At 37.8% G+C, this 72,089-nt stretch overlaps 2 protein-coding genes across 3 annotated transcripts; one reads left to right on the forward strand and one right to left on the reverse strand.

Annotated features, from left to right (window-relative positions):
* Window positions 1–14,579: 14,579 nt before the first annotated feature.
* On the reverse strand, window positions 14,580–15,902 carry LOC140035935 (ethylene-responsive transcription factor ERN3-like). 2 transcript variants are annotated; one of them, XM_072077285.1, is made up of 2 exons: window positions 15,375–15,902; window positions 15,001–15,189 (listed from the first exon to the last, which is right to left on the reverse strand). In XM_072077285.1, exons 1-2 carry the CDS (start codon window positions 15,804–15,806, stop codon window positions 15,151–15,153), a joined length of 471 nt encoding a protein of 156 aa, XP_071933386.1. In that variant the 5' UTR covers window positions 15,807–15,902; the 3' UTR covers window positions 15,001–15,150. The 2 variants fall into 2 exon arrangements, with proteins under 2 accessions (XP_071933385.1, XP_071933386.1); XM_072077284.1 differs by having other exon boundaries at window positions 14,580–15,902.
* Window positions 15,903–29,014: 13,112 nt separating this feature from the next.
* LOC113724339 (uncharacterized mitochondrial protein AtMg00860-like) lies at window positions 29,015–29,914 on the forward strand. Its single transcript, XM_027247248.2, has 2 exons — window positions 29,015–29,199; window positions 29,428–29,914. The coding sequence occupies exons 1-2, from the start codon at window positions 29,015–29,017 to the stop codon at window positions 29,912–29,914; spliced, it is 672 nt and encodes a 223-aa protein (XP_027103049.2).
* The last annotated feature ends 42,175 nt before the right edge of the window (window positions 29,915–72,089 follow it).

Below are 72,089 nucleotides of genomic sequence, written 5' to 3' on the forward strand. Positions count from 1 at the left end.
TGGCTAACATACTTGACAAAACATAGAACTTGGGATTATACTGAAGAAACATGATAACAAGTATGTAATTCTCACACTCATTTTTGGATACTTAAAGTAACTTAGACAAAATATGAAAACAAATTTTCTCATTCAAACTCAAAATGAAAACCAGCCCAAATTCACTAGTTCTGAAAATAAATGAAGAGAGTAAATTATGTCCAAAACAGAACAACAGATTAATGGTGGCAAAATGTGCAACAACACATGAATGGTGGCAATATATATATATATATATATATATATATATATATATATATATCTATTGATATAGGAATTGATCAGTTTCAGAGAGAGATACATCCAGATGCTATCATTAAAAAAGCTTTTACTCATTTGTGGCAGAAGGGTTATCTCCTTCCCCAATCAAAAGAATACGTGAGTATAAAAAGGTAATTACCTAAATAAACTAACAAAGTGGATTGGATGTCAGAGATACGTACAAAATAACTTGCTTCACTTGCCTCCCATGTAATATGATGTCCAGTCCTCAAAAAAATTTCAAGCAACATCAGTATAGTCATGATTGAATTATGCATTTCTCCGCACTCAGCCAACTTGTTGCCTTCCACGAGCTCTAGATCACACACATCATCTCTGAGGAAGATATCTCACGCATGAGCAACTTCATAGTTTCTATTGGCCCATGCTGACACAAAGGAAATCAAAATAAGCACATGTCACTCGTAAAGTCATGCACATCAATGATCAATCAAACTAATTCCAAAATGTGTATTTTGGGATAAGGATTATAAGAATTCTTACCATTCCCTATCCAATAAGTCTAAAAATCAACCTGTAAAGTGACCGTTCTTGGGCCCAGGCAATTTAAAATATTGGGTCAGATCAGTCTCCTCTTCCAATAGTGCTGCTGCACAATTAAAGTGACTGTTCTTTGGTCTAGCAATTTAAAATATTGGGTCAGATCAGTCTCCTCTTCCAATAGTGCTGCTGTACAATTAAGTGCACTAGAATGTACACACTTATAGAGGATGGAGTATGCCAGTCAAGAGCCATTTCTATCAAAGTCCTCAATAAGTTTATCAACTTGGCTTCTTATAAAATCTAAAAGATCATCCTTCTTATCCACCGCAATTAGCTTCTCAATATGTTCCTGAAAAGGATCAATATAACTTCTGTCCATCCCACCTGATATTTTTGAATTGATATATTTGAACTAGCTTAACAAAGTCAAGGCTAAAAAACTATAGAATTCTTCTATACAATCATGCAGGAAATGTTTATACTCACAAGTATATCTTCATCCTCAGTATCACTTAGGTAACACTTCTGCAAACAACAGCCAAACATTAGATCCAACTAAACCTTATAAATTATCCCATCCATAAGAAAAGTATATTCAGATATGGTTGCTCGTTCACATATTAAAATAGTAATAGACAGGAGAAAGAGAGCAAGCGGGACAGTGAAACTCACACCAAAAAGCAAAAAAGGAAAAAGAAAGTTAAGGACTTTCTGTTGGTCAGTAATGGAGAAAAATGCTGAAATAGTGAACTGATTATGCAATAAAACATCAACAAACCAGAAGCCCAACAAAAGCATAGATCAGACAGCAGCACCAAAATGTCTAGTTTAGACTAGAAGGGAAAGACTAGCTTATTGCTAAGGAATGGAAAGAGATATATCCATCAAATAGGATGCATCAGGAGGGTATTAGCCACTACATAAAATCTATTCAATTTTTTTTTTCTTTTTTTCAGAAAAAAATTAAAAAAGTTAATTAATCGTCAGGGAAGTTTAACTTAAGTCTTCAGAGATTGGCCTGCCTCTTTATACTTGCTACATCTCTCTTAAGACGATTACAAGACTAAGGACTAATCCATCTTCTCTTGGTTTTCCTTTAAAGGATCATAAATTATGCACAAAGATCCTATCTTTTGTTTCAGGCATTCGTACTGTATGCAATTAGACATATGTATATCTGTCCGGGGGATGCAAAACAGATGGAGAGGACCCTAAAGGGTAAACAACAATTGGGAAGATACTATTCCCAAAGAACACTTCAAAATCGCGGAATGAAATTAGGTAAGCTAAATTCTTCAATTATCCAAAGGACACAACCTTGTTTTTCAATGGTAGCCAAGCACGTTGAGCTCAAACACAGCTGTAAAGCTAAGGATACAACTTTGTTTTCCACGGGAAGCCAAACAGTCATGCTCATGAATGTCTCCAAATTCTTCATCCCCCACATTGAATTCCTTCACCAAAAAAAAATTTTAAAAAAAAATTAAGGCAAATTTTGCAAAAAGAGATGATTAAATCTGTGACTCAAACTAGCCACCAAAAAATTTTGCAAAAAAATACTTAGGGAAAAAATTTAGGCAAATTAATTGGGGAAAAATTAGGAAAACAAGTAGAGACATGAGAGGACCTACCTAAGCATTGACGTTGTAGAACTGGAGGACGGCAAGCTTGACCTTTTTCTTCTTGTGCTTCATCTTCTTGGGCTTGGTGTAGGTCTTCTTCTTGCGCTTCTTGGCGCCACCATGGAGGCAGAGGATGAGGTGGAGGGTGGACTCCTTCTGAATGTTGTAGTCGGCTAGGGTGCAGCAGTCCTCCAGCTACTTGTCGGTGAAGATGAGGCACTGCTGGTCTGGGGGGATGCCCTCCTTATCCTGGATTTTGGCCTTGACATTATCGATGGTGTCAGAAGACTCCACCTCAAGGGTGATGGTCTTCCTCGTCAAGGTTTTCATGAATATCTGCATCTTTGATGACAGCGACTGCTGCCTCCGTTGCTACTAGGGTTTTGGAAAATGAAAAAATGGGGTTGAGAATAAAGGAGTTGACTAAGGGATTGAGAGTGTGAAGAGTACTAAAGCCATCTGAATGTGGGGAGCAAGAGTGGTTCCGCACCATTTTTTTTCATTTTTAGTTTGAACAAATTTCTGGTACTGGTCAATCAAGACAATTCAAGTCAATTTTTAGCTTCAATTTTTATTTAAATTTACTAATGTATTTCTAATCACTTCTTCTTAACATATTTATTAAAAAATTATAATGGATGAAAAATTTTTGCTAAATTCAAAGAACTGGTAAATGTACTCTTTATCAAGTTGTAATAGTTTATATAGTTGTTCTAACTAGAAACTTTCATTAATTTTTTCCAATTAGAAATTTATTATTATTTGAGTAACTATGACGAGTTTAATAAATCACCAATTTAAAAAAATAATTAATACTGAGGCTCACAATTAAATAAATGCATTGGAGATGTTCAAGTTAGTGATGATACTATGTTGTCACTAACTATGCTATAGTTTTATTGACAAAAATTGGTCGTCAATAAATATAAATAGTGACAACAATGAAAAGTTGTCAAAGAAAGTGGTAGAATTACTGACAACTTTTATCAAGTTGTCACTATAGCAAAACTCGCACCTTCCAAGTCCCATGGCGCGAAGTAGTTTTGTGACGACAATTAAGGGTTGTCACTGAAAACTTAGCTGCTTTGAGTCAATTGTGACAACCTTCAATGTCATGACTAAACAACCTCATTTTGTGACGACTTTTTGTCATCACTAGGAAATATTGTCACTAATGATATTTTTTCTTGTAGTGATATTTTTACATTAAGGTGGATCCTTACTTGGTAGAAGAACTATGTGCCTATGCTTGCACACTGACATCTGGATGTTGTTGTATATTCCTCTCTATAAGATCTCGGTCTCACTAAATTGACTGTAGCTTTTTCATCTTGTATATCATGCCTGGTTATCACCAGAAAGACAGAATTTGAAAAAGGTTATTTTTGTTGTGTGGTTGTTGAAGAATTTCCAGAATGTTTGATCATGGTCCACTGAGGTGGTTTTGTGCACACCTACAAATGCCTTTCAGTAAGGCACATAAGAAAGATTAAATAAGACAAAAATTTTTTCTTTGGACCAAAAAAATGCCAAACAATAAAGTAAGAAATAGTCTTTCTTTTTGTTATAGCACATCCTTGTTACCTTTTCTTTGTTAGAAATAACCCTCCAATTTTGTTGGATTGTGACGATCTCCTATTGAGCAAGATGGTATGCACCTTCTAATGGGTTTGTTTTTGTCATCGGTGATTGTTTCAGTTTGTCATGTTCTCTTAACCTACTTTTACTTTTAGTATGATAACAATGAACTTCGCTGCTCTACTGGGATTCCTATTTTTACCACACCAGAGTGCTATTTAGGTAGTTGTATGATTGATGCTGAAAGTATGCTAGACCTGAGGCTTCACTTCTGCGTACTTACAGAAGCACTTGGCCCTATGATTTTACATCTTTTTTTGTAGTATAATTAGGTTCAACCTATCATACCAAAGTTGCTGACGTGTCGGTAGTTGGGTTCACAAGCATGAATGCGTGATAATGTATTCCCACTACCTCCTCACATACAAGTGTCCTGTAAAGAACAGGAATGCTTGTTATTCGTTTTGTGCCTTGTTCATTTACTGGTTTCTATAGTTGTTTGTAATTGGAGACTTGCACTTTTAACAGATTGTTAATAACCCCCTTGTATATCCTAATGGAATGCATCCCCTGCTAAAGGACTTGATTGAGGGGCTTTTCTACAAAGGTTTGTCTCTAGACTATTAGTGCTCCGTGTCTTTGATTAGCTGATGATGCTTAGCAATTGATTTCCACACACATACTGCCATTCCATTCTTGTGTTCTCTTTTCCTTCTCATATGGTTTTGGTTCATGTGAATCATTGAGAAGGAGATTAGAAACTTCAAAAACAATCTCTTTTCTACAAAACTTTTAAAAACTGATAATTTTAATATTTGTCCCTGACCTTTTGGTGGTGTATGGTAGGGTTTGTACTTGATGGTTAGATGAAATTTGGCTAGGACCCTTGAGAAAGAAAAAAAAATAGGCTAGTGAAGGAAAAAATATGAAATTGAAAAAGAAGAGAAAAACACAAAAGGCCAGAAAAGCTTTGGAAAAAAGAAGGAAAAACAGATTTTGAGCTGAAACAAAAAATTCCAACCAATGGCTGCATTTTTTTTTTAAATGTGAAAAAAGATGATGAAAATTGAAGAGGAAGTAATGGTGATTTTAATGGAGGTTCTCGCATTTTCCTATGGTTCCAGATGTTTTACTGAAATCATTAACCTCAAAGGTTCATTTTACCCACCATGTGATTATTTTTTAGTCATTTTTTTCCAGTTCTTTTTTTTCTTTTTTTTGGGTCTTCTAAAAGCTGTTTGCATCTTTTTTTAATGGCAGCTATATGATAGAAGAAGAGTGAACAACAACTGATGGCAGGTTTTTTCTTTTTAACCATTTCATGTGTTTTCTTCCAAAAATGTTTGTTGAATTCTTAGCTCACAAGGAGCATTCTTTTTGGTTCCATGGATTTTTAAGAATTAGATAAATGAAGCATTTTTTCATGATTGTTCATATAATCTCTTTTTTTTTAGCTCTCAAAAGTTTCTTCGCTTATTTTTTTGGTTTACCCTTGCATTGGAACTTATGATTATTTTGTTAGGTGAAATAGTTTAACTTGTTTTTTTCATATTCTTGGAAAGTTTTATTTTCCTTTTGATATTGTCAGCAACTCTTCACAATCAAGAAATTCAAACTAAAAGGGTGTTGGTTGGCTGTTTCTTTTAAATTGTTTTAGTTAGTTGGTAATGATTTTGACATTTTTGTCTTTTTGCAGCTAGCTATTTTATACTCTTTGGGCAACATTTTATGGTCATGTGGGTGAATTCCATCTTGGGGCCTTCTTTCATGATTTGGATCAATATTTTTTTAATGGAAATAGAATAGATATCAAAAGTTTGATTAAACAAGTAGTAGCAAAAATTTCTGTAATTCGTGTAATTTTTGTGAATATTAAATAGGAGCAACCCTGATACAAAATTTACGACCAATTTTTAAGATAAATATCTTTGATTGACTTTCACTTTACACTTGCTTATTATTTGCTTTCTTATTGTTTCTCTCTCTGTCAGTGCCTATTGGTTGTTCTACTAAGTTTCTCTATGATGATTTGTTCTGCTAAGTTTCTCTATGCCTCTGGTCTTACTGTAAAATCCATGTAAATTGATTGTGTAAAGTGATGATTTTGGTTACATGCTAGTTTCATAAAGATGAGGATGTAGAAATGGAAGAAGGTTAGTGATGTTGAATGCACTTTAGTATCTTTTGTGAGTATCTTTGATTAGAGCTCTATTTTGTTAGGATGTTTGAATACTTATAAAGCTAGCAATTTCAAAAAATTTGTGGAATTCAGCTAACATTGATACTGTGTAACTCTGTCACATATCATAGAGTTGTTGAGAATGGTCCTTACTGGAAGGCAAGGAATTTTTTACGGTTCCTTGACAATGAATGCTCAAATTTCTCAACTCCTGTTTAGTTGTTGCTTGGGTCTTTCTTTTTTCATCTTTTTTTTTTCTTTTTTTTTTTTTTAGGTGTGTCCCGCAGGGAGTGGACCCCGCAGACTATTCACCACCCTCAGCAACTTGCTGGCAGCAAGGTTCGAACCAGGGACCTGAGGCTCCATCTTCAGCAACCTCAACCACCAGACCAAGCCCCTGAGGGCGTTGCTTGGGTCTTTCAAAATAACTGAAATCATCAATTTCTTGGTTCTTGTTCATGTCTCTACCTTTGTATTTTTCACTGGTATACAAAGAATAAAATTGCAGATGAAATAATGGTTATGAGGAAATAATTTCGAAGTGGAATAAAGTGGTATTGATTCTATAACACTAACAACTTGCAGTAAGGTCTGAGCTAACATTATAGGTTCTTAAGAGTACCAATGTCAACATTTTTTTTTAAAACAACTTTCAAATTTTATTACCTTTCTAAAACTTTGAACTCATATCTTAAACTTCAATAACTTTTGCAACATCATTTTGTTTTGGGAATTTTAGCTGTGCATCAATTCTGCTGTTAGTTGCTCCTCCATACATAGAGGTTAGTTTTTCTAGCATTCTTTTCTTATCCTACTAAGCTTTTTTTATACCTGTTTTGCATATATTTTGTTACTTTATGCTTAGATGTAAGAGTTTAACTTCTTAGGAATTTCCATTTTGGGTGTAGCTATGTTTGTTCCAATATGAAACCATCAAAAAACTTGTAGACCAAAATAAGTTCATGAAACTGAAATATAGCTAGGTAAAATCAAAGTTTCATGCAATTAATTGTGCCATTCGACTATTAGTTGCCATTTAGTTTGAGCCTCAAAGACTAGGTAAAGGGTTAGTTACTAAATCACGCATGGCCTGTTGGAGGTCACTCACGACCCATCAACGTTGGGGGACATTTGTGATGATACGCAGCGAGAAATGAGTAGGAGAAAGTAGCGATCCAAGGATCTCTCTCGGATGGAGAGGGCATGCCCAGAGATACGATTTCTGACAGAGCAGCAATGGTTCACTCACTCCAGCAGTTTAGCATATCCTTGGGGCTGCGGCCAGCTCAACCAGGGAAGGACCGCGATGAGGAGGGCTTTACCATGGTGCTTTTGTGGAAGATGAGGAAGCGGCGAGTTCATGTTCCACCGCCCCGGTGGATCCTAACACAGCAAGCTTCAAGAGCTACTGAGGTACCACACCACCCTCTCATTAATGCTTAATCTACTGATTTGGAATTTTCGGGGAGCGATGAACAGGTATTCTGTCCATCGCTTGCGAGCCTTGCTTAAACTCCGTAATATTGCAGTCTTAGTCCTCTTAGAGCCTCTATCCGAGGCGGTTAATATAGAAGTCTTGCGTGCAAAGTTGTCCTTTGATTTTTGTTTGTTCAACTCGTCGAATAAGATCTGGATGCTCTGGAGGTCTGGTTTTCATTTCATTATCTTACATAACTCGGAGCAACTTCTCCACGTTATGGCGGGTCATGACTCCTGGCCCAAAACTATTAATGCATCGTTTGTATATCCTAAGTGTACTAGGGCCGAGAGGCAAACCTTATGGTCCAAGTTGGGCTCTATCGCTGAATCGATCACAAGGCCGTGGCTAGTGGGAGGGGATTTTAATGTAATCAGTACGCTAGCAGAGTATACAGGCAGGGCAACTCAAGATCTTGGAGCGATCACTGACTTTAACACATCCATTTCTACCTGCCACCTCCAGGAGCTACCTTACTCTGGTAGCTCATTTACGTGGACGGGTGTTAGAGCAGGGACTCGAATCTGGAAGTGATTGGATAGGGCTTTAGTCAATCAGCAATGGCTTAGTTTCTTGCTGGATACCTCAGTCCAGCACCTCAACCGTGCAACCTCTGACCACTCTCCATTACTGCTGAGCCTGCGCCCTGCTGGTGCCAGTGTCCCAAAACCGTTTAAATTTCAAATATTTTGGACTTCGAACCCTTGGTTTCTATCGGAGGTACAGAGCAACTGGGAATTGCCGGCGCAAGGGTATGGCATGTACCGCTTGGCCTTCAAGCTCGAAAGGTTGAAAACATGTTTGAGACACTGGAGCAAAAAACAATTTGGAGATATATTTCAAGCTGCTAGACAACACGAGATAGAGGTTCAGCAAAAGAAAGCCACTTATAAAGCATACCCAACAGAGGAGGCCAGATCTGACCTTCACCATGCACAAGGCCACCTGCTACAGAACTTACGCATTCAAGAGGAATACTGGTACCAAAAGGCGCGCCTTCGATGGTTGTGGGATGGTGACTGCAACACGCGGTTCTTCCATGCTTCTGTTAGGGAGAAAAGAACAAAGCTTGCAATTCACCGCATTAAGGATGAGGAGGGAACTTGGCTTGACGATGAGGAACAAATCGCACAAGAGGCGGTTAATTTTTTCCAGCAGTTACTAATGGCAGAAGAGTTTAGGGATGTGGATGACTTGTTAGTCCACATCCCGGAACTTGTCTCAGTGGACCAGAATTTAGATTTGCTAAGGGAAGTAACCATGGAGGAGGTAAAAGGGGTGGTTTTTGATCTCGACAAGAATAGCGCTCCGGGACCGGACGGTTACACTGGCACTTTCTTCAAACATTGTTGGGATATTGTGGCAGTTGATGTTTTGGCAGCAACCAGAGATTTTATGGCGGGGACTCCGATCCCGAAAGGCATCACCAGTTCACTGATTGTTTTGATTCTAAAAAGCCAAAGCCGTCTACGTTTGCAGATTTTCGACCCATTAGTTTATGCACATTCGTTAATAAAATTTTCACGAAGGTATTAGCTAACAGACTGCGGGCTATTCTCCCTGGCATTATTTCTCAGGAGCAATATGCTTTTTGTCCAGGCCGAGATATAGCCGAAAATGTCCTCTTGGCTCAGGAAATGGTGGTGTCCATCAATCGAAAGGTCCGAGGCCACAACTGCATCTTCAAACTGGACATGATGAAGGCTTTTGACAGAGTGTCATGGTGGTTCTTGAGGCGGCTGCTCCAAAAATTTGGTTTTGACTATAGATTTATTTTGCTTGTTTTGAAAAACCTCTCCCAAAGCTAGTTTTCTGCTTTGGTGAATGGCAGGTCAAGGGGTTTTTTCAAGGCATCGCACAGGATTAAGCAGGGGGATCCTTTATCCTCGATCCTCTTCATTCTGGCTTCTGAAGCTCTTAATAAGGGGCTAAATGTGCGGGTTACGGATGGCAGTGTGGCCCATTATGCACTGCCGAGAGGTTGTGTTCACGTCACATATTTGGCGTTCGCGGATGATATTGTGATTTTTGTTCGGGGGGATAGGAGATCAGTGGGCAACCTGATCCGGTTCTTAATGCTCTATCAAACTGGAGCGGGGCAAAGGATTAACAAGAAAAAAAGTTTCTTTCTAGTGTCACGACGGTGTGGTGCTGGTCAAGTACGCCAAATCCAACACCTGACCGGTTTCAGACATGGCTCCTTTCCCTTCCCTTATCTAGGGTGCAACCTCTATGCCGGTCATCGAAAGAAGGAATTCTTCCAATTTTTGATTGAGAAGTTTGTTGCAAAGCTAACGGGTTGGCAGAAGAAACTTCTCTCCCAGGGGGGACGCTTGATCCTCATCAAGCATGTCTTGTCCGCCATACCCTTACATGTGCTGGCAGTCATGGATCCTCCCAAATAGGTGTTCAACAGCCTAGAACGCCTAATGGCGCAGTTTCCTTGAGGTCAATCAGAGTTCGGATCGAAACATCATTGGTGCTCCTGGAAAAACCTGCGCTTCCCCACAATTGAGGATTGGCTTGGGTTATAGGACTTTGAGGGCATGCAGGGGGCTTTTAGCTGTAAATTATGGTGGCAATATTGCATTTCCACATCTTTGTGGGCTAGGTTTATGAGGTCCCAATATGGCATGGTTGAGCAGCCGTGTCATGCGGCTTCCAGAGTTTGGAGACGAATGCGGGCCATTCGAGACACGGTGGACCAATTCACACAGGCTATTGATCTCAAAGGCACAGTTAGGTGGGCTTGGGACGTTACCCCCTCGGGGAGTTCACTATCTCCTCCGCATGGGGTACATTACGGCATAAGTGAGCGTGCCTTGACTCGCGGGGATGTATTTGGAATAGCCGGCTTCCATGCAAAATATCTATTTTTATGTGGAAGCTGCTTAACAACTACTTGTCTTTCCGTGAAGCTTTGAGTACGTTTGGTTTCTAACTACCTTCCAAATGTCAGTTCTGCCCTAATAAGGAGTCTCAGGATCACGTCTTCTCCGACTTCCCTCTTGCTATTGCGGTGTGGAATTTTTTCTCGAGGGCCCTTCTGATGCCCATCACAACCCCCAATAGCATCAGATGCTGTTTGCAGCAATGGTGGCTTCATAGGTCTCCAGGTACTGCCCGGGGAGCGATAGGTGGGCTGTTACCATCGCTCATATGCTGGGGCCTCTGGAAGGCTAGGAACGAGGCAATGTACGAGGCTGTTAATGTGACGCCATCCCAGGTCTGTCGGCACGTCCAGAGTTTGCTACTCAACATATCCCAGGCCTGGCCTTTCGTCCAGGTGACACATGATGACGAGGAGTTGATGCAGTCAGGATTATTGCTTAGCATGACACGGAGAAAGTGGAGACCCCCGCGATGGATTACATGGGCCATGCCACCGAGCGGGATTGTCAAGCTAAACATTGATGGGTCATCCTTGGGGAATCCCGGGCCCTCGGGAGCTGGAGGGGTGCTTCGGGACTCAGATGGTAATGTCCTGAGTAGTTTCTCCTTGTTCTTGGGATCGAGGTCAAATATGGAGGCAGAGGCCTTGGCATTATTGAAGGGTATGCAAATTACAGCTGGCATTCACGATTTGCAGGTTGAAATGGATTCTCAAGCCTTGTTGAACATGGTGATCGACAATGGAAGTATTCCTTGGAAGCTATGGTCTACTGTCACGCAAGTCAAGGCTTTAGCTCTGGGTCGGTGGGTTACTTTTACTCACACCTATAGGGAAGCAAATGCAGTTGCCGACACCCTTGCAAAGCTAGCAAGCTCCATGCAGGTCTGCCAGAGATTCTCCCCCACTCAGCTTCCACATGCTATCAAGGGCCTAGCCCGCCTAGATAAGACACAGATGCCTTATGTACGCTTGACATAGGCTACCTACAGCCATTACATTGTGGGAATTCTGAATAACACTTGGAGTGGCACCCGCCCCCATATAGGGGTTAGCCAAAAAAAAGGGGGGGGTTAGTTACTAAATCAATTTTTTTTTCCCAGATACCATGCAAAAAGTCCAGCCTAAATGGATGTGTAATCAACTACAATTGCTGATGTATTCTAACCTACTGTATAATACATGTGCTGTTCAACTGCTTATCTTTTAAGGTAAACAATTATGTTAAAAATTACAAAGCATTAGCATATTAACAAACATTTTGTTGCTTTTGTACTCCATTAAATGCCTGTTGATTCGACATTGCCATGTGAGAGAGGCTTCTATCTGCAACAACTACTGCTTTGAGCAATGTTAAGCTTTTAAATAAAAGTAAATCTACATTGCCTGCTTGGAAGTGGCAGCATTCCCTTTATTTTTGTCTCATATACAGTAATTTCTGCTCTCTAAGCAAATGTTACCAACTAGCAGTTGGGGGAATATTAGCTATAGATTGGATTATGGTCAGAGTAAATGAGGTTTCTAAGATTAAATTACTCCATTACTCCCCAGGTACATAACAAAGTAGAACCTGTGAATGTCAGTTTGCAATTTTGAATTAGTATTATACACTTGGAGAGTGGATATGATTTACTTTGACATGAAACAGGTAACTTTTTGTTAGTAGTATCATACATGCTGTGTCAACCTTTTTTGCTGCTAACATAACATTCTGCTACAAGGTTTCAGGAGCCTTGTCCCTGCCACATCCTAATAGTATTTTGAAATCATGTAACGAGTGTTTAGAGAAACAACAATAAGAAATAGATAAGAAGCTGAAATGAAACAGGGGATAGTACGGAGCATTTCTGTCCTTGATAAGGCTCTGTAGTGGTTTTGCTAAAAGGTCCAAGTTCTCTGTAGGACTTGTTACCTGACATATTTTAGTTTTGCTCATAGCATGTTGAGCTTCCTCTTGAATTTGTTCATGAGCGACTCAAAACAAAGGCATTTCTGATGCATATCAAATCAGTGCAAACACAATTAGCAGATGCAAGGTAGCACTACACAGTGATATAGTATTCTACAACTAATGATATTGCCACTTCTGTCTAGTTAGCAAGTAGCGCAAAAAATGGCTCACTTTGCCATCAAGCTAAGATTGTGGAGCTCAACTCCAAGTACATGAACACTCAATTGAACTTGTAATACACATTTGTCTTTTCCTAAAAGCAAATTGCAAGAAAACTCATGACTACAAGAGAAGCGAATGGTTCTTTAAAAGTTTGTCCTTGACTTGCAAAAAAGTTCGATGATACAGATAATGTAGAAGGAGATGACTCTTAAAATATAGACAGCTACTTCACCAAGAAAACAAGATTAAGCTGAATTCATACTATTCAACTATTGTACAACTCGAACTTGATACTTTTTGCCTTCTTGATTTGCCATTCTAGATTTGGCATATTGCTTAGAACTTTTTGAATGGATTATTGCTATATCTACGAATTGTGTACATCTATGTGTGGTTATCCCTTAGGCGACTTTTGTAGTAGAGGTTGAACTATGCTTGGTCTCAACTTTGTATCAATTCTTTCAGAGGACTTTGCTCCACCTCGATTGTATCTGTCTTTTTTGTTTGTTCTGTTTTCATTATATGCAAAAACAAGTTACAACTCACATTTTACGTAGAAATGAGGAACATCTTAAATTGTATGTTTAAACAAGGAACATCATAATGATCTCAATAATCTTATTATATTGTCTTGCATTTTCTTAACAAATTAGTTATTTTCACTGCTCAATAAAATTACAAAATCACAAAGATATTACTATACCTTTATGTAACTTTTCATACTTAATATCTAAATTTGAATAACTGGGCATTTTTTATCGAGCCTAACAATTACACCGCACATCGCGCGGTGTTTTTCTTCTAGTTGATGTCTAAATGTGATAATGACGAACATGTTGGAGGGGGAAAAGTGATAAAATTTGATTTAAAAATTAAGCCTTCATGTACAAGTTTAGAAAAATTTTGGAGGCCTATATAGGTTTTTTGAAAACATGTCAGCTGCCCCTACCCGGCCCCTAATTCCATCCTTGCCCTCCATTTTCTTACTTTATCAATAAAATTTAGGAGCGACATCCTCCTTCTACGGAGACAGCCAAAAAAAAATCCAGAAAATAGGGTGGAGTCATTATGTCTTCATATCATTTTGGAATTACGTCATGTATCTGTTTGGATCCACTAATTTTTCAAATACTATAAAAATTTTTAAAAAGTACTGTAAAAAGTAGTCTAATCTTTTTTTTAATATTCAAAAATATTCTTTTAAAAACTCTACTACTCTTAAATATTTCAAAATATTTTCTAAAAATATCTCAAAATATACTCTAAAAACTCTGCTACAATAAAATTTTTCAAAAGCACCCAAAAAACAGCTAATCCAAACAGAGATATTTGTTGCGTGTTGCATACATCTATTGTACAAGTTCCATCAGTTGCACACGACTGATCGAATACAATTTCTTGTATTTTGCTCAAAAGACAAAGCAATTCAAAAATTTGAAATGCCGAAATCTTATCAACATCTATGATTTACTAATTATCAAATGGTGTATGATGTAACTATTATGAAAAAGACCCGTTGTTTAATTAATCTTCAGCCGAGAAATACATGATGAATGGGGGATCAAAAACGGCCACGAAGAAACAAATCCATGTGTCTAATTTATTATTAGCAGCTGGAGTTGTAAGAAAAGAACATTCCAGCAATACAGTAGTAACTTTTTTTTTTTTTTTTTTTGTAGTGCATGGCCTGCTTTCTTTCAAATGCTTTCTTACTGATCAGCCTTCCCCACTTCCTGGGTCTTTTCATGAGATCATCTATATGACCATATTCTTTTCTGCCAAAATTGTCCAATTAAACTATCAAATCCAACAGGAAGAGAAATGGAAAATTAAGGGACAAAAATTATAAGATGTGGATTACCAACTTGATCATCCCAGTGTTATGCAGATTAAACCAGAAAATTGATAAACGATAATGTCTAAAAGTTGAACTTGGATATTTCAAATGTGTATCAGGATTGTGCTCGGTTGCTTTTTCTAGCATATGAAAACATATTACAAATTCTGCTGGAAACTCCGAGTCATAAAAGTTTCTCCTCGATCAACTCTTTGTGGTCAGTGATGGATTTGCCTGAATCATTAATCAATTGACCTCACTTCTCGGCCCTTATGGGGGAGGATTTTCACCTCAAAAACTTCATGTACTTGGAAATCTAACAGAAAGCTCAATTACTTGGATTACAACAGAAGCAAGCAGTAATTTTCTCTGACTTGAAAATCAAAAGTAAAAAAGAAAATTAAGACTAATTCTCCTCATTGTATGGAAAATCACAAAAACTTAGTGTACTATTACTAAATGGAGAATCGCAAAATCTGGGAGTACCACTGTATGGTGATTCACAAAATCTTGGGGTGCCACTTAATGGAGATTCAGCAAAAGTTGAAGGAATCACCACAGAAGATGAAACCTTGAACCTTTTACTCCTTGACCCTTCACTCACTTCTGGACTGCTCATCCAACCCATCATTTGATCCCGAAGATAAGCCTCACTGACATCTGATCCGTCTGAGTCGAAACCATGCTGCCTGAGACCAATCCATTCATTGCTACAATCAGATACGCTTGAGCTCTCCCAGGAAAATGGCTTATCAGAAGCATGGGGAACAATTACACTTGGTTGCACTACCTTTTCAATATTCTTTATGTCAACAGGCCTTTGGTATTGACCCCTGAAGTGAAAGATACTAGCAAAGGTGAAGTGGTCACTTACTCTGCTCTTGGATGACTTAGTCTCCGAAGTCCTAGCCATGATGCTTTGTAGATTTTTGCTTAACTTTGCTTTCAAGGAAGAGAAACTCATCCCATGCCGTGCATCAGATTCAGGAATGTTTACTGCACCAGTAGAAGGTGATGAACCGGATTGGCTCAAGTTTGGGTGGTTTGCTGCAGCAAAGTTGGTTCGCGCATTTTCTCCTCGTAGAGCTCTAGCTGCCTCGTCATAAGCTCTAGCAGCTTCTTCAGGTGTATCATAAGTTCCAAGCCACAGTCTTATTCGCTGAGACGAGTCTTTGATCTCAGCTACCCATCTTCCTGATGGTCTTTGTCTTACACCTACAAATCTCCGTGTTGTTGATGTGGTTGGCTGTGCCTTCTTTGTGCTGATGGTGTTAGTGGGGGTTTTCGTGGTTTCAGATCCCGCCATGAATAGTAATGCGGGCGTTCAAGAAGAGTCTAGTTTGGGTACAATGTGGTGTGAAATCAGTAACTTATAGTGGCAGGAGAATTGTAGATTTATGCAGATTGGTGAACTATGATGTGAGAAATGGCCCCTATCAGTGGGTATAAATAAGGTCATCCAAGTCTAAACCAAAAGAATATTCTCTTCCTGTTAATTTTCTTGTTCCTTTCAGATTAATTAGTCCTCAATTGTGTGCATTATTTGTTCACATACTCCCCATGGTTGGCTCCTTGTGCAAAAATTAAGTGAAAGTCTGAGCAACGTCCTCTCTATCCATTCATATGGAACAAAATATGGAGATAATGTGGCTATAAACAAACTTGGGTGACCATTTTAACTTTGTTTCATTTGTTTTTCTATCGAGCAGTAGTACCAGTTAAATAAATGATGTTACAAAAGCTTAATGTTGTTATTGACAAAACAATTGTCCGCAAGGTAAATCCGATTGATAAAATCGCCAACTAATTACCAGTCAAAAATTTAGCACAAATTTTAGTTTCATGTCAACTAGTGCAGCTCGTTAAAATGTCACAACATATTCATTCGCTCTGGGCAATTCCAAGATCAGAATGGGGCTCTTCTATAGATCATTAATCTTCAAGAATGTCTGTAGCACTAATTGATTTGATGTGATTTCTGTGACAAAAAAGATTTCCCAACTACTTCTGGTAGCTATTTTATACGCTTAATCTGCTTAGATCCTATTGCATTCTTCTCTCTACTCTGCTAACAGAACTTATTATCCTTCCTTAGTCGCCATTAATACTTTTTGGTAACTAAGTCAACCAAGCCTACCTTGAAAGGAAGCTAATAAAAAAGGCCAACTGTTGAATAAAGAAAGAAATTAAAGAGGCAAACTTGCTTAGGAGAAAGAATAAAATTATTGAGAAGCTGACAAGAATAAGGCATCCATATTAGTCATGTTTCAATATGCCGAATGGTTTTGGAACGTTTTGATTCATAATTCTAAATCCCTGAAGGAATAGTCAGCGTGATTGAGCAATGACCACAATAGTAAGAATTGGAATTATGCATTTGGTTGATAATTGAAAATTTGGTGGAGTTCCACAGTACCATGCTGTGCCATTTTGGCCGTCCTTTCTCCATAAGCAAAATTCTTTGCGCTTATTGATGATACTCGGATATTTTAATCCATTCATATGAGATCAACTTGTAGTCTTTGGGGTCATTAATTAGAGATTGATATTTTGTCATCTTGCTTCCTGAATTAGGATTCTGCTTGTTGAAATGCGGCCAAAGATTCCTACCATATTTAGTCCCACGGAGGTAAAAGTGATTGTTTTGTCACTTAGCAGTCAGTATGTATTTTTTATATTAGACTGACATGGAATGACACTTGGCACAATTAAACAACCTCAACCCCTTAATGATTTTATTTATTTTATTGATGGCATGTTTACTGTGAAACGGTTTGATATTAGCAGTTTAATATTGCTTGATCAGACTGAATTATTCATGCTGCAACACCCTTGAAAGCATGTAACAGTTGTTGCTGGCAAAGGAAATAATGTTTGATCAGGCTCTTCAGCTGATAACAGAGTTGGGGCGATTTTCTCCAATGTTCTGTTCCAACCTTCTGGTAGACTGTTACATTGGAATTGTAAAGATTTGTCAGTAGATAAATGTATGTTAGTGCATATTTTCTTTTATTAGTCGATGATTTCATCTCCTTTATTAAAGAAATAACTTAGTCTCTATCAAGATCAGGAAAAACCATTCTTGAATTGGGTCAAATTTGTATTCTTGCAGTTTCGCATATCAGATTCAATTTTATGCCTACATTTCCTATCGAATGACATCATTTGACTCCTCAATTATTAGCATTGAATTCTATATTTTACATTAGTATGTCATGAAGCATTTGCTTTTTGTCTGAAGCCACCAAACAAATTAGGCAATACAACTAGGGAAGAGCTTTAACTTCAGCTTCATATAAGGTTAATGAGCATTTAGTTAATTTGTACCAGGAATTAGTACTGAAGTTGGACATTCCTCCATAATAGCTTGCACTATTAATTGATATTTGGATCTCGATTTAGAAATGTTGCATGCAGGGGGCATCAGTTCTTGCAGATTAAAGCTTTCTGAAAATTAACACTTCTATGAATCTTCAAATGTTTAAGCCTAAGACAGATAGAAGTTGTCTCAGCCTTCTGTAATTTGACTGCACTACTTGAAGGTTGCAGAACTGAGAACTAGTTAGGAATGATGCTGGATTATTGGAACTCAGCGTAACAAATTTTGCTAAAATGATATCCAGAAAATCTCATTAGTCCGAAAAGCATATTGTGCAGATTGCTCAACCTCTTGGAGAGCAGATATTACTATCGGACAGAACTGGAGTATTCAAACATTTATCCCTTTTGTTCTGCACGTATGCTGGAAGGGTTCAGACAAAAGTAACAGTTCAACTTTCATTCAATCTGGTCTTCTATATCATGTTAACAACATCTAAGAACTAGGGTTTTCAGCTCTTTTCTTCTTGTCTGGCATCAAGAGAATAAAATTATAACCACCTTTCTGATGGAAAATCCAATCAGTTCTCCCTGGGAAGAAAGAAAAAGATCATATTTGAGAAAGCGGAAGCTAAATACCTAAATGTCATTCCTTTTGTTCCGCAAATATTAAGTATGTCACTCAAGAGAGACATTTTTGGTTAAATCATGATATGAAACTTTTTAAGTATAACAGAAGGCGAAGTAAATCCTTGTGGGGGCAAATTATGCACTGAAGCCTGTTAAAGGATCCTGTGTAGGTGAAGTTTCAGTTGCATCATTTCTTCTCACAATTGAACTCCAAAGATTTAAACAATAGCAACTTTGATCTGATCCAGCTGGATGCAATTTATTCTCAAATAAAATTGACATTCTAACTAACAGGCACCAGATAAGTTTGTTTGATGTGCATATCGCAACATATTAACCACACAAGGACAACAATAATTTAGTGTAAGAAGCCACAGCTGACAAGGGAAGAAATTGTCTTATTAACACTGCCAGTAAGAGTATTTTTAATGATATTTAGTGCACCAATCATTTGTTTCGTAGACTTAAAAAAATCTAAAACAAAAGGTTTGATTGAAAGGCAAAAATCCAGAAACAATGTTGCAGTCTGCATCAGGAGCATTACCATTGAAGAATTCGTTACTCCTTGACTGACTACTGGGAAAAACATTATTTCTTAAGACTAACAACAGATTAGCACTTCTATAACCGGACCATGCAGCAGAGTGTTCATTGGTCTTCATTCTTAAACATTAGTACTTATGTAATTCCATTCACTGTTTGACAGGTAAAATTTACTCATGAAGCAAACTTCAGATCTTTCAAGTGATAATCACTTTGTATCTTGGCTCCCGTCTGGAGGAAAATTCAATATTCTACTTGCCCTTGCGAATGTAATTTGAAATGTAGCTATTTGTGCCGATTTTTCCCGGCGAACAAACTGTTGCTGATGGAGTGATGGTTGCAAGCGTGCCACCTAGTTTGTATGAAGAAAACTAGGAATTTAAAACCTTATGGATGGACCGATTTGGTGAAAATGGGAATGCGCTGATTGTGCTTTACGATTGCTATTTGCCCTACTTTGAGTAGCATTAAGGACTTATATAATTCGTGCCAAGAGCAACCGATTACAAGGAAAGGGTAAAAAGACAAGAACTAATAACTAATGCTGATGAATTATGGAATGTAAAGGAAGCTGGAAAACTCATGAAAGCTGCTTGGAAATGTGAAGAACATTCAAATGGAACTTGCTGATTTGTACAAAAACTAACATGAAACAGGAAAGAAATGATTGCGTGAAACCTGAAATCCTAAAATTAGCCTAAGAAATCTAAGAAAGCTTTGGTAAATCCTAATTTTAGCCTAACATTCTACAAAAACTGTTTAAAAAGAAAGAAACATCAGATTTGTCGTGTTTTGTGGAATGAAAGTATGTCAGTGTCCAATCTGATGTATCTCTAGGTATTTATAGATGTGAATTTTCCCTCTCAAAATCAGCAGTCCAACTTCCTCTAATCCCCATGTAATGCTCTATGTTAGCAATATTGGTCTCCAAATATGGGTTGTGATAACTGCCTACTCCTATATTTTTGGGGCTCACGTAACCACCTCATCCCTAATTTGTAGGGATGTGAGCCAATACACATAGCTCCTCTCTAACTGCCATTGTCAGCTCTATTTCTATCGATGAACAGGTGCTAGTAGGGCTGGCAATGGGTGCCCCGCGGGGGACTATTGGAGCGGGGGTCAGGGTGAGGGTTGGGGCGGGGGGAATTTTCTCCCCTTGTTTAGAAACTGGGCAAGGGACGGGGGTATATTCCCCCGGTCCAACTCTCGCCCCGCCACCCGTTTGAAACAAAAAAAACACACACATATATATATGTACATAATTATATATATAATAATATTATTAATTATACTACTAATTATATATGTTTATTAATAAAAATTATTAATTATTTATACTAAATTTATTAATACATTTATGTTAAATTCCTAACTACATTTAATACAATAATGTTTTTTTTTTAAAAAATACAATAATAATTTAGTGATTGAATTTGTATCAAAAGTGAAAACTTGATTATTTTAGTTATATTTTTTTATCATATTAGATTGTATTCAAATAACTTTTGTTTAATTATTTTTATGAGTTTCAATTGTGAAATTACAATGAATAATAATTTAATGATGTGTTGATATTTTAGTACTTGATTATCTGCTCAAATTTAATTATAGTAAATTATATAATAATTTTTTTTAATCCTGCGGGGGAAGCTGGGCTGGGCGGGGGACGGGATAATTAATAGGCAATGGCGCGGGGGACGGGGTAGGATCCCTCGCCCCACCCTACCCCATTGCCACCCCTATGTGCTAGTACACATTTGTATGCACTGATGAGGATGTAAATATTAGCTATCATCACTGATCTCATATGGAATCTTCACTCCTCATACCTATCAGTCTTGATCCGGCTTCATTACTGATATACTCCAGGTTGCTGATTTGTAAGCGCTACTTATCTTGCAGCCCTTGAATCACTGCAGCCAACTCCTTACAATTTGCAGGCCCTCTACATGTCTGTTTATTACACCAATTGCAGATCGGCTTACTGTATATGCAACTGACTACGCTACAACACTGCTTTTTTTTTTTTATCAAGCCATTACATAGCTATATTTCTTTATCTTTAATCAACACCTTTCTAACCGATATTGGATGAATATTACCCAAACAGATGCCCTCCTCAAATACTTTATCAGCATTTAACTTGCCGATAGCGTGTTTGATTTAACTCTTCACTATCCATCTTAATTGCTCTAATTGCCTTCAATCAAAGTTCTTTATGACTGTCATCTACCGAGTGATCATTTCCATCTTTCAAGATGCCCCTTGGAATTTGAAAAGATTTTCTCACTAGCTCACTCAACCTACACTCAGTACTCATTAATACTCCTCGAATTTATCAATAACAATCCTTATCTGGTTTGTTTCTTTTGAATTTCAAAAGAATTCTCTTCTCGCTCGGACTCTATGTCCCCTCTCTTTCCTATCCGCAGACAATTTCACTTCATCTCCTTTATAATCTGCTTTCCTTTCATCCTCCAAATCCCAAACCTCGCATCTCCTTTACTGATTTCTGCTAAGCATCCATGGCTACCGCCAGTATTGGGGCAACTCCTCCTGTATCTGCCGGCTCCAAAGCCTTAGATCAAGTGCTGATCTCTTCGTTGTACCCCTCTCTTACCTTAGGGCCCTTTTACATTTCTTACAATGAAACTTTAGTTGCCCAAATCCCTGTCAAACAAGACACAACACAACCTACACATGAAACCCTCATGCTTGACACCGCCAACATCTTCAAAGGTTTTGGAGAAATGAAAAATGCGATATTCATGGTTGCTTTACCCAATGGCTGATCGCCTTCAAGCTCATTTCGAAGCAACTTGGTGAGAAATCAGCATCTTTAATGCTATCAAACTCTGCAAGTCTCCATTTCTTCCCAACTATGATCTATTTGCTGCAGCTCGATGCTTCTAGAGCACCTCCCGTAATACTTTCCTATTTACCTGTGGTTTGATGACCCCTACAATAATGGGTATTAGTGCCATCACAATTGCCTTCCTATGGCACAACCATGGACTTCAATCTATTGATGGCAAGGGTTCCGAAAATTTTGGCCCTACCAATAAAGAGGGCAAATCCTACGGCCGCTTTCTAGATTCCGCTTTTAATCCATATGAAACATCTCCCGCCTCTGACAATGAACACATTGATTTCTTGATTTTTTGGCTATGCCATTACATGTTCAGCACATCAGCACTTCAAATCACCCAAGAGTTTTATCATGTGACTATTCCCTTGTCAAGAGGCATTCACTTGGCCCTCACCCCTGCTATTCTATGCCGCATCTATTGTACCTGTTTGGATTCCAGACTCTTCAAATAGTGAGGGGACCAATATGGTTCGTGCAAGTCTGGTTACAGAGCTATCTTCCAATGGTACATCCGATCGGCGTTATTCTAATCGGCAATATCTGTATCCTAGACAACCACTTCTGTAATCCACAACCATGCTCACTAAAGTTTTAGAATTACCTCCATATTTTCTATGAGGATCCGATCAGCACTGGTCCCTGTTTTGACGTGGTCTGGAACAACCAATTCTCCCCTTCCTAGTTTGCATTAACTCCCAATCATACCAATTTGTATCCAATGAGCAAACTGAATGGAATGAAGTATGGAAATCATATTTAGTAAGTCAGCGCCTTGACTATGTGTATGATCACATACCACCCGCGAGTATTAAGACAGTGAGAGTCGGTGTTGAACTGCATTCTTCCAAATTCATGGCCCGACAATTTAGCCTCAGCCAAGCCATTCTAGCCTTTGCCACTTAACTATTGAATTCACCAGTGACCACCAATGTTAACTTTGAGGATGCCGCCGATTTCAAGGCTTTCTATAAGCCAAAGTGCCAGCTCTTGAGTCATTCAATCTCCTACCTTTTTCATCATTTGAGCTTGCATCTTCCAATTTTCTTCTCTTAACTGATTGATTACACAAATCATTTGTCCAAAAACAATGATGACTTACTATCTATTCTATTCCCTCTTGCTGTCCAAGCAAAAGCAAATGTCAATCGACCCCAACCAATGGTAAACATAAAGTAAAAATTGTAGCCTTCAAGAAATATTATGGTATCAATTGGAGCACCCATCAACGGGATGAAATTCTCAAAGAAGTAACAGCCGTAAACCAGCGTAAGGACGAGAATTGGCGTGCTACATATCTGAGGGAATGTCTTTAGCAATACACATTTAGCGATTGAAATGCCCCACTCTTTGAAACCTATTATCAACAATGTATTTCCCCTCTTCCACCGATTCTGGCAGCTCCTTTTGGCCTAACTGATCCTTACCTTTCCTCTGTTTCCCATAATGCCAATCTAAACCCAGTAATTAGAACTCACTTTTTCACACATTTACTTTAAAACTCACATTTCTTCTCAATTTTTATTTTGCTTAATTAATTAAATGGTAATTTGCCATGAGTAAAAGTAAAAATATTTGTAGGATAGGTTAAAGGATTAATTGGGGGTTAGGAAAGAGATAAGATAGGATAAGAGTTCACAACAAATTAAAACTCTTATCTAAACTACTAGGTAGTGGGTAGTATTAGGGAACTAAAATACCTGTCTAAGGGCTTAAAGAAACCATGATACTCTTATTTCTCATTATCGTCGAGTAGAGAAGGAGAAGAAGATGTCACTATCAATCAAGCAGACAACTAGGCACCTAAACTTGTATGTCTCAAACTCACATTAAAACTTTTCTTTTAAGTCTTATTAGTTTCATAAATTATTTTGAAGACTTTATGGATATATATGTTATGTTATATATATATATATATATATATATATAGGCTTGTATGCGAGATTTAGAAGGATTCATAACTAGGTTAGGAGGAATAGGGTATTAAATTTTAAATATGGGATAAATAGGGTCTACCCAAATCTGTTGGGACGTTTTGGAAAAATAAAAAACAGAAAAGGGGGAGAGCAACGGCAAGTCACCACTAGTGTTGTGGTTGTGCGTTGCTGAAGCTAAAAAAAGAAAAGGGGGTGTCGCACCCCATTTTTTTGAAAAATAAAATTACAAGTTATAAAAATGAATATTTGATTAATTTTAAGTGAAAATGAGTTTTTTATTTTTAGAGAATAAATAAAGAAAAAGGGCCTAAAATGGGACTTAAAAGTGCGACGATTTTGACCCAAAATAATAGTCTAAAAAGAGTTTTTAAGAAAAATAGGAGTCGTCACTTGGTATTAAATTAAGGTGTACCAAATCACCTGAAAATGAATTTTTAAATAAAAAATAGAGAAAACCATTTTTGAACGACTTCAAGTCTTCGAAAATCAAGAGAAAAGTGCTCAGAAATCACGGTTGAAGAAAGGGAAGGCAAGGATAAAATCCAAGGCACCCTTTCAATCTAGTCAAGGCTAGTTACGTGATTTAATCCAAAAATTTTCTTAATTTAACCTAAAAACTTATCACACTTGAATGTTACTATATGAATGCAAACCTAGACCTAATGACTATCGAAAGGGTCAATATGTCTTTTCGAATTTTAGTTGGTGCAAATCACATTAATTGCGACACTCAAAAGTGATTCTTTGAAGAGGTCACAAATATGCAATAATGAGATTTGGAAAAAATAGAAAAATTATAATATACAAATATATGTGACCTAAAAGAAAGGGGTGCAACATAACGGATACGAGGGCTAAGGTTCGTGACTCAATTTTCCCTTTTATAGAGGGAATACGAGAATGCTAAGGCTACGAAGCCATACTCGTCCATATTCCATATTCCATATTCAAAAGGCACTCTCCTAATCTAGTCAAGCAAAATGCACTAACCTATTTCTAATTTTTCTTAAATGAAATACAAGTCTAAATGTCATGTTTCACACATAAGGATAAGGGATATACATATAGAGGAAATATCATGCAAAAATGGTAAATATCCTTAAAAGAGTCGAAAATATGCATGAAATATAGTGATTGTCATGCAAGCATGTGATTCTAGCGTGCAGACGGTCCCTAAGGGTCTAGCGTTAAACTAGCCCAAGCATTCACTAGTGTTGAACTAGTAAAAATCGGAGAGAAAGACCACAACTAGCGTTGGACTAGTGTAGTTACGTCGCATTTATTATAACTAAACAAATCATATAAAACATAATAAAATCAAGTAAACACATAAAGCACATAAAGCACATAGCACATAAGCATGATATCTAGATGCAAAGACCCTAAGAAAGCGAATAAACATGTAAACACACAAGCATGAAAATACACAAACAAATAAAAGCAAATAGAAACCTATCTATTACATTCGGCGTCTTAACTACAATCTAGGGGGAGAATAAAATAATAATATAACCATTATACTTGTCTAACTAAATACATTTTTAACAAGAATTAAATCTTATCTATTACAAAAACTAGCTAAATACATGTCTTGAACCCCCTATCTATTACAATTTGGCATTTAAATGCCACTCAAATAATCAAAAATTAAATTAAAATAAATATACAAAATTAAAAACAAATAAAGTGATTAAATAAATAAAATAAAATAAAACATTCAAAATATATGCAATTACACACATAAAATCACATAGGAGCACATAAGAGCATTTAAAAATAACATAAGAGGATACCTCCCTTTGAAGTAGTAGCTAATGGGGAAATGGATTTGCCCTATTTAACTCCAAAATTAACAAAAATCATCAAGTAACCAATTTAATTAACAAATAAAAGCAATAACATGTAAAGAAATGAAAATAATCATGAAATTTATCAATTAGAGCATTTAAATGAAGCATAATTACTAATTAAAGAAGATAAACAACATATATTTAAGAAATTAAAACAAGCAAGGTCCTAATTGAAAAAATTATAAAAGTTCTGGAGGTCAAATTATTATTACAAAATTTCAGGGGTCAAATATTAAAGAAAAAATTAAATTAAGGGCTCTAAATAAAGCCTACCCACCTTATGCTAGAACTCACAAAGATAAATAAAAAATCCACTTACTAAACCCAAACGAAAATATTACCGAAATATATAACTCGTCTTATAAAACCCAACAAGCTAAAAATCAACTAAAAATATTTAATCCTAAATATATTCTAAATTCCAGAATTAATCTACCAATGAATCACTAAAAAACATGAAAAAAAATAAAGTTAAAAGGGCAAAATCGGTTTAATTTCAGAAGGTTTTGAGCCATAGTGAAATTAGGTAAAAGTTAGGGGATCAAAATGAAATTTTTGGAAACTATCCAGGCAAGCTTCGAAATCACACTTTTGCAATCTCAGAAGCTTTCTGCAACTTCTTTCTGGGTCTTCATTTTTCGGCAAGAAATTCTACCAAATATGCAAGTCCAGAAGCAAAATAAGAAAATAATGAACCCCGAACAACATCCAAGTCTACTTTATTCAAACATCACATTTAATCACAAGCCAACTGTAATGAAGTGAACAAACTAACTAAAGATAAAAACATGACTTAGGAAGCAGGAACCATGAAGGCGTGAATGTCAGAAGTAGAAAGGCGCGATCACTAGGCAAAACAAATACAAAAGGCGTGAGTAAGCAGAAACAAGGTAGTAGGAACATGAAGGCGTGGATGCTAAGGAGCTGAAGGCGTGGACATTGGACAGAGAGGTTGTCTATAGCATGGCCAACGGACCTGGGTTTCAGTTGTTCTAACAGAACCTCAGGAGCGGCAACTTGCAGATGCAACTTGCAGATATAATTCAACACGTGTATTGTTTTTATTGGCTCAGTTAGTAATCTGTTAGGATTCGTTAGCTTTATAAGCAGGCTTCTCTGCTCAAGTAAAGCAGCTTTTGAATTCATTTTGTCTAGATTCATCAAAGTTTGTTTGAGGAACAATCCTCATTTTTCCCTCCCAATTTTCCTTCGATTCTTACCCCTACTCAGCTAGAACCATCATTTCTGTTCTTGTATTTGTTCACCAAATTCTATTAATGAAGAATCAGATTCATACGATTACTGTTACATTGATTCATTGATTAATTAGTTCCTTGCTTGAGCTTGTCCTTTCTGTTTTCTGCAATAGTTCTGGCTTCTCTGGTTTCTGGTCCATAACAGTGGTATCAGAGCTAGCTACGAGCCATTGGGAAAATGACTAAAGGCCAGGATGAGACGAGGAAGGAGATCACTGAACTAGGAAGTGTAGTTAGAACTTTTGCTAACAGGAGTGATGGATTAGAGCAAGCTGTCAGGATCATGGAGCACAGGCAAGAGAGTACTGAAAAGGCACTCAAAAACCTGGATCAGAAGTATGAAGGTATGATGAACATGATGGCACAAATGTTAGCAAGGTTAAACGACAAAGGGAAGGATGTAGAAGGCAACAGCTCAGAGTCAAGTTTGGTGCATAAGGAGGACAACAGGAGGAAGGAGGAGCAGTAAGGAGCTATGGATAGATCTGAATCTCAGGGACACAGGACTTTCACTAGGCTACCTAAGGTGGACCTGCCATCATTCACTGGGGAAAATCCTAGGGAATGGATCAGGAAGGCCAATAAGTACTTCAAAATCAATGGAGTAGAGGAGGACATAAAGTCTGAGGTTGCAGAACTCTATTTCAGGGATAAGGCAGATATCTGGTTCCATGGTGTATTCAATGGAAGGGAGGATATTCCATGGGAGGAGCTCTGCAATGCACTATGCGAGAGGTTTGGAGATGGCTCCCCTGAGGAAGCCATAGAAGAGTTCAACAAATTGATGCAGACAGGTTCAGTAGCTGACTACCTGGAGAAATTCGAAATGCTCAAAGCCCTAGTAATGCCTTCCCTTCCTCATCAGCAAGATTGCTATTACAAAACATGTTTTCTGAGTGGATTAAAAGAAGAAATAGTAACTATGGTAAAACTTGCCAAGCCTAAAACACTGGCGGATGCTGTAGAAGCTACCAAACTGCAGGAGAGGAACCTGAGAGCATTACAGAAAATCCACAAGACCCCTTCCTATAGCCCCAGCTACCAGAAACCCCTGCTAAAAGTCCCATACCACCCAAAACTCCCTGACAAAACTTCAAACTACCCCAAACTACTTGACAAACAGATCCCCATCAACCCCAAAACCTACAGTATCCACCCCAATCCTCAGAGCCAGTTCAAAAAACTTACCAGTAGAACTCAACCATAGAAGAGAAAGAGGTCTTTGCTTCAAATGTGCTGAACCATATACATTGGGGCATGTATGTAAACAATCCCATTTAAACCTGTTGATTATGGAAGAAGAGGAGATGCCAGGAATTGTGGGAGAGGGGGAGAAGAATGATGAAGCTGATATATTCTGCGACTGCATTGGTGGAGAGTTAGAGAATGAACTCATGGAGATATCTATCCATGCCTTGGCTGGGGAAACTGAACACAAAACCATTAGGATTAAGGGGATGATTCAGGGAAGGGCCATTACTGCACTAGTTGACAGTGGTAGTACACATTGTTTTATCGATGAACAATTGGCTAGAAGCCTGAAACTAGTAACAAAGAAGGAGACTCTATCAGTTAGAGTGGCAAATGGGGAGAAACTGCAGTCCAGAAGCATTGCCAAGCCTATAGTATGGAAGATGCAGGGCTATGAATTCCAACATCAGTTCAATACATTGAGGCTGGGAGGATGTGATATGATACTAGGAGTAGATTGGCTAGCCAGGAACAGTCCAATGGAGTTTGACTTTAAAAGACTAAGCATGAAGTTCAGGACAGGGAAACAGCAGGTAGAGCTGAAGGGAGAGGACAATACCATACAACTGAAACTGATAAGGGGGAGTAGACTGCATAAGTGGACCAGGAAGCAAACATATGGGATCATGGCACAGGTAAATGCAGTGGAGGACAGGGAATCAGATTAGGAACCAATCCCACCAATTATGGAGAAGCTACTACAGGACTTTGCAGATATATTCCAGGAACCACAGGGATTACCCCCTGCAAGGAGCCAGGATCACTGCATCACACTCAAGGAGGGAGCAAAGCCATTCCAGATCAGGCCATACAGGTGTCCCTATATTCAGAAGACAGAGATTGAGAAACTAGTGTAGGAAATGCTACACTCTGGGATCATCCAGTTCAGTAGCAGCCCCTTTGCTTCACCAGTGCTGCTAGTCAAGAAAAAGGATGGATCATGGAGGTTTTGTGTGGACTACAGACAGCTAAATGACCTGACAGTGAAAAACAAGTTCCCTATGCCCCTTATTCATGAACTGCTGGATGAATTGCATGGTTCCAAGTATTTCACCAAAATCGACCTCAGAGCAGGATACTTCCAGATAAGAGTAAGATAAGAAGATATTCCAAAAACAGCTTTCAGAACACACCAAGGACTGTACGAATTCAAAGTCATGCCATTTGGACTGACCAATGCACCTGCAACCTTCCAAGGATTGATGAACCAGGTATTCCAGAAACAACTAAGGAAGCATGTATTGGTATTTTTTTATGACATACTAATCTACAGCCATACACTGGAGGAACATGTCCAGCATGTTACTGAACTCTTTGAAATCCTAAGGCAACACCAACTCTATGCTAAGGAGAGCAAGTGCTCCTTTGCTCAGAAGCAGGTGGAATATCTAGGCCATATCATCTCAGCAGATGGAGTGAGAGCTGACCCCAGAAAGATTGACAACATGATGCAGTGGCCAAGACCAAGGAACACCAAACAGCTGAAGGGATTCCTAGGACTGACAGGGTACTACAGAAAATTTGCCAAGGGATATGATGCTATTGCCAAACCCCTAACCACCCACCTCAAGAAGGATGGATTCCACTGGGAAGAGGAGGCTGAGGATGCTTTTCAGAAACTTAAAATAGCTATGTGCAGCACCCCTGTACTAGCTCTTCCAGACTTCACTCAATCCTTTATAGTAGAAACTGATGCCTGCTATGGGGGAATAGGAGCTGTGCTAATGCAGAATAAGAGACCATTGGCCTTTCTTAATTAAAGCTTGGGACAGAAGAACTTGGGACTATCAATTTATGAGAAGGAACTACTGGCCTTAGTCACAGCAGTCACTAAGTGGAGACACTACCTGGAGGGCCATCATTTTGTCATCAACACTGACCACCAAAGTCTAAAATACCTGCTGGAGCAGAGAATCACCACCCCCCTCCAACAGAAATGGCTAACTAAACTGATGGGACTAAGCTATGAGATATGCTACAAAAAAGGAAAGGAGAATGTGGTAGCTGATGCCCTCTCCAGAATAGGAAGGGAAGAAGCTGAGTGTGCAACAACTACCACAGTTATACCTGAATGGATGAGAGAGGTGATGGAGAGCTATCTAGGAGATGACTGGGCTCAGGACCTCATCAGAGGAATCTTAGCATTTCCAGGACAGGCTTCAGATTATAGCTATCAGAGTGGGATTCTGAGGTATAAAGGGAGAGTTGTGGTTGGGAAGGGAGGAGAAATAAGGAAGACACTCATCACTGCTCTGCACGACTCACAGCTAGGTGGACATTCAGGCATCCAGGCCAGCTGGATGAGAGCTAAACAATTATTCTATTGGCCAGGCATGTTCAGAGAGATCAAAACAGTAGTATTGCAATGTGATACCTGCAGGAAATGTAAAGATGAACGTGTGGCATACCCAGGCCTACTCCAACCACTCCCTACTCCACAGCACTCTTGAAGTCATGTTACCATCGATTTTATAGAGGGGTTACCCAAGTCTGAGGGGAAGGACACTATCCTGGTGGTAGTAGACAGGTTTACCAAGTATGCCCACTTCATAAGTTTAGCTCACCCCTTTGAGGCCACAAATGTAGCTAGGATTTTTCTGGACCATGTCTGTAAGCTACACGGCATCCCTCAGAGCATGATCTCAGACAGAGATAAGATTTTCATCAGCCAATTCTGGACAGAGCTGTTCACACTGCTGGGGGTAGGATTGAACCTGAGTACAGCCTACCATCCTCAAACAGATGGCCAAACAGAGAGAGTCAACCAAGTATTGGAAATGCATCTCAGGTGTATGACACACCTGGAACCTAAGAGGTGGAACACATGGCTTTCCTTGGCTGAGTGGTGGTACAACACTACCTACCACACTACTATACAGATGACTCCCTTTGAGGCTTTGTATGGATCCAAGCCTCCACAACTAGCTCTTGGCCCCTATGAACAAGCCAAAGTAGCCACTGTGGGTGACTATATTAAGGACAGGAGACAGATGGATGAGCTATTGCAGCATAATCTGAAGACTGCTCAGGAGAGGATGAAGAAATATGCTGATATACACAGGAGTGAGAGGGAATTCCAAGTAGGTGAGTGGGTGTACTTAAGGTTACAGCCTTACAGACAATCCACTGTGATGGTCAGGAACAATACCAAGTTATTTGCCAAGTATTTTGGCCCCTACCTCATAGAGGAGAAGATTGGAAAAGTTGCTTACAAGCTTAAGCTGCCTTCTCAATCCAGGATACACCCTGTCTTTCATGTATCCTTGCTAAAGAAGAAACTAGGAGATAAGACTGCTCCTATACTACAACTGCCAGACACTGATGACAGAGGGCTCATTCGAGTGGAACCAGAATCCTTACTAGGCAGGAGAACGATCAAGAGGGGGAACACTGCTGTCACACAATGGTTAATTCAATGGTGGGGAACTGAACCAGCAGATGCAACCTGGGAGGATGCTGTACAGATTAGGGAGAAATTTCCTCAATTCCAACCTTGAGGACAAGGTTGTTGCAAGGGGGAGGTATTGTAATGAAGTGAACAAACTAACTAAAGATAAAAACATGACTTAGGAAGCAGGAACCATGAAGGCGTGAATGTCAGAAGTAGAAAGACGCGATCACTAGGCAAAACAAATACAAAAGGCATGAGTAAGCAGAAACAAGGTAGAAGGAACATGAAGGCGTGGATGTTAAGGAGCTGAAGGCGTGGACATTGGACAGAGAGGTTGTCTATAGCGTGGCCAACAGATCACGCTTTTCCTGGGTTTCAGTTGTTCTAACAGAACCTCAGGAGCGGCAACTTGCAGATATAATTCAACACGTGTATTGTTTTTATTGGCTCAGTTAGTAATCTGTTAGGATTCGTTAGCTTTATAAGCAGGCTTCTCTGCTCAAGTAAAGCAGCTTTTGAATTCATTTTGTCTAGATTCATCAGAGTTTGTTTGAGGAGCAATCCTCATTTTTCCCTCCCAATTTTCCTTCGATTCTTACCCCTACTCAGCTAGAACCATCATTTCTGTTCTTGTATTTGTTCACCAAATTCTATTAATGAAGAATCAGATTCATACGATTACTGTTACATTGATTCATTGATTAATTAGTTCCTTGCTTGAGCTTGTCCTTTCTGTTTTCTGCAATAGTTCTGGCTTCTCTGGTTTCTGGTCCATAACACCAACATGGGGGAATCTTCATCCCACTACTCAGGAATAGAAACAGCAAGAGCAAACAGCAACAATGACCAGAAACTCAAGATCACGACCCAACAATGAATGAAGATGAAAGGAACTAAGACATCAATCTAGGGGAGTACCTGATGTAGCTTTTTGGATCGAAATCAGGACAAGAAATGCGTGAAAAAGCTGCTGGAATTGCTTCGTTGCGGCTTCGAACCCGCACCAATGAAACCAAGTAGCGGGATTTGGGGCTGAATTCGGGAGCCCTCTCAATGTTATTTGCAAAAATAATCTGAACAAAACTCCTTCTGCTAATTACCTAGTGTTCACAGAAACAGAAACTACCGGAATCAAGCTAAAATGAACGAGATAATTTCGCCACAAGATGGCTGAAAATCAGCCCTTTTTCCTATAAATTCTACCGCTTTTCTTCTTTTCTTTTTGTTGTCTTTCTGATCTCTCTTTCTCCCTCTTTCTTTCGTTTTCCTTTCTGCTTCTCTTCCCGATTATCCCCTAGATCCTCCCCTCTCTTTTCTTTCTCTTCTCCCTTTCTTTCTTCCCCGAAACCTTTTTTCTTCCTTTCCTTCTTGCTTTTTTTTTTTACTCCCCGTTTCTCTCGTTTTTCCTCTCTCTCTCTCTCTCTGCAACCTCTCTCTCCCTTCCTTGCTCTCCCCAATTCTCTCTTATTTCTTTCTCAGTTTTTCCTTTCTTTCCCTGCTCCTCAGATCTTTTCCCTCCTACCACAAAACCCCCTTGTTTTCTTTTTTACTTGGCCGAAACCCTCTTTTTTCCTTTGTTCTAGATTTTCACCCTTTTGTTCCAGATTTTTCCCCCATCTTCCACCTGTCCTTACCACCTATCTTTTGAATGTTGTGGTGTGCAAAAGACCAAAATCACATGGCTCATTTGCATGTCTTTCACCTAACTATCTTTTGCTCTTTTTTAATTTCTTTTTATTCTATTTTTCTTACTTTTTTACTTACTTTTTACTTACTAAGGCAAATTTAAAGTAAAGAAAACATTGAATTCCTTTTTGTGATTTTATTTACAAAACACGTGAACTTGCAAAGATTAAAAAAGGTTAATTTTTGTGAGAATTTTCTGGAAATTTAATGCAAAAATATTTTAAAAAAAAAAGAAAATGATGAATCTAATTTACTAAAATAAATAAAAAACTAACTATCATTTTATAAACTTAGGTAACTAAAATAAAATAAAATACAATTAAAATAAGATTTTGGAGTCTACATGGGGAAAGCAATGGCTGGTCGCCACTGCTATTGTGGTTGTGCGTTGCTGAAGTTGCCACTGCTATTGTGGTTCTGCGTTGCTGAAGCTTAAAAAAAAAAAAAAAAAGCCAGGCAAAGGTAGCCGGCAAGCACTGGTGGCATTAGCCAAGTAGAAAGGTTACATTGACCAAATAAGAAATGTTGGCCGAAAGGCATACCAAAGGAGAAAAAAAAAGGAAAAGCAAAGGAGGGTCATCACACCCTTCTCTCTTAACTAGCCGGAAGGGCGGCCAATAGAAGGAAAAACAATTATTAGAAATAATAAAAATCATAATAATAATAATAGAATTTGAAAAAAAAAGCCAAGTATCTCTGGGGCCAAAAATATAGTATGGGTTTAGTGAATGTCCAATAGTTAAATTTTAGGCATAACTAGCCCAATTTTTTATGGACTAACATGAGAATTAAACTTCAAGACCCAACCTAAAGTAAGTGTGGGGTTTAAAAGACTTAGTCAATCAAACTTACGCTTATTTAATTAGGTCTAAAATATTTAAGTAGAAGTTTAAGACATTTTAATCTACCATTAGTAGATCAAGTTATACAATATAAGATAGGTCTTAGATTTCTTTTAAATGCTTAAAATAATAACAATATAGGTATAGATGAAATAAATTAAAGATATAAACGAAAATAAAATGAAAATATAAATACAAGTAGAATAAACTAAAACAATAATTATAATAATAAATCAATATATATATACATATATACATATATAATAATAACACTTACACATGCGCAACAATGGAAGTGAAGCAAAAGATAATAGTAACTAATTAACAAATATATATAAATAATAATAAAATAAAATAATGATGACAAGGACAATAACAATACTAATAATAATGGATACTACTAAAATAATAATAAATATATATAAATACGTATAATGGTCAAGATAATAAATATGATTACGAATTATTATTTCTAAATTAGCAAACTTTATGCGAGAAAAAGGAACTTTCCAAATTAAGAAACCTTCCAAAAATGGAAACTTTCCAATTTAGGAAGCTTTTCAAAAATGAAAACTTTCTAATTTAGGAAAACTCTGCTAGAATTCATATAATGGTCTAGACATGAATTTTAAACTTGCTCAGACTTTGTATATATATACATATATAAGAAATATCAACTAATTAGGAAATATATGCATTTGATAGGTATGACACAAGTTTAAAAGGCCTAAGTTAGTTCCACTCGAACAGCCAGACAAAGGTAGCTGGTACTTACCCTTCTGAGATTTAAAAAGTTCAAAGTGAAATTTTTATTATTAATCATATTTTGATGTGTTAACTTGAAATGTACTTGATTAAAATGATTAACTTGAATATTTATACAAGTTCTATTTTTGCTATACAAAGATAGACCATGTGACTTATTTGAAACATTTTGATATGTTATTATATACCAAATGAGTGGTATCTTTTATGAAATCAAAGAACTATACATGTGATGTGTGAAATGAATTTATGTCAAGTAAAGTTTAAAACAGTCATAGAATATATAGTAGGGGTTATAATCCTACCTAATAGTCATGGTAGTTTGGTATAGAATCCGCCCAATTGACAAGGTCATGGTAGTTCGGTATAGAGTCAGTCCGATTGACCCATGTATGTAATGAGACCAATTGGTAGTCATGAAATCTATTGGTCGTCCACCTAGAAGGTTTAATCTCTAGATTGAGCATTCAGAAACCAGTTATTGTATGTACTTGTTATGAGTTGATATGAAATGATTTGACTTTATAACTTTCATGAATAGTTATGCATAAGATGTTTATCAATCGTTGCGTCACTCATTATTACTGATTGTTTTATAAATAACGTTATTTTCAATGATTGTGGATGTGAATGATGTGCAAACAATTTGATTTATGTATATATATATATATATGTATATGTAAAGCTATGGTTGCATGGTCCAACAGAGGGGCAGGTACTACCTACTGAATGATTTGTCGCTCAACCCAATTTTTACCATTTTTGTAGATTCTGAAGAGTATGAGTTGATTTACGTAGAAAACACTGAGGACAATTTTTATGAGCTCTAAGTGGATAAGATTAGCAATCTAACTACTTGTAGCTTCTAGTTTTATTAAATTTCTCTTCCCGTTGTTTCAACCAGAGAATAAATGTACAAACTTATTGGATACACATTGACTACCATTCATTTAAGATTTGTACCGCACTTTATTTAGTTATACTATTCAGTACTTTCTAAGTTTAGTCAAGTTTAATGTTGTTTTGTATTCTTGAGCGGGACTTGAGAATATGGCGGATGTCACATGACTGGCGCGTGCAGGTTAAAGGTGTGACATTCTTAGTGGTATCAAAACCTAGGTTATGAATAACACTATGAGATAGAACCTGTTAAGAAAATGATCAGTAGCAAGTAGCAGATTAGACTTGAAAAGATCTGTGTACCTTGGAGAGGAGGAAATCATTACTAATAGTGTTCTTTTTGGCATTGTAGGAGATGGTCGAGCCGATACACAGGTGTAGACACCAAATTTTTATTATTTTTAATTTCATTTTTATCATTATTTATTTATTTATTAATTGAGTTAGATTCTTCATTTTCATTTTGTAAGATGTTAAAAGTGGCTTTAATTCTCTTAAAATTTGGTTTGAAAATTGTTAATTTATTTTTAATTAATTTTTGAAGAAAAATGAAAATGAAAAAGAAAGGAAAAATGTGTGGATAGGTGGAAGTGTGCATGTTGGACAAGTGTACAAAATAATCATTAGACAAGTGTCTAAGGAATTATAGGACAAGTGTATAGAGGGGTAGGTGTCAAGGACACTTGGTGGGCTTAGGGAATTTTTGAAACAAAAAAAAAGGAAAAAGAAGAAACAAGCTACGGGGGGGAACGGAAAAAGAATAGCAGAAACAAAAAAGGAGGAAAATAGTGAAGGCTTCAGGGAGGCAAAAAAAGAAAGCAGAGGGTCAGGGCCAAAAAGAAAAAAACAGGGGGGATAGAGAGAGAGGGGACGGGGGACTAGAGAAGAAAAAAGAAAAACTGCAACGGATGAAAGGGAAGTCGGCTAAGGGCAAAAGAAGAAAACAGGGAGGCGGCGAACAAAGGGCAAACAGAGCAGGCTTTTGGAGTTAAAAATGAAATAGAACAAGGACAAAGGAGGGGGGATTGAATCTGGAAATTTGGGGAAATTGTCGAGAGGCAAAACGAGAGAGACAGAAAGGGAAAAGAGGAATGGCGGCTGAGGGATAGAGGGTGTAAGGTGAGGAACCAGAAAAACAGAGGCGGACAGATAGAGCTAAGGAGGAAAAATTAAGGGCGGCGAGGGATTAGAAAATGTTCCGGCTGAAACGGAGAATCAAGAAAAGGAAAAACAGAGGAGGCGGCGGGGAAAAATTGAGGAAGAAACCGCAAGAGCAAGGCTGTAAAGAAAAACAACAAGAAACAGAGAAAGAAAGGAAGGCGGTGGATGAAGAGGTTTGCGGCTGAGAAGGAGGAACAGAGCGAAGATGCAAATGGTACCAGCGCGTTTTTGCAGCATGGGCAGAACTGATTTTCATACATATGAATCATCATCCGCTCTTTATTGTTGCTTCAGCATCGTGCAAGGTTCATTATTAGACTATTCACGGAGATCCCAAGCGGACCTCTGCTCCAACGATGCTTTCCGCCAGCCCGGAGCTCTCCTCCAAGCTCTCCAGCAATCCGCTGCTGACTGTGACATTTTTCTTGCCAAATCTGCCGTCGAAGAGATCGTCGTGTATCTCGCCTCCACCGTCATTGCCTGCAGAATATCCCGAGCAAGAGCCCTGTAAGTTTTTCTCTTTAAATTTCAGTTCTTCTCAAGCTTTTGAAATGGAACTGCCGTGGTTTCATCTAGTGTAATTGCCTACTGGTTGTCCACAATTTTGAACATACATGCTTTACTTGCTTGATTGGACTGAATATCCTTGGTTTTCTGACGAATTTCTGGGTTAGTTATGCTTCAATTTAAGCAAAAATCTGGTAGGATTTTAATGCCTACAACCTGTTCGATGAAATGCCTGATTGGAAATTCTAATTGAAAGATAACTGGTCTGCATCTTCGTGTGAAGAAAACGGCTAAATCATCCAATTCCTTTCTTTACGTTTGAAAATTTTTGGTGTTTTGCTTAGTCACAAGAAGTCTTGGTTGGCATGAATTTCTGGTTTATTGATTTAGATTTGCAGTTCGAAGCTTTATTTACTACTAGTCTTCTATTCATTTGTCTCTGTTTGGCCGCAAGGCGTGATTCATGCAAGTTTGTTGATAGATTGGTTGGTCTTGTTTGAAGCTCCGCATGAGATTTTTTACATCAGAATTGCGAAGAGTATTTGTTGTTCAAAAGAAAGTAATCTCGTGGCTTTGTATGGGTTTTTCCAAAAGAATTCTACACTTTGCTCGTGGTTTTTGCATGTGAATGATTTGATTCGTATCAGATTTCCTTTAGTAGAACATGTTTGCAGCTTTGCCATTGTTGTTCATTTATGCCCTTTTGAATAAAATCTGTCCATTTGCCCCATCCAAGAACCTGGAGAGATGTTTTCTATGAATGTTGAGTTTTTTTTGTTTGTTTCTTGATTGCAAGATTATGGTTGGAATCTTAGGCCCTTATCTTGTGGATTTGTTTTGAAGTTGCGGCAGAGGTTTAAGGCATTTTAGTTGAGTTTTGATAAAAATTTGCAGCAGAAAAATTATTGTAGAAAGCCTCCCTAGCTGCTGAACCTTTCTTAGCAGAAAGCTTGGTTTGAATTCTGGTTTGCATGAAATCCTCATCATTTCTGGTTCTGCCATCCTCCCGCATGTATGATAGAATCTTGAAATGATGAGTTTGGTAATAGTTTGGGCTTGGGTTTTGGTTTGGGAGGTTTGTGAATCTGCCCGCTAATTTGTTGAAGTTCAAAAGCATGAGAAAAGTTGCAGAAATAGTGTTTAGCTGTAAAATTGCATGAGTGAAGTTCTCCGTAGCTTTGTATGAAATAACTCTCTGGAAATTACACTTTGATCCCTCAAGTCTCCCTCTTGTTCACCGAGGCCCAAAATCTGGGAAAATTGAACTAATTTTACCCTTTTAAGTTTAATCCTCTGTTTGCATATTTTATGTGATTTTTTGGATAGATAAATTCTTGATTTAGGTCATAATTATGGGTTAATAATTTTGTGGATTTGTTTATCTTGTTGAGTTCAGTGAAATAAGTGTTTTTGGATTAAGGGGTTATTTTGTTTGGGCTCAAAGAAGTGGATTTAGTTTATGTTGTTGGGTTTCTGACTTGGGTTTAGGAAGATAGAGCCCAACACTTTTGGTTGGGTTTTAGGATTGGGTTTGTGATTTAATTGGATCATTCTTAGGATCAGAATATTAGATTAGCCTATTTGTTTTGCTTGGATTTCTGTTGGGCTGGGGAGAGTCTTAGGCCCAAACAAATAAATACAAAGGCCCAAGTGACCTGATCCATTAAGAAACCAGAAAACTATTTTGCAGATCAGTCCCTGTATTTTTCTTTAACTCTACTGTGGCCCTCAAAACTTTCAGTTTCTTTCGATTAGGTCCTTACTTTAATTGCCATTGGGTCCTTAAACTTTATTTCTCTTTAATTGTGACCCCAAAACTTTGTCAATGTTTGCAATCAAGTCTTGTATTCTTTTGACTTTTTGAATGTGGGTTGTCTATATGATTTAATTGATTCAATTTCATGATTATCTTTTGATTAAAATGATGCCTTGACTTTTTTTATTATTTTGGAGGGCAAATAAATAATTTCTCCTCATTAGGAGTGCCAATTCAAGGGAGGTACACCCTAATCCCTTATTTCTTACTTTATTTGACTCTATGTGCCTTATGTGCCTTTACATGCTTGATTGTATGCCTCTTGGATGTTTTTATTCATTTCATTTATTTATTTATTTACTTTATGGGCTTTGTACATTTATTTTAGTTCAATTTGATTATTTGAAAGGCACTTGAATGCCAAATTTGTAATAGTTAGGTATTTATTTTAATTCATTTTCCCTTAGATTGTAATAGGGCCTCCCCAAGTGTAATAGTTAGGGGTTCCTTTACTTCATTTGCCTTGCGTGATTTGCATGCCTATGTGTTATGTGTTACTTGCTTTAATTAGGTTCTTGCATCTAGTCGAGCATGCTAAGTGTTATGTGTTTATAGGTGATTGACATGTCTACTCGCTTTCCATAGCCATGAATGAATGTGATGGATGAATGTACGTTTCCACTAGTCCAACGCTAGTAAGAATTCATAGAATGGGCTAGTCCAACGCTAGACCCTTAGAGATTTCTCACGTGAGTCCATACTTGCATGTTTCACTTCATTTCATGCATTTTCCTTAGTTTTTACCATTTGGCATGCTCCTCAAACCCATTTTCCCCTCATTTTAGGATTTTTGCATCTCATGCTAGTTATACGGTACATTTGCTTGAGTGTCCCCTTTCGATAAGGGAAACGAGCGAGTTTGGCTACAAAATAGCCTTAGCACGCTAGTTCTCCCTTCTAATCAAAGGGAAAATTAAAGTCACAAAGTTAGGACTCCCCGTTCCCATCTTGATGCATTCCTATAGAATTCATGCATTTTACTCATTCGCTATCACATACACTTCTACTTTATATTCTAACCCTTTTTCCATATTCTCACTTCACACTACTTTAATCTTGCACGTTTTCACTCGACTACTTACACTTTATAATATCACTCGCACACATGCACTTTATGTTATCTCACATACATTTTCACATTATTACTTCACTCATTTTACTTTGTAAATCCATTTGCATACTTCCACTTACCCACTATTATTTTTATTACTTTTCTCATTTCACACAAACTCACATTTTCACATGGCATGCATTCCACTCATTTTTACGTCATTTAGGATTATGTGTGACCTCTCCAAAGGATTATTATTGGGCTTCATAATTAATGTGATTGGCACCACTCAACCTTTTGAAGAGAAATTTCCCCCATATCCCCCTAGGTCTAGGTTTTTGCATTCATATAGTCATATCCAACATGCGATACATACCTTGGGTAGAAAATTAGGAAACGTGGGGCTAAGTCACGCAACTAGCTTTGGCTAGGGTAAGGGAGTGCCTTAGGCTCCGCCTTTGCCTTCTCCCTTACCAAATGTGACCCCCGATCCCTTTTTTGGTTACGTAGACCTAAAAGTTTTCAAAAAGGGTTTGTTTACTTTTTCATTCAAAAACTAAAAAAATCATTTTTGGGTGAATTGGTACACCCTAACTCTATACCAAGTGGCGACTCCATTTTTCATACAAAAAACCCTTTTGAACTTTATTTGACCAAAACCGTCGCATTTCACAATCCCACGGTCTTTTCTTTCACTTCTGCACACGTTCACACACACCACACACACTACTCACACGCCAATATCAAAAAGTGGGGCGCGACAACTTGGCGACTCCACTGGGGAATTCCTAAGTGGGTCCAAGCATTTGAATTAGCCATTCGTTTCCTTTTTCTACCCTTTTTATGCATGACATGTGGATATTAGGGTTGCATCTTCCATTTTTAGGACCTTTTGTCTCACGTACGCATTAAACTACTTCCTCGCTCACGAATGTATGATTGGTTGTTTGGATGTATGTTTTACTTACTTATCTCGTGCTTTGCATTGCATTTGGGGGGGGGGTGTGTCACCTTTAGAGCCTCGCGTGGTTCTCAACCCTTTCTCTCAAAATAGGGAACACTTCATACGTGCACGTTTACTTACTGTTATCTCATTTTATTTTATTTTCGTGGGCGCTATCCCACACCGCCTTGTAGGATTAGGATTGATTGCCTTGGGTAGGCGGATGGTGTGCACTGCGCCCATAGCGCTACCTAAGGAATCACTCGAGCCACCGATCGAAGGCCTTGGGAGTGATGACCCTTGGCCTTTGGGTCTGAAGGCTTGGGGACCTTTTAAACCTTATCGAGTCTAGTCGCATTAGTGAACCCCAGCCTCATGCATCCATGTTAGAATTTTCCTAGGTTAGAGTTAGCCTCACCCTCTTTTAAGCACATTAGGCACGAGGGAAGGGGTTCCACCCCTTTTACTTGTTTTTATTGTATTTTCTTTTCTTAATTGCTCCCAATATGTTATGTATATTATCAATTGCACTAACCATTCTTTTGTTTTCTTGGCTTGCATCCATATGCCTTAGCAATAAGAGGCCTCTTTGGCACTCTTTTAGTGACTTACCCACTAGATAACTCGCATGTTTAAATTTCAGTTATTGCACTTAATTTTCAATAAGTACATTTCATTTTAGACCTTTTCCCCTCGATGCATTATTTATGTCCTTTAGGCCATACTTGTCACATATTTATATCGCTTTAATAAATGGCATCATGCATAAACCATAGAAAGAGAATGTCACATAGGGAATCCCGTGTTTAGGAATAAGCCACCTTGTGTCTCGGATACTTAATCCAGTGAGACTTGCACGTTTACATTTTGTACCATCCAAAGGGGTAGTGCACAAGGTAAGGTAGGATCCGATCATTTTCATAGAGTGATCTTTGGAATATGAGCATCTAATAATCACTTTTTGGCCATTTTATCAAAAATTGGTAAAAATCCCTTGTGTGAAGGACATTAATTTGAAGAAATTCACAAATGATTCCTCCTATTGAGACGATAAATAAATTGAGGCCAAAATTTGATTTTTAGAAGGTCATAGACTAATGTACCTCAATAATTTTGAAATAACCAATGACCGGACAATTCAACCAATCCATTTTGCCAATTCATTCAATAAATTATCAATTCATTTGACCAATTTACCCTTTTTAGGGTCATCCGGTCGATTTTGAATAAATCGTCAATTCATTTGACCAATTTACCCTTTTTAGGGTCATCTGGTCGATTTTGAATAAATCGTCAACTCATTTGACCAATTTACTCTTTTTAGGGTCACCTGGTCGATTTTGAATAAATCGTCAATTCATTTGACCAATTTACCCTTTTTAGGGTCATCCGGTCGATTTTGAATAAATCGTCAATTCATTTGACCAATTTACCCTTTTTAGGGTCATTCGGCCGATTTTTGAATAAATCACTAATTCAATTTCATTCATTTGGCCAATTTACCCATTTTTAGGGCAACTGAGCCGATTTTGAATAAATCAAGTTTCGTTCAATCTATTTGATCAATTTACCCTTTTTAGGGTGATCTGATTAATTTTGGATAAATTAAATTTCATTCAATTCATTTGACCTGTTTCCCTTTTTAGGGTAATCCGGTCGATTTTTAATAAATTGTCAATTTCATTTGACCAATTAGGGTTTCAAGGTCGAATTTCAAATTGGGAAACCTAGTCAATTTTTGAGAAAACCATCCATTGCATCCAGCCGTTTGATCAGTTGGGGTTTTGACCCGTGCTTCACTGAGAAAACTTGTCGACGAATTCCAATCTCTTCGATAGGAAGTTCGTCAAGGTCAAACCCGTGCGTTTTTGCAAATTCTTGTATCGATCAAAAGTGATCAATCCATTCTGACGTTGACCTCATTTTGACAAAGTGTCTCTCGTCACTCCAATTGACCAAATTTTTCAAAATTATTTTTTACTCGATGAGTTGATCAGATCCGTCAGGTATGGTATAGTGCCTACCCTAGAGGATTGCATTTTCATGCTAGGCCTACCCTTGGCATAAAAGGGTTCCCCCATAGGACATGCATACCGATTTTATAATCTTGCTTGCTAATTCAGGGTATTTTTCTTTTGTTTTCCCCCTTCCCTGCATTCATAAAAATACTTCAATAAAGGGAAAATATTTTTCTATATCTGATGGCACTTCCGATCTAATAAAGTGCCAAAATTGCAAGTATTGTGTGATTTTTGGGCAGATCCTACAATGAAAACATAAATGATTTATCTGGAAGCTCTACGCTAAAGCCTCTGAGAGATGTTGTAATTATTTTTCAAAGGAAAATTTTGTATATTTGATTTGTTAATACATTTTGTTCCAAAAGAAAAGGAGATAAAAAGTGTATATGTGGAGCTCTTTACAAGTTTCTCTCTCCTCAGTTGTATCGTAATTGAATGAGAAATTTTTGTTTCAAACTTTTTCAGCAATAAAGTTTTGGATAATTATTGTTTTGTGTAAATTTATGTACATTTTCATTCTTTATTCTTACTCATTGGAGATTTTATAATGAATTTTGAGAAATAAGACCAAATTGAGATTTCCTCAACCTCCAGCCTGGAAATTCACAAGTGTTTGCTTTCTAAAATCCTTACGTACACTAGATTGGTGATCTGAGCTACACAATAAGAGTACTCAAGATTGAAAAAGGTCGCTCAAAAGGCCCCATGAGATACCTTTTCTCTTTCACTGTACAATTCATATTTTTGCCTTTCTCCTTCATTTAACCCCAAAATAAAATCAGTCACATTGATTGATGAATTGCAAGTTGGGGCAATTTTTGCTTGAGAAATGTCCACTGTTCTAATTATATTCAATTCACATCTAAGTGAAAGCAAAAATGTGCATTATTCTTGTTCGTTTTGAAAATTTGGAATGATACTTTGAGCATTCGTTTCTCTACCTATACACATTTTATCATTTGCTCTCCCATTTGAGTCTTTGAAAGAATAATTTCGTTTCAAATAAGAGCCCCAATGATCACTACCCTATATTGGAAATTTTTCAAATATAAAAAAAGGGAATGGATTTTCAATGACCATTTCGTTACTTTGGTTGTCATGAGGTGTAAGAATGATACTTTGGCCGTCGTTTCTACAACCTCAACACTGATCATCCTTTGCATCCTCATTTGAGCTAAAAATTGGTGGTTCTTTTCGAGTTCACATATGATCGCACCCTACATTGGGGAAGGAGATTGGGGAATTTTGAAAAAGAAAAAAGAAAAGAGAAAAGCAAAAATGCTAGAATAAGGAGGGAACCGCAAATTGGGAAAATTTGATTCCACTTGGGATCCAATTTTGAAAAAAAGAAAGAAAAGGAAGAGATTTGTCTGCACGGACCGCCTATGTTTCACAAATATGGATGGACAAGGGTCTTCCTCAGTCAGTTAATTCAGATACATGCAAAAAATTTCGCATTAACGAAAGTTTCCTTTCAGAGTCATTGTAAGGAACAGAATAAAAGTCAGGTTCTCTTCTTTTCCAATCAAAACTTCTATCCCTAGTTATCCCTTTTGAGCCATCAAAATAAATTATTTCGTTTGGCAACCCCTGAGAATCGCAAACCCCACACTAGGGGTAAGTTTGAATTGAAAAGGAAAAAAGTTTCAAGAAGTGAAAAGTGACAATGCAACAAAATCAAAAGGAAAAGAGAAAAGAGAACTTCAGTTCAAAAATAAACTGGGGCAGGTTTTGTGAAAGTTCAAAAATGGCAGAAAGCCGAAAAATTAAAAGAAGAAAGAAAATGAAAGAGAAAAAGCCTCAATTGAGCATAAACTGGGGCAAAGTTCTGATTTAGCCCTAAAATAGGGTTGGCGCAACAATGCGATCTCAGATTCTTCAAACCATTTTTAAAATCTGCTTTCAAGTCTTAACTTTTCTAAAACACCATACCTGACCCCATTACAAAAGCCGAAAGTCCTGACTTCTGTTCTTTGCAATGGCCCTGTCAAGAAAATTTATGATGCTGGAAAATTTTAGCTATATTTCTGAATTGCTTGAGTATGGGGGCTGACGCTACTCACCATGGAAAACCCACCAGATCAAAGAAAAGAAAATGGAAAAGCAAAAAGGAAAAATGAAATACAAAAGATTCGATGGTGAAGTCCCTATTGAGTGATCAAACAAAGTTCAGAATCTTCGAGTTCAAAATAGGGGCAATTTTGGAAAAATACGATCTGTGGTGCAATGTCCTTGAAAGTCTTATCCTTCAACTATCGTTTCAAGCCACATTACAAGCTAATAAAGTCCATAGTTGAGTTATTCCTTCGTGACAATCCAAAGTGAGGATTATGCTCATAAGAAATCCATCAATCATTCGTGATTATGAGGGTATAACCAATTTTCACAAGTTTAGCTATCGCTTTTTGTTGCAAGCCTATAAAGCTTATACGTTGACTAAGTTTTCTTAAGAAGTAAGAGTGACAAACTCTTTGCTTTCACTAAGATGTGATGTTGAATGCATTACAATTTTGGGCACAAGAACCAGATAAATCTTGGCCTCCTATTTCCTTCAGCCACTTTCAAATCGGAAATAGCGCCCACTTGATTGGTCTTGGAAGATGAGCCAACCAGAAGTGGTGACCCGTTACTCTAAGCACCAATGCTAAAAGTAAGGAAGAAATCTTCTTGAATTTGGTGTTATTTCGAGGAATTCATCATGAAATTTCTGCATGAGTCCAAACTTGACGTTTAAAGTTTCTTCACATTGTATATGTGCTTCTTTTCTAAATTTTAGAAAGTGCGGTTTTTCTTTATTCAAATAAATGGGAGATCATCTGAACAAATTTTTTGCAATCAAGGGAGCCCACACTGGGATAAAATTTTATTTGTGATATTTCATGAAATAAGCCCATACTGGGGCAAATTTTTTATAATACATTTGAGGTTTTTGTCCAAAAATCAAATAATAACATTTTTCGAATTTTGCTGGGTTTGTCCCGCCAGTAAGCATTTCATTTTCATAGCCACTGGAGTGTGAGGTTTGTCCCGCCAGTGAGCATTTTATTTTCATTGCTATTGGAGCTGGGTTTATCCAGCCAGTAAGCATTTCATTTTCATTGCTATTGGAGCTGGGTTAGTCCCGCCAGTAAGCATTTTATTTTCATTGCTATTGGAGCTGGATTTGTCCCGCCAGTAAGCATTTCATTTTCATTGCTATTGGAGTTGGGTTTGTCCCGCCAGTAAGCATTTTATTTTCACTGGAGCTGGGTTTGTCCCGCCAGTAAGCATTTCATTTTCATAGCCACTGGAGCGTGAGGTTTGTCCCGCCAGTGAGCATTTTATTTTCATTGCTATTGGAGTTGGGTTTGTCCCGCCAGTAAACATTTCATTTTCATAGCCACTGGAGCGTGAGGTTTGTCCCGCCAGTGAGCATTTTATTTTCATTGCTATTGGAGCTGGGTTTGTCCCGCCAGTAAGCATTTTATTTTCACTGGAGCTAGGTTTGTCCCACCAGTAAGCATTTCCTTTTCATAGCCACTGGAGCGTGAGGTTAGTCCCGCCAGTGAGCATTTCATTTACCCCGCCGCTAGCCGTGGGTCAGTTCCACTAGCGTGCGTCCCATGATTTTCATTTTATTCGGGTAAGTCCCATGATTTAAAATTTATTCGAGTCAGTCCCATGATTAAAAGCTTATTCGGGTCAGTCCCATGATTTTATGTTTATTCGGGTCAGTCCCATGATTTTAGGTTTTATTCGGGCCAGTCCCATGATTTTAAGTTTTATTCGGGTCAGTCCCATGATTTTAAATTTTTGTCCGGGTTTATCCCGTTTACATTTCTTTCCGGTTCTATCCCGTGGGTCTATCCCATTTACATTTTTGTCCGGGTCTATCCCATTTACGTTTCTGTCCGGGTCTATCCCATTTAAATTTCTGTTCGGGTCAGTCCCGTTTAAATTCCAGTTTGGGTCAGTCCCGTTTAAATTTCTGTTCGGGTCAGTCCCCTTTAAATTCCAGTTCGGGTCAGTCCCGTTTAAATTTCTGTTCGGGTCAGTCCCGTTTACATTTCTGCTCGGGTCAGTCCCGTTTAATTTCCTGTTCGAGTCAGTCCCGTTTAAATTCCTGTTCGGGTCAGTCCCGTTTAAATTTCTTGTTCGGGGTCAGTCCTCATTTCTAAAACGTCCATCGTTCCAGACGTTCGCAGCCAAATAATGCAGGTAAGTATTTGGTGTCTACTTCTTTGTCTCAAGTTTTTCCAAAACTCAGACAAAGAGGGGCAAACTGTAGACACCAAATTTTTATTATTTTTAATTTCATTTTTATCATTTATTATTTATTTATTAATTGAATTAGATTCTTCATTTTCATTTTGTAAGATGTTAAAAGTGGCTTTAATTCTCTTAAAATTTGGTTTGAAAATTGTTAATTTATTTTTAATTAATTTTTGAAGAAAAATGAAAATGAAAAAGAAAGGAAAAATGTGTGGATAGGTGGAAGTGTGCATGTTGGACAAGTGTACAAAATAATCATTAGACAAGTGTCTAAGAAATTATAGGACAAGTGTATAGAGGGGTAGGTGTCAAGGACACTTGGTGGGCTTAGGGAATTTTTGAAACAAAAAAAAAGGAAAAAGAAGAAACAAGCTACGGGGGGGAACGGAAAAAGAATAGCAGAAACAAAAAAGGAGGAAAATAGTGAAGGCTTCAGGGAGGCAAAAAAAAGAAAGCAGAGGGTCAGGGCCAAAAAGAAAAAAACAGGGGGGATAGAGAGAGAGGGGACGGGGGACTAGAGAAGAAAAAAGAAAAACTGCAACGGATGAAAGGGAAGTCGGCTAAGGGCAAAAGAAGAAAACAGGGAGGCGGCGAACAAAGGGCAAACAGAGCAGGCTTTTGGAGTTAAAAATGAAATAGAACAAGGACAAAGGAGGGGGGATTGAATCTGGAAATTTGGGGAAATTGTCGAGAGGCAAAACGAGAGAGACAGAAAGGGAAAAGAGGAATGGCGGCTGAGGGATAGAGGGTGTAAGGTGAGGAACCAGAAAAACAGAGGCGGACAGATAGAGCTAAGGAAGAAAAATTAAGGGCGGCGAGGGATTAGAAAATGTTCCGGCTGAAACGGAGAATCAAGAAAAGGAAAAACAGAGGAGGCGGCGGGGAAAAATTGAGGAAGAAACCGGAAGAGCAAGGCTGTAAAGAAAAACAACAAGAAACGAAGAAAGAAAGGATGGCGGTGGATGAAGAGGTTTGCGGCTGAGAAGGAGGAACAGAGCGAAGATGCAAATGGTACCAGCGCGTTTTTGCAGCATGGGCAGAACTGATTTTCATACATATGAATCATCATCCGCTCTTTATTGTTGCTTCAGCATCGTGCAAGGTTCATTATCAGACTATTCACGGAAATCCCAAGCGGACCTCTGCTCCAACGATGCTTTCCGCCAGCCCGGAGCTCTCCTCCAAGCTCTCCAGCAATCCGCTGCTGACTGTGACATTTTTCTTGCCAAATCTGCCGTCGAAGAGATCGTCGTGTATCTCGCCTCCACCGTCATTGCCTGCAGAATATCCCGAGCAAGAGCCCTGTAAGTTTTTCTCTTTAAATTTCAGTTCTTCTCAAGCTTTTGAAATGGAACTGCCGTGGTTTCATCTAGTGTAATTGCCTACTGATTGTCCACAATTTTGAACATACATGCTTTACTTGATTGATTGGACTGAATATCCTTGGTTTTCTGACGAATTTCTGGGTTAGTTATGCTTCAATTTAAGCAAAAATCTGGTAGGATTTTAATGCCTACAACCTGTTCGATGAAATGCCTGATTGGAAATTCTAATTGAAAGATAACTGGTCTGCATCTTCGTGTGAAGAAAACGGCTAAATCATCCAATTCCTTTCTTTACGTTTGAAAATTTTTGGTGTTTTGCTTAGTCACAAGAAGTCTTGGTTGGCATGAATTTCTGGTTTATTGATTTAGATTTGCAGTTCGAAGCTTTATTTACTACTAGTCTTCTATTCATTTGTCTCTGTTTGGCCGCAAGGCGTGATTCATGCAAGTTTGTTGATAGATTGGTTGGTCTTGTTTGAAGCTCCGCATGAGATTTTTTACATCAGAATTGCGAAGAGTATTTGTTGTTCAAAAGAAAGTAATCTCGTGGCTTTGTATGGGTTTTTCCAAAAGAATTCTACACTTTGCTCGTGGTTTTTGCATGTGAATGATTTGATTCGTATCAGATTTCCTTTAGTACAACATGTTTGCAGCTTTGCCATTGTTGTTCATTTCTGCCCTTTTGAATAAAATCTATCCATTTGCCCCATCCGAGAGTGTGAGAACCCATAAAAACCCTAATCTTTTTCGAGGGTTTTATTTCCTTTAATAGCATGTTTTCTGCATTTCCTGGCTTAGGAAATTTTCCTGAGGAATTTTTATGAGTAATTATAGTTTTTAGATGTTTTTTCTAGCCTTGGAGAGTTTTTGGAAAATTAAGAATATATAATGGACGTGGGACCCACTAGTGCGAAAAGTTCGAAAAAATTCGGTCAATAAGGTTAAATTCCGGATACTGTGTAAAATTTATCGGGTGTTAAGAGATAAGTAGAGTGTGTGAAATGATTGATGTGAGAGAGAAAAGAAAGGATAGGAATGCATTAATGAGGTGCCAAGTGTCATGGTATCATTGGATAGGATTTAAGAGTTACTATTCCAATTTTTGACTTTTTTGACCAAAAGGTTAAATATCTTAAAAATTGCTCAAAATTCACTCATTTTTACTCCTCCATGGCCGGCTCCTTTAAGCTCAAGAAGGAAGAGGATTTCTTCAATTTTCAAGCTCCCAACTAGCACAAGTCATCCAAACCACTTACCTAAATTAGTTTCTACTCCATATTATCCTTCCATTAGGTGTTAGTAAGTTGATTAGTGAAGTTTTCTTGGAGAGCTAAGGTGTCCTACAACTCCCTCTCTCTTGTTTACTTGGTAAGTGGTATATGAACTCCCTCCTATACTTAATGATGGTTAATTTGTGCCTAATGTGAGCTAAAGTGATGGATTATGTGAATTATTTCTTGATTTGTGATGAATTGGTGAAGTTTTTATTTTTTTGAGGAATTTTCTGGTTTAATGTGATCATGGTGTTGTGGTTGTTTATGATGGTTGATAATGAGGGGTTATGACTCTAGTGGATGTGAATTGTTGATAATTGCAACCAATTTTGGATTTGGATTGAAATGTGAAATGTTAGGGTTTCAAAACCACCTTTTCTGTCAGGTTTTGTATCTCATGCTTAGAGGCCGAATTGGCCTTTGCTCAAAACATGAAAGTTGTACGTATTGATGTGGTTGAGGTGCCTGTAAAATTTCAGGTCATTTGGAGTAGTGTAGAGTGAGATATGACGTTTTTACTGTTTCTGTTCTGGGTTGATCAGAATGCGAAAACTGCACTTGTAATTGGCCATTTTGACTGGAATTGCTTTGGATTAGGATGTTGGTGTCTTCTGATGAAATGTAGCTGAATGTCTTAGCTATCATATTCCTTTGGAATCAATGCATTTGGACTTGTATAGACTGAGTTGTACTGATTACAGCATTGTGTGATTTGTAAACCTGTTTTTGGTGGTTCTGGTGTAGTATTTGGCATATTTGACCTAGTTGTGCTAGGATTTGGACTGAGTGGCCTTCTACATTGTTGTAGCCCTGGTTCTTAGCTTCGAAACAGTGGGTCTTACACCCTAATCCGATAAGCGTCGAGCATTTTGTGCCATTACCGCATTAGGAGGTCAAAACTGTTTTTGTTGTTGGAACCAAATGAGTTACATTTCCTGATTTTCTGGTTTGCTTTTATGCTTAAAATGCATATGAAACCCTATTGGGGTTGTGATTGGCATTGCTTTATGACTCGTTATCGAGTCTCATTGTACTTGCTTACGTGTTCTAGGGCGTGACGGTGGTTCACGACATTCTCCTGACAGAAGTGCATGAAATAGCACTTAATTGATTGGTGGGTATACTACTCAGTTAAATGTTCTAATGTGGCTTTGCTATATGTGGTTGTGTTGCCTTGAAGGCTTATTTGGATATTGTAATTGATTAAGGTGAGGGTGTACTTGACCGCCCTCACCCCTTTTGATAGTATCACTGATTGTCTACTGCTTCACTGTCTTGCTGAACTTGATATATGAGTTATTGCATTCCATTTCATGGAAACTGATTTGGTGTTGTTTGGACGAATGTCCAACGACCTTACTGTATCACTGAGCTCAACTCCGTTAGGTAGTCAATTGGATCGAGCCGGCGAGGGCTTGGTCGTGATAATTGACATGCCACGGGGACTGTACTGGGGAATCTTGTAGTAATGAGACTCTTGATTCCGGTAAACTCGAGTATTACCAAAATGACTGATTGGAGTGCGGGCCCGGTTGGGGTATGTTTGGTGGAAGGAATGGAGTGAAGTGAGGTCTACGGTCGGGTATTCTTAAACATTGACGGGGGGTCAATGAGATTGGATCAAGAATGTAAGCGTGGAAATGGGCTCTTGAGAGCCGTCCGTATCCTTTTACCGACTTGTTTTACTTCTTAATTGTGTACTTGAAATGAAAGATTATGCTTATGTGATCTTTGTTGCTTATGTGGTAGTAACTCACCGGGCTTAAGCTCATTCCGTTCCATTTGTTTTCCTTACAGGAAAATGATCACTTTTGGAAAGGTTGTACTAGCAAGTTGAGCTCATGTAAATGTATATTTTGAATAGCTCCTTGAGGGTGAAAACCCTAAGTGTTTGGTTTCAACCAATGGTTGGCTTGTAAGTGGCTAGTTGCACATGTATGAACTTTTGGATATTTTGGTATGCCGTTTTGGCTTGTAAATGTTGAATTTTAATGTTTATATATGTTTGGTTGGATTTCGGAGCGATACGCATTTCAAACGGAGAAGGAAAATTTTGGCTACTCTCGGCCTAGTATCTGGATTCTGACGTGGCCGGTACCGTTCATCATCGGCTTCGATTTCGTTTTTTTTTATTTTGTGATTTTGACTTGTTTACATGCGTGGGTATGTTCCGGAACGTATTAGATCGACGTGAACTGATTCGTAGTCCTGGCGAGAGCTGGGCAGACAGTCCGCTAGCCCCTTTGTTTCGCCTTAGGGGAAAGTGGGGCTGTTACAAGTGGTATCAGAGCCACTTCGTGTGGTCTCTACGCGGAGTGAGACTGGGCCAAGTGGTGTTGTGGTTCTAATTTCATGAATATGTCTAGGTGCTCGTTTGAGCGTAAGTTATGAATCGGGCATGTGATAAGTGTACGAATCATTATCATGGGACTCGAGGAAGTTAGGTATGTATGTCAGGTAGGAATCTTTAATAAGGATGGTTTACTCTTGGGACCGGCCGACTCGAGATGTGAATTATCTTAGACGAGATTCTTGCGCCCGGATACGAAAGATATGAAAGCCTAGGTTAGAAAGGATTTGGTGAACTGGAAAGGCGATTCTATGGAACTTCGTGTGGTTTGTTCGGGTGGTTAAGCGTGATCGACCTTGATTAAGATATAAATATTTGGACGAAGCGCTAGAAGGGGAAAAGCTTTTCGTGAGTTCTTTTGTACTTGTGACCTAGTTGTTCATAGTACTTTTTGAGGACCCTATTGTTTCATGCAATGACTTCGTATGTACTTGACTGACTGTTCCGTATAATTGCTTAACCGAGTTATGTGATCTATGTATACGTGTTATGTGTTTAAATGCTCTTCGCGGTAATTGTTTGAGTTTCTTATTCTTGTTTCATTGTTCCTGTCTGGTGCTACGGAAAGGAGGGTTAGGTGCCCTTTAACAGTATATTTATTTGGTGACCTAGATTGACTTAGATTGATGGAAGGCACTCGGAGTGGTCGAGGCCGTGGACGCAGAACTAGACAACCTACACCGGTTAGGGGTACGGGGGAAACCTCTACTGGACCCAATCTAGAACTGCAAGTAAACCCTAATGTGCAAATAGCTGCTGCTATGCAGCAAATGACAAACTTACTAGCACAAGTAGTGCAACAGCAGGGCCAAAACCCAAACCCTAACCCTGGAAACCCTGGTAACCATAACGAGAGCGAAGACAGAGCTCTCGAACGATTCTAAAAGTTCGCTCCGCCAAAGTTTGTTGGGAGACCCGACCCAGACGTTGCGGAAAGATGGCTTGAAAAGATGGTGGATATATTTTCAGCCCTACACTACCCTGACGAACGGCAAGTGACTTTTGCCGTGTTTCAACTCGAGGGGGCAGCCCATTCCTGGTGGAATGTAATTAGACAGAAATGGGAAAGGGAGCAGACGCCGAGAACTTGGGTGAACTTCATCAGAGAGTTCAATGCGAAGTTTTTCCCTCCTCTAGTTCAGGAGAGGAAGGAAGACGATTTCATTCGACTCCGCCAAGGAGCTCAAACTGTGGCGGAATATGAGAGCCAATTCACCCGCCTATCCAAATTTGCGCCCGAACTCATCATGACTGAGCAACGGCGAATACGGCGATTTGTCCAGGGCCTGAACGTAGAAATCCAGAAGGACCTCGCGGCAGCCCAAATTAACGCCTTCAGCGAAGCAGTGGACAAGGCACAACGAGTAGAGAATGCTAGGCTCCAGGTGAAAACCTTTCAGGCGAAAAAGAGAGAATTTTCTGGAAGTAGTTCGGGGCAGGAGGATGAAAGTACCCCTCCCAAGTTTGGACGAGGAACGGGAGGAGTAAGGACGCCGGGAGTGTCACAAGAGAGCCCGTCAAGAGGAGGCTCAGTTTCTGTAGCACGCGGACCCTGCGGGTATTGCGGAAAATTAAACCACTCGGAGGACAATTGCTGGAGGTAAGGAGGAAAATGCTTGCTCTGTGGGAGTGCCGAACATCAAATTGCTAACTGTCCAGCTCGCCTGCGCGAGCGGCAAGGGACTCTGCCACCAACCACGACCAACCCTGCCCAGCCGAAGGGAGACAAGGATGGATCGAAAGTGTCCTCTCGGGTGTACTCCTTAGAACAACATCAAGTCTTTGACCCCTTAGAGGACGTGGAAGGTAATAATTTACTGAACCTGGCCAGTGAAGGGGTACCGATCTGTTAGCTAAGTATAGTGCTCAATTTAATTCCGGAGTAATCAATGATAAGGAATTTTGAGGGCGAAATTCTTTTAAGCGGGAGAGAGTGTGAGAACCCATAAAAACCCTAATCTTTTTCGAGGGTTTTATTTCCTTTAATAGCATGTTTTCTGCATTTCCTGGGTTAGGAAATTTTTCTGAGGAATTTTTATGAGTAATTATAGTTTTTAGATGTTTTTTCTAGCCTTGGAGAGTTTTTGGAAAATTAAGAATATATAATGGACGTGGGACCCACTAGTGCGAAAAGTTCGAAAAAATTCGGCCAATTAGGTTAAATTCCGGATACTGTGTAAAATTTATCGGGTGTTAAGAGATAAGTAGAGTGTGTGAAATAATTGATGTGAGAGAGAAAAGAAAGGATAGGAATGCATTAATGAGGTGCCAAGTGTCATGGTATCATTGGATAGGATTTAAGAGTTACTATTCCAATTTTTGACTTTTTTGACCAAAAGGTTAAATATCTTAAAAATTGCTCAAAATTCACTCATTTTTAGTCCTCCATGGCCGGCTCCTTTAAGCTCAAGAAGGAAGAGGATTTCTTCAATTTTCAAGCTCCCAACTAGCACAAGTCATCCAAACCACTTACCTAAATTAGTTTCTACTCCATATTATCCTTCCATTAGGTGTTAGTAAGTTGATTAGTGAAGTTTTCTTGGAGAGCTAAGGTGTCCTACAACTCCCTCTCTCTTGTTTACTTGGTAAGTGGTATATGAACTCCCTCCTATACTTAATGATGGTTAATTTGTGCCTAATGTGAGCTAAAGTGATGGATTATGTGAATTATTTCTTGATTTGTGATGAATTGGTGAAGTTTTTATTTTTTTGAGGAATTTTCTGGCTTAATGTGATCATGGTGTTGTGGTTGTTTATGATGGTTGATAATGAGGGGTTATGACTCTAGTGGATGTGAATTGTTGATAATTGCAACCAATTTTGGATTTGGATTGAAATGTGAAATGTTAGGGTTTCAAAACCCCCTTTTCTGTCAGGTTTTGTATCTCAGGCATAGAGGCCGAATTGGCCTTTCCTCAAAACATGAAAGTTGTACGTATTGATGTGATTGAGGTGCCTGTAAAATTTCAGGTCATTTGGAGTAGTGTAGAGTGAGATATGACATTTTTACTGTTGCTGTTCTGGGTTGATCAGAATGCGAAAACTGCACTTGTAATTGGCCATTTTGACTGGAATTGCTTTGGATTAGGATGTTGGTGTCTTCTGATGAAATGTATCTGAATGTCTTAGCTATCATATGCCTTTGGAATCAATGCATTTGGACTTGTATAGACTGAGTTGTACTGATTACAGCATTGTGTGATTGGTAAACCTGTTTTTGGTGGTTCTGGTGTAGTATTTGGCATATTTGACCTAGTTGTGCTAGGATTTGGACTGAGTGGCCTTCTACATTGTTGTAGCCCTGGTTCTTAGCTTCGAAACAGTGGGTCTTACACCCTAATCCGATAAGCGTCGAGCATTTTGTGCCATTACCGCATTAGGAGGTCAAAACTGTTTTTGTTGTTGGAACCAAATGAGTTACATTTCCTGATTTTCTGGTTTGCTTTTATGCTTAAAATGCATATGAAACCCTATTGGGGTTGTGATTGGCATTGCTTTATGACTCGTTATCGAGTCTCATTGTACTTGCTTACGTGTTCTAGGGCGTGACGGTGGTTCACGACATTCTCCTGACAGAAGTGCATGAAATAGCACTTAATTGATTGGTGGGTATACTACTCACTTAAATGTTCTAATGTGGCTTTGCTATATGTGGTTGTGTTGCCTTGAAGGCTTATTTGGATATTGTAATTGATTAAGGTGAGGGTGTACTTGACCGCCCTCACCCCTTTTGATAGTATCACTGATTGTCTACTGCTTCACTGTCTTACTGAACTTGATATATGAGTTATTGCATTCCATTTCATGGAAACTGATTTGGTGTTGTTTGGACGAATGTCCAACGACCTTACTGTATCACTGAGCTCAACTCCGTTAGGTAGTCAATTGGATCGAGCCGGTGAGGGCTTGGTCGTGATAATTGACATGCCACGGGGACTGTACTGGGGAATCTTGTAGTAATGAGACTCTTGATTCCGGTAAACTCGAGTATTACCAAAATGACTGATTGGAGTGCGGGCCCAGTTGGGGTATGTTTGGTGGAAGGAATGGAGTGAAGTGAGGTTTACGGTCGGGTATTCTTAAACATTGACGGGGGGTCAATGAGATTGGATCAAGAATGTAAGCGTGGAAATGGGCTCTTGAGAGCCGTCCGTATCCTTTTACCGACTTGTTTTACTTCTTAATTGTGTACTTGAAATGAAAGATTATGCTTATGTGATCTTTGTTGCTTATGTGGTAGTAACTCACCGGGTTTAAGCTCATTCCGTTCCATTTGTTTTCCTTACAGGAAAATGATCACTTTTGGAAAGGTTGTACTTGCAAGTTGAGCTCATGTAAATGTATATTTTGAATAGCTCCTTGAGGGTGAAAACCCTAAGTGTTTGGTTTTAACCAATGGTTGGCTTGTAAGTGGCTAGTTGCACATGTATGAACTTTTGGATATTTTGGTATGCCGTTTTGGCTTGTAAATGTTGAATTTTAATGTTTATATATGTTTGGTTGGATTTCGGAGCGATACGCATTTCAAACGGAGAAGGAAAATTTTGGCTACTCTCGGCCTAGTATCTGGATTCTGACGTGGCCGGTACCGTTCATCATCGGCTTCGATTTCGTTTTTTTTTTATTTTGTGATTTTAATTTGTTTACACGCGTGGGTATGTTCCGGAACGTATTAGATCGACGTGAACTGATCCGTAGTCCTGGCGAGAGTTGGGCAGACAGTCCGCTAGCCCCTTTGGTTCGCCTTAGGGGAAAGTGGGACTGTTACAGAGAACCTGGAGAGATGTTTTCTGTGAATGTTGAGTTTTTTTTGTTTGTTTCTTGATTGCAAGATTATGGTTGGAATCTTAGGCCCTTATCTTGTGGATTTGTTTTGAAGTTGCGGCAGAGGTTTAAGGCATTTTAGTTGAGTTTTGATAAAAATTTGCAGCAGAAAAATTATTGTAGAAAGCCTCCCTAGCTACTGAACCCTTCTTAGCAGAAAGCTTGGTTTGAATTCTGGTTTGCATGAAATCCTCATCATTTCTGGTTCTGCCATCCTCCCGCATGTATGATAGAATCTTGAAATGATGAGTTTGGTAATAGTTTGGGCTTGGGTTTTGGTTTGGGAGGTTTGTGAATCTGCCCGCTAATTTGTTGAAGTTCAAAAGCATGAGAAAAGTTGCAGAAAGAGTGTTTAGCTGTAAAATTGCATGAGTGAAGTTCTCCGTAGCTTTGTATGAAATAACTCTCTGGAAATTACACTTTGATCCCTCAAGTCTCCCTCTTGTTCACCGAGGCCCAAAATCTGGGAAAATTGAACTAATTTTACCCTTTTAAGTTTAATCCTCTGTTTGCATATTTTATGTGATTTTTTGGATAGATAAATTCTTGATTTAGGTCATAATTATGGGTTAATAATTTTGTGGATTTGTTTATCTTGTTGAGTTCAGTGAAATAAGTGTTTTTGGATTAAGGGGTTATTTTGTTTGGGCTCAAAGAAGTGGATTTAGTTTATTTTGTTGGGTTTCTGACTTGGGTTTAGGAAGATAGAGCCCAACACTTTTGGTTGGGTTTTAGGATTGGGTTTGTGATTTAATTGGATCATTCTTAGGATCAGAATATTAGATTAGCCCATTTGTTTTGCTTGGATTTCTGTTGGGCTGGGGAGAGTCTTAGGCCCAAACAAATAAATACAAAGGCCCAAGTGACCTGATCCATTAAGAAACCAGAAAACTATTTTGCAGATCAGTCCCTGTATTTTTCTTTAACTCTACTGTGGCCCTCAAAACTTTCAGTTTCTTTCGATTAGGTCCTTAATTTAATTGCCATTGGGTCCTTAAACTTTATTTCTCTTTAATTGTGACCCCAAAACTTTGTAAATGTTTGCAATCAAGTCTTGTCTTCTTTTGACTTTTTGAATGTGGGTTGTCTATATGATTTAATTGATTCAATTTCATGATTATCTTTTGATTAAAATGATGCCTTGACTTTTTTTATTATTTTGAAGGGCAAATAAATAATTTCTCCTCATTAGGAGTGCCAATTCAAGGGAGGTACACCCTAATCCCTTATTTCTTACTTTATTTGACTCTATGTGCCTTATGTGCCTTTACATGCTTGATTGTATGCCTCTTGGATGTTTTTATTCATTTCATTTATTTATTTATTTACTTTATGGGCTTTGTACATTTATTTTAGTTCAATTTGATTATTTGAAAGGCACTTGAATGCCAAATTTGTAATAGTTAGGTATTTATTTTAATTCATTTTCCCTTAGATTGTAATAGGGCCTCCCCAAGTGTAATAGTTAGGGGTTCCTTTACTTCATTTGCCTTGCGTGATTTGCATGCCTATGTGTTATGTGTTACTTGCTTTAATTAGGTTCTTGCATCTAGTCGAGCATGCTAAGTGTTATGTGTTTATAGGTGATTGACATGTCTACTCGCTTTCCATAGCCATGAATGAATGTGATGAATGAATGTACGTTTCCACTAGTCCAACGCTAGTAGGAATTCATAGAATGGGCTAGTCCAACGCTAGACCCTTAGGGATTTCTCACGTGAGTCCATACTTGCATGTTTCACTTCATTTCATGCATTTTCCTTAGTTTTTACCATTTGGCATGCTCCTCAAACCCCTTTTCCCCTCATTTTAGGATTTTTGCATCTCATGCTAGTTATAGGGTACATTTGCTTGAGTGTCCCCTTTCGATAAGGGAAACGAGCGAGTTTGGCTACAAAATAGCCTTAGCACGCTAGTTCTCCCTTCTAATCAAAGGGAAAATTAAAGTCACAAAATTAGGACTCCCCGTTCCCATCTTGATGCATTCCTATAGAATTCATGCATTTTACTCATTCGCTATCACATACACTTCTACTTTATATTCTAACCCTTTTTCCACATTCTCACTTCACACTACTTTAATCTTGCACGTTTTCACTCGACTACTTACACTTTATAATATCACTCGCACACATGCACTTTATGTTATCTCACATACATTTTCACATTATTACTTCACTCATTTTACTTTGTAAATCCATTTGCACACTTCCACTTACCCACTATTATTTTTATTACTTTTCTCATTTCACACAAACTAACATTTTCACATGGCATGCATTCCACTCATTTTTACGTCATTTAGGATTATGTGTGACCTCTCCAAAGGATTATTATTGGGCTTCATAATTAATGTGATTGGCACCACTCAACCTTTTGAAGAGAAATTTCCCCCATATCCCCCTAGGTCTAGGTTTTTGCATTCATATAGTCATATCCAACATGCGATACATACCTTGGGTAGAAAATTAGGAAACGTGGGGCTAAGTCACGCAACTAGCTTTGGCTAGGGTATGGGAGTGCCTTAGGCTTCGCCTTTGCCTTCTCCCTTACCAAATGTGACCCCCGATCCCTTTTTTGGTTACGTAGACCTAAAAGTTTTCAAAAAGGGTTTGTTTACTTTTTCATTCAAAAACTAAAAAAATCATTTTTGGGTGACTTGGTACACCCTAACTCTATACCAAATGGCGACTCCATTTTTCATACAAAAAACCCTTTTGAACTTTATTTGACCAAAACCGTCGCATTTCACAATCCCACGGTCTTTTCTTTCACTTCTACACACGTTCACACACACCACACACACTACTCACACGCCAATATCAAAAAGTGGGGCGCGACAACAGGGAGCATCAGGATTATGACTGCCTAGTTCATGTGATGTGAGTCGTCTTAGGAAGAGGTTAAGGTTCTATAGGGACATGTATCTCAAAGAATTAGAGTGAGCCACGAACAGAGCTAGGAAGGCTCATGCGTTGGCTGATCGAGTAACTGACCAAATTCACGAGATCTCTACATAGATAGTGTCGAGGGAACACATTAGACTAAGCAAGAAAGGTTGGCGCGAGGAGACCCTCCATCTACAAGAGGAGGTCAATAAGTTGAAAGCAGAAAAGGGGATGCAGAAGGGACTAACCGATATGTACTATGAGAAATTTGAAGAAGTGACTTCCTTACTCCAAAATCAGGATGCGGAGTACCATACTTTAGTGGTGAAATATGAAGAGAGAAGGCAGCGCGTGATGAATTGGATAGATGATCACTTACCACTCACATCTTAAATACCTGGGTGGAATCACCTGTGGCCTGATAGTGACATTGAACTAGACAATGACCCGGAGGAGGATCCTGAGGAAGAACCCCTAGAGGACATACCCATAGATAATCACCCAGTGAAAAATGGAGTTGAGGACCAAGATGGCGCTGAGGATGATGTAGGAGATGGAGTAGTTGAGTATGCTGACCCTCCCCCCTAGCGAATAAGTAATAGAGTTGGTATAGGAGAGATTTTTTTTATTGTTATTGAGTATTATTCCAAGAAGATTAGTGCATTGGTTTCGGTAATTTTCATATTGATTAGTTCCTCTATCTAATCGTAGGACATAATTAGGGATTTTGAATACTAGATTCGTTAGGAATTTTAGAACAAGTTAGGAAGTTGATTTCTGATGTGTAAGAAGTTGATTGTTCTTTTATCTTGAGTAGGTGAATAAAATCTCTCTACTTTAAATTTTGTCTTATGGGGCAGTGTGTATAAAACGTGCAAATAGTTAATGTGTTGTATTAAAATATATATATATATAATAAATAAGAATAAAATACTCATTTTAGTGTGAAACTTATTTGCTTGATTTAGGAAATGGTACCAAACATTAGGCATGGCAAAAATCAAAATGGTAGTTCTCATGGTGAGTACGACTATGGTAACCATAACCAAGAACCACTTCCTGAAAACAACAATCAGAACATGAGTTACTAAGAGGTTGGACCAAGTGGGCATCAACCCTACGTGATGTTACCCGCAGAATTAGTGACTGCACTATGTCGCGCCCCATTTTTGAATGAAAAATAAAGTGTTTCTAAAAATGAATTTTTGATTAATTTTTTATTTGAAAAAATGAGTTTTTGTTTTTTAGAAAAATGAATAAAGAAATGGCCCTAAATGTGACTAAAAAGTGCAACGATTTTGACCAAAAAATAATAGTTTAAAAAGGGTTTTAATGAAAAATAGGAGACTCCGTTTGGTATTAAGTTAAGGTGTACCAAGTCACCTAAAATGAATTTTTAAAGAAAAAGTAGAGAAAACCCTTTTTAAACAACTCCAAGTCTGCGAAAATCAAGAGAAAATGGATCGGGAGTTACATTTGAAGAAAGAAAAGGCAAGGATAAATTCAAAGCACCCTTTCAACCTACCCAAGGCTAGTTGAGTGATTTAGTCAAAAAATTTTCTTATTTTTAACCTAAATATTTATCATATTTGGATGTCACTATATAGATGCAAACCTAGATCTAATGGTTGTCAGGGGGTCAAAATATCTCTTCAAAGTTTGATTGGTGCAAATCGCATTAATTGCGATACCCACAAGTGACTCTTTAAAGAGGTCACGAAGTTTGCGACAAATGAGACTCAAAAAAAAGAAAGAAATAATAATTTATAAATATACGTGGCCTAAGGAAATGCATCATAATGGGTGCGGGGGGAATTAATATTCGTGATTTCAATTTTCCCTTTAATAGAGAGAATACGAGTGTGCTAAGGCTAGAAAAATCATACTCATCCATATCCCATATTTAAGGGGGAATTTCTCCTATCTAATCAAGCAAATGATCTAACCTAGTTTTAAATTTTTGCAATGGAATGTAAGTCTAATGTCATCTCTCACATACAGGGATAAGAAATATACATATAGGGGAGTTATGGGATAAGGGATATATATATATATAAGGAAAATGTTATGCAAAATGGTAAAAACCCTGAAAAGTAGAAAATATGCATGAAAATGTAGTGATCGTCACACAAACATGATCTAGCGCGTGGACGGTTCCTAAGGGTCTGGTGTTGGACTAGCCCATGTCTATAAGTCTTCACTAGCATTGGACTAGTGAGAAATGGAAAATGAGGCCACAACTAGCGTTGGACTAGTGTGGTGACGTCATGCATTAATTATAACTAAACTATTCATATAAACATAATAAAAACAAGTAAACATATAATATCACATAAAACACATAGCACATAAGTATGATATTTAGATGCAAGGCCCTAAAAAAGCGAGTAACACGTAACACACAAGCATGCAAAACGCACAAAGCAAATAAAAGCAAACAGGAACTTAACTATTACATTAGAGGACCCTAACTACAATCTAAAAGGGGAAAGAATGAAATGAAATGAAATAATAACCTAATTATTACAATTTGGCATTTAACTGCCTCTCAAATAATTGAAAATAAATTAAATTAAAATTAATATTCAAAAATTAAAATAAATAAAGTAAATAAATAGAATAATAAAAAATTCAAGAAAAATCATGCAATTACACACATGAAATCACATAGGAACACATAGGGTCAAATAAAATCAAAATAAAGGAGTAGAGTGTACCTCCCTTGAATTGATTGTTTAATGAAATGCAATTTTCTTATTTACCCTCCAAAACAATAAAATGGTCAAGGCATCACTTTAATTGACAAATAATAACAAGAAATGGAAATAAACATGAAATTGAATCAATCAAATCATTCAAATGAAAAAAAAACCCATATTCAATAAATTAAAACAAACAAGAACCCAATTGAAATAATGAAAGAAGTTTGAGGGGTCAAATTATTATTATTACAAATATTAGGGATCTAAATTAAAATAAATTTAAATTAATGGCTTAAGATGAAACCTACCAAAAAAAAAACTAAAATTCACAAAAAATAAATGAAAAACTATTTGTTACAATTAAACAACAAAAATACCTAAAATTTCATTAAAAATCCAGATCAAAATCATAAATCTCTTAAAAACTATTAAACCTCAAATTTCATCCTAAAATTCAGTAAAAATCTATCCAAAAAGCACATTAAATCATATCAGAGAAAGAAAAAAAAATGTTAAAGGGATAAAATTGATTAATTTTCCAATTTTCTGGGCCATAGTAACATTATTTAGAAAACTAGGGGTCAACATGCAATTTTTTAAAAGTTTGCATGCAAAGCTTCGGGCCAGAGCTTTTTCTGCAACATTCCTTCGCAAGTTTCTTTTCTTTTAGCTCACTAACTACGCGAAGCAACAGGAGGCTGAAAAGATCATGCAATTCATGACTTTATCTCCATTATTCAACATCAAATATTCACCAACAAAACATGAAATATATAGGAAGAAAATTATCTAAAAACCCAGCATAGCAAAGGAGGGGAATGGCTTATAAACCCAGCAACAAAAGTTCAACATTTCACGTATGATGGGCTCCAATTTTTGTAAAAATGTGTTAAATCGACATAGATAGGGATCAGGATTACCTGAGAATGAATCTTGAACGATGCTAAAGCAACAAGAGAGAGCGGATGATGATTCCTCAAGTCCTTCAATTCATAGGTGAGATCACTGATCTCCAAGCTAGTAGCCTAATAGCAGCCATTGTGCTAGGGGCCTCTTGACGAGCAGTATCAGCCAGTTTTACAACAGAAATTGCTGCCCTACGCATGGCAAACAAGGTGGGAATTGCTGCAGCAAGAAAGCCTACCAGTGATGCAGTAGTCGTGACAGCAATGAAAAGCAAGAGAGAGAAGGCCTGATCGCTTGTACTCAACTTGGGAAATCCAAAATTTGACGGACCCACGAAGGGGCTTCCGACTTGTTCAACATGGATTTGAGTTTCGGATTCCTCAGAAAAGCTAACGTTCCGGGACTGATTGGTAGCGGTGGAATGGACAACTGGAGACGGCTCAGATGAGGCAACAGTGACGAAATGGCAAAAGGCTTTGAATTTATAGGGGGAAAGGAATGAATTAGGAGAAGAGGGCTTGAGGTTGATGGGATTGAATGGCTTTGATGACTTTCATTTGAGGTGAAGAGGAAGAAGAGTCTGAGCAGAGTAGGCGGAGACTGAACTGGGCTTCATCACCTCCATTCTCACTCTCTCACTCTCTCCGCTCTTTCTTTCTTCTCTTCCCCACAGCTCTTTCCTTGGTTTTTTCCCTCTTTTTCCAGATTTCTCCCTTTTCCTCTCAGTCTCCTTGCTGTCCCGATTCTCCCCTACTCTCTCTAGCCGTCTCTTTCTTTTTGCTTCTTGCCTTGCTCTCTCGTTTCTTGCCCACAGCCCGTAGCCCTTTTCTTTTTCTCTGGTTCCTCTATTTCTCCCTCAACCCCCCAGCCGCCAAGCCTTTTTTGTTTTTCTTTTGCTTCCTTTCTCCTCCAGGTTCCCGTAGCCTTCTTTCTTGCTTTTTGTCTTTGCTTTGTGTTTCCAAATTTTCCTAGGCTTCCAAGTGTCTTGCCACCTACCCCCTCCTTGCATGTGGTCTCAACAAAATGAGGATACTTATCCTATTTGCATGCACTAACACTTGTCTAATGCTCCCCTAACACACTTGTTTAACATGCAAGCCCGACCTATCTTCTTATTTTTATTTATTTATTATATTTTTTTTTCAAAATCAATTTAGGTAAACAAAAATGTTAATTTCTAATTGCAAAATACATTGCAAAATTTTCATTTATTTTAACGAAATTGATCTAAGAGAATTAAAACATATTTTTATGCAAATTTTCCTTTTCAAGATTTTAATGCCAAAATATCTTAAAAATAAAAATCATGAACCTAATTCATAAAAATAAGTAAAAATAAACACTAACTATCATTTAATCAATTAAAATAAAATAAAATAAAACGAGAATAAATAAAGCTCAAATTGAATTAAATAAATGAAATTTTGGTGTCTACACACGAATTGGGGTAGCACAGGCTTTACAAGCCCAAGCATAGTTAGCACAGATTCAGATTGTCCAATCCCAAAATTATGGATAGGGAAGAACTCAATCCTATTATGAGAAAATGAAAAGGGTCTATGTCCCCACTTTTGATTAGACTTCTGACCCGAATTTGGCAGAAAAGTGGTTTGATGAGATGGAAAATAATTTTACATTTTTGCAAGTACCGGAGCAAATGAAACATCAAATCATCAAACCCTTTTTAGTAGGAGAGACCAACAAGTGGTAGGCAACTCTGGAACCTACTATCGCCTCACCAGTAACATTGGACGAAATTTTGAGAGTTCTTAAAGTACTTTTGTTCACCTGTTGTGAGGATGCAAAAAATAGATCAGTTTGAAAATTTGAAACAAATACCGGGGATGTCTGTGGTACAGTACTCGAATAAATTCACGGCGCTAGGAAGGTTTGTCCTGTCAACAATGATAGATGTAGAGTTGAAGACGTACAAATTCATATGGGGATTGTCAAGTAGAATTCAGACAAGGGTGAACACCTCTTACACCCCTACGTTTTACGATGTGTTGGATTCTAGATTTAAAGTTAAGGCATATTGCAAAAGGTTAGATGAGGAGGTTAGGAAAAAAAGACCTAGACTAGAGAATGAACTTGTAGTGTCAGGAACACTAAAGCCTGGCAGACAGTTCCACTTAGTGAAGAAAAGTCATGGGCCACCTCCGAGGACAACTGGAGGAAACACCTTCCCTATGTGTAAAACTTGCAGAGAGATGTATCAGGAAGACTGTCAAGTTAGAACGACTTTTCTCATGTGTAAGACTTATGCGAAGATGCACCGAGGGGAGTGCCAAGTTGGGACAGAAGCTTGTTTTGAGTGTGGACAACAAGGACATAGAGTTATGAATTGTCCAAATAAGAAGGTAGAAGGGGATAAGAGTGGCAATTCAACTGATAAGAAACCAAAAGTTAACACGAGGATGCATGTCAAGACTGACGTTGAGGCGGAGGCATCAAGCGACGTAATCACAGGTACCCTTCTAATCAATATTGTGCCTACATATGTACTATTTTATTGTGGAACTAGTCACTCTTTTATTTTTAAGAAATTAGCAAAGTATTTGTGTATGTCTCCTGAATGGACGTACCACCCTTACCGAGTAGCTACTCTAGGAAATAGAATACTAGTATCCCATACTAAATATCCAAACTGTAATGTGAAATTGAAAGATAGGAAATTAGAAATGGATTTAGTACAGATAAACATGAGTGATTTTGGCGTCATTCTAGGAATGCATTGCCTAGTTAGACATTTTTCATGCATTGATTATGAGGGGAAAAGAGTTATTCATGAAACCACATGAGAAAGATTACTCTTATCAAGAAAATAGTAGTGTTAGAAAAATTCATAAGTTACCACTTCTATCTGCTATGCAGACTAATAGGGCAATAAGAAAAGGATGTGAGGTATATTTGATTTATGTGGCAGATATGGAGAAGGAGGGAACGCCTTTAGAAAAGATTCTAGTGGTGAAAGACTTTCCTAACGTATTTCCAAACGACCTTCCTAGTCTACCTCTGGATAGAGAAATAGAATTTGAAATAAATATTATTTCAGAGGCGACTCTTATATCTAAGGTCTCCTATAGAATGGCGTCTGCAGAATTAAAAGAACCCAAGGAGCAATTACAGGAATTATTATATAAGAAATTCATTAGACCTAGTGTTTCTCCTTGAGGTGCACCAGTACTCTTTGTGAAGAAGAAAAATGGTAGTCTGAAATTGTGTATCGATTATAGGGAATTGAATCGAATTATAATAAAGAACAAATACTCAATTTGTCTCAAATCTACCTTATATTGTATCGATAGGTATTACCATACCCTCTGGAACGAAAGGGTTTGTGATCTATAGAGATACCTCTAAAAATGGTTTAGGATGTGTTTTGATGTAAAATAGGAGAGTAATCGCTTATGCTTCTCGCCAATTAAAACCCTACAAGCAAAATTAGTCAACACATGATTTGAAATTGGCGGCAGTAGTTTTTGCATTGAAAATATGGAGGCATTACGTGGACAGTGGATAGGGGGGCCATGTCAACACCCAAGAGTGCAATGTGTGATTTTTACCGATCATAAAAGTCTCAAGTATCTATTTACTCAAAGGGAGTTAAATATGAGATAGAGAAGATAATTAGAATTAATTAAGAATTATGATTTGACAATCAATTACCACTCGGACAAAGCAAATAAGGTAGCAAATGCCCTTAGTAGGAAGTCAATGACATTAAGAAAACTCACGATAAAGGACTAGATAGAGAATTTTAAATTGAAAATGGTGGACTCTGTGAGGACCCGTACAATTCTTTATATTTTTCTTAAAAATGCCCTTTTATTTGGAAATTATTCATTTATAATGGCCCTACTACCCAATCACCCCACAATAAGTGTAAATGAATATAAAAATAAGGGTCTTCCCTTTTCAATTTCAAATTAGTGCGAACTAGGATTTTCACGTCTTTTCATAGAGTAAGTAATCGGTATGGAGTGTGTACTCGATTTGGTGATTTAGAGTGAGTTTTAGATGATATTAAGTATTTGATTAGAAGTAATAACCATAAGATAGTGAATTATAAGTGAAAACCCTAGTACGTACGAAATAAGGAAAATCGAGTTGAACCGAAGTGTACCGTTCGTTACCGATTGAGTGCACCACTTGACCACTACTTTATTACCCTAATCTCCTTGTTATTAATTGAACAAAATCATACCTAAATATCTCCTTAAGCCAACCAAAATTGTGGACCAAAATAAGAGAGAGAAAAGAAAATTTTAAAAGCTAATCTCATCGCGACAAGTGGCAACCATTCCATGGTTGTTTGACCAACTTAATTCCTACCTTCTTATCTTTCTTCTTAGATGATTTCTCTTCATTTCTTGCTGGTCTTGGTCGTGGCTTTGGAGGGAAAAAACAAGAGAAAGAGAGCTTCAATCCATCTTGGGCTTTTGCTTGATTGAGTGCAAACAAGAAAAACTAAACCGATTAATCACTAGTTTGGAAGTTTGGGAAGCCTAAGGAACCAAAAATTTCAAGCAAAAGTGGAGGATCATTCTTAAAAGCTCTTGTCTTGAGATATAATGGCTGATCAACCTTTTTTTCTCCATTACTCATGATTAAGTTGGGTATTAAGTTTAGAATTGTGCTTGTGATGCCTATTTCAAGTGGTTTTGATGATTGGAGTGATGAATTTTAAGTTAAGATTTTGATTGATTTACGTATAATTCTTGTTGGTTAGGTGTTATATGGTGTATATATATGGTATATAATCTTGTAAAGGAGAAAGTAGTGGTGGTTTTAAGGTAGAAATGTGAATTATAGCTTGAATGTATCAAAATTCCAGATTTCTGGGAATTGTATGCTTCAGTTCTGCCCGGTTCTAGTTCCCTATGTTAGAGGCCGAATTAGGCTTAGAATAAAACATGAAAGTTGTAGAGAATGATGTTTTATAGTTTTCTACAAAATTTCAGCTCAATCAGAGCAATGTATCCTCTGAAAAGAAAAAAAATACCCCTAACTACCATAGGTTTAGTCCAGTGGACAGTCTCAACATTTCATCAATCTGATCGTATCTGTTCACCTTGATACGTACTGAACTAGCTTTTAACCAAAACATAAAAGTTGTAGTGCTATGTATTAGCTTTCCAACACCTCTAAGAATGCCTTAAAGGGACTTCGGTAGCTTGAGATTTGGCCATTTGAATGTAGTGCGGTTAACCAGCCTGTTGGTAGGAATCCGGTTCTATAAATTGAAAATTTGACTGGGTTAAACTGAAATTTGGACTAAGTGATCTTCATCAAAGTTATATCCCTCTGTCTTAGCTTTGAAATGGTATAAATATCACTTCAATCCAATAAGCGTAGCTTCGGTTGTGTCCGACACGCTAAGTATCGGTAAATCTGCCTTTTTGGTTTCTTAGCTTAAAACTTATGTTCGGCCATTTTCGTAGCTAAATCTTGTGCTTGAATGACTTTGAGCCTATTAAATGGCTATTGTGATGAGCTTATATTGTGTATGACTTTGGGATTGATTGAGAAAAAGAATTAAGCCATAAATGGCTGGAAATTAGGTAAATACAAAGGGCATGCTGCCCGAATTTACGCTCGAGAGTTAGGTAGGTATACTTGCAACTTGAGTAAAGTTTGAAAGTAAATACCGTTTGAACCATCTAGGATATTTGCCACTTTGTTTATCGAGGGTTATACATTAGAACCTAGTCGAACTTGTGCCCTTGAAAAATGAAATAACGACCACCATAAATTCGTTTTCCTTGTATTTTCGAGTCCAATTGTATTTCCACGTATACATGATACGAAATCTTACAGTTTGAAAAGTGAGCAAGTATTTCACGAATATTCTGCAAATAAATTTCAACTACTTAATTCTTATTGAATGAAACATCTAAGTTTCGAATCTTAGTCATGTTTCAAAGTTCTTAAACTGAGTTTTATCGCAGATTTGGACTCCAAACTCGGAGTATAACCTGAAAGTGACCAGTAAAGGCATTATATCTTTTGGTGAGTGCTTTCAAATACCGAATTGAACTTGATACTTGTATTTGATACGTGACCAATGTGATTACATGTTATATACATGAATTGCTAGGGCGAGAGTGTACTTTATCGCACTTGCCCTCATGTGATATATACTTGTTTATTGTTACAATTAATTTGATATACTTGTTTATGATGTGCGCACTTCCTAGAATTCCAGAAACCCTGTGGCGAGTTACTCAAGTCGAGCCGGCAAGGGCTTGGTCGATTGGGTAACGAATCCTGGGTCTCTTGTTTTGTCGAGAGTGATATCTTCTCGACTAATCGGTATAATCGAGTATTACCACCAGTGTTTATTGAGAATTTTGGGCCCGGTAAGGGGTGTGAATGGTGAATGGAGAGTAGTGTAAGTGGTGCTCTATGGGATTGGTTTCTTTACTTGAAAGTTGATGGAGTGTCAACTATTACGTGATCAAGCTCCTGATGATGCAATGGGAATTTGGCTCCTGAGAGCCATCTGTATCCTTATACTTTGATGGTTATTCGAAGTGTTATTGTTCGCTTGGAAAACAAACTCATTTTGAGATGATTGCTACTTGAAGTGTTATTGCTCACTTTTATGAACTCTTCATACTCATTACTTTGCTACATCGAAACTTGTACTTATAAGCAATGGTCAATTTGCTATTTGGAACCTTATTGGGCTTTTAGCTCATTCCATGCCATTTGTTTTCCTTACAGGGGATACGAGCGAGGCTTGTGACTTGCACAGACTAGTATAGTCTAGTTGTTTCGAATTTTGTAATTGTACTTGCACTAGTCACTCGATTAAAGTTGAATGTTTTTGGAACTCCAATCTTTTGGATATATTTGGGATTGTATGGATGTTTGAGACAGAACTAAATGTATTTGTACGTTCCAAACTTGGAAACTGTTGTTTCATTTATTATTGAGGTTGTATCCTATTTTATTTGATGTGAGTGAGTGAGTCTTGACGAGAGCAGGGCAGGCGATACGTTAAACCCTGAGGATGAATGAAACCATGAGGAATCAAGTTCTAGACCAAAAGCTAAGCATAATTAAAGAACAATAAGGTTTCTCATTTAAATCCAAGGAAACATCAAGTACAAAGGAAAACTTGTATCCTTCATGAAATCGGATTTAAAATGAACCATCAATTTCAAAAGGAAGTTGAATGTTCTTAAAAGTTAGTTTCTCAAGAAATCAGAAAATTTCAGCTTTACGCGATAAATTTAGTAAAATCAGATCTTGAGTTTGGTATGTCCAAAAATAGAAAAATTTATACCGTTGGAAACTAGATTCAATGTACTAAAAGTTCCTAGAAAATGATTTTTCAAAATTCCAAACGAAAGGCATTCATTTTTCGGCTCAAAGTTGCTGATTCAATAAGGCAAGACAGAACCGGTCTTGGTTTTCAGCGATATTTGGAAATTCGGAAAAATTCACAGAAAGTGAACTAACCTTTGAAATTCGTAACACAATAAGAGTCCCATACAAAATTTTAAACACTACAAGCAGAACCAAATTCAGAGTTTCGAGCAACAAGATACAATAGTTGGAAGTTGGTTGGTTTTTGTACCCTGTTCAGTGAATTTCCAGATTTAAGGAGAAATCTTTGGGCTATTATTTGAGTATCAAAATGACATTGAAATCACACCAAATCTGGTACAATTAAACTTCCATATGTGAACTACTTCTCTACCAAAATTTAGGTAAAAACTCGTACAGGAAGGCAGTTAATGAAACAACCAAAGTTCGTAAACTGTTTCAAAGCTAATCTGCCCTCTTGCTTTTCTTTCTTTTCAAACGTTTTGTCCAACATAATCAGCCCCAATTCACTCCAATTTTGAAACCAAAGTTCCAGAAACATTTAATAAACAATTGATGGTTAAATGACACTGAAATTTTTGAAATATAAGCTCCCAAAACAGATTTGACCATTCAGCCAACAAGGAAGGGAAATTCTTCCAATTTCCAGCTTTATTGCATTTTCAAAACCAAACCATATCTAGCTCTGTATAACTCCGAATTGAGATTGGTTTATGGTGTTGGAAACTATGTTCCAAATACTATAATTCATCAGAAGATATCATTTTGAAAATCATTTCACAAGTGGGACAAAATTGAGCCACAAGATGCAACTTCCAGTTTCGTTCGCATACACAGTCAAAACAGAATGGCCAATTTTGCTGACTCGCTACAGTTCACACAAAACAAACCAGTAGGTGATTTTTATACCGTTAGAAAGCTATAAATGTCTAGTTTTAAATGCCATTGACGGCACTGAATTTTGACTTTTGTACACAGAGATACATTCAAACAA

Source organism: Coffea arabica, chromosome 2c (genome assembly GCF_036785885.1).
Source record: "Coffea arabica cultivar ET-39 chromosome 2c, Coffea Arabica ET-39 HiFi, whole genome shotgun sequence".
Classification (NCBI taxonomy): domain Eukaryota; kingdom Viridiplantae; phylum Streptophyta; class Magnoliopsida; order Gentianales; family Rubiaceae; genus Coffea; species Coffea arabica.

Coding starts and splice junctions, on each gene's coding strand:
- LOC140035935 (XM_072077284.1), bottom strand. CDS start 15,806: ATGGCGGGATCTGAAACCACGAAAACCCCCACTAACACCATCAGCACA.
- LOC113724339 (XM_027247248.2), top strand. CDS start 29,015: ATGCTACACTCTGGGATCATCCAGTTCAGTAGCAGCCCCTTTGCTTCA. Junction 29,200..29,427: donor GATGAATTGCATGGTTCCAA/GTATTTCACCAA, acceptor ACTAATCTACAG/CCATACACTGGAGGAACATG.